Source organism: Nuphar pumila, chromosome 8 (assembly GCF_984573655.1).
Source record: "Nuphar pumila chromosome 8, dmNupPumi1.hap1.1, whole genome shotgun sequence".
Lineage (NCBI taxonomy): Eukaryota > Viridiplantae > Streptophyta > Magnoliopsida > Nymphaeales > Nymphaeaceae > Nuphar > Nuphar pumila.
In genome coordinates this window covers 19,074,873-19,146,961 of record NC_143256.1, presented here as the reverse complement: position 1 = coordinate 19,146,961, position 72,089 = coordinate 19,074,873, and the positions used below count along the sequence as shown (strand labels likewise).

The 72,089-nt window shown below is 37.5% G+C and overlaps 1 pseudogene; it reads left to right on the top strand.

Moving 5' to 3' along the window:
• Positions 1-16,679: 16,679 nt before the first annotated feature.
• LOC149829719 (actin-interacting protein 1-2-like) lies at positions 16,680-63,879 on the top strand (annotated as a pseudogene).
• The last annotated feature ends 8,210 nt before the right edge of the window (positions 63,880-72,089 follow it).

Below are 72,089 nucleotides of genomic sequence, written 5' to 3'. Positions count from 1 at the left end.
TCACCTCCTTCATCACATTAGAAATTTAGAATGATTGTAGAGAAATGATTTCTGACAAATGAGTGAAATTTTTGGAACAATCCAAAAACTTCTGATTTGTGTTTCATAAAAAATATCCAAGTATAGCGTGAATAGCTATCAATGAAAATACGGTAATATTTACTATCAGAAACAGAAGCAATTGAGGCAGGACCCCTGACATCAAAACATATGACCTCAAAGGGCATTGAAGCTCTCTTATTGATTGAATTGAAAGGCAAAACACGACTCTTACATAAGTGACAATTAGGACACTTTGTATCACTGACTTTTGGACTCAGACTGGACCTGGGAATGAAATTATTCAAGACAAGTTTTTCAATAAAATGACGACCACAATTACCCAAACGACTATGCCAAAGAGTTGGCTTATTACATTCAGAAATGGCAAACACATAATCGGAAGAAACAAAAGATGGATGCTGATGAGGCTTCAAGGATGAACAGGCAGAATAAAGTGAGAATGAGGGATCTTCTTGGAAGATGTACATGTTACCACATCTCTTTCCCTCAGCGAATGTCTCCCTCGTGCAAAGATCCTTGACATAAACAGAAGAGGGAGTAAATTCAACTGAGGCATTAACATCATCAACAAGTTTTGAGACAGAAACAATATTCTTCTGAATATTAGGAGCATGAATAACATTTGAAAGATTAAGAGACGATTTGGACATAGGTATAATGGCATTTCTAATATGTGAGATGGAGTGATGAGAACCATCTTCTGTGACTATGCTATTTTTTCCAACATAAGGAGTAAGATTCAAGAGCTTACCCGCATCACCCGAAACGTGGGTCGCAGCTCCGGAGTCAACATACCAAATACCTTTATCATTTTGTTTCATGTTCAAGCATGCCAAGGCTGCCAATAGAAACTCCTTTACTTCTCCATCCCTCTTAGCCTCTGCTTGTAGGGTTTTTCCCTTATTTTGAGGGTTGAACCTATTAAATTATGTATATCAACCTTGTAATCTCGTATATATATATACTCATATATATATAGAGAGAGAGATACATATACATATACATATATATTTCTTTTTTGTCTCATTGTTCATCCGAAAAGGGTAATTCTATAAATACTTATTTTACGCATATTCCATTTTGGAATATGATTGTAACTTTTTTAATTCTTTTATTTTTCTTCTTTTTCTTTTTCTTTCTTTCTTTTTTATTTTTTGTATTTTGTGCCACATATGGAGGCTCCCCAAAGAGTCATTGGGGAGCCTCCAACGGTCACATATATGACTGTTGGGACGACTCTCTTGGGAGTCCCCTATGTGGCTCCTTGTTTGGTTATAAATAGGGGCCTCTCCCCTCTTGTATTCTCATGGCTTTGAGTCAAAGCCCAAGCTCCTAATAAAGTTCAAATATTTATTTTTATGCCTTTGGTGCATTTGTGAGAGTTTATGATTTTGTGCTTTTATGCACAAGTGTTCTTATTGTGCATACACCAACAACTACGCCTTCATCCCAAAATAATTGGGGTCGGCGATATCAACCAAAAAAGAAAATCATTATGGGTCTTCCACATGAATCCTTCTCCTCCAATCATTTCTATCCAATGCCATGTCCTTGGTGAGGTTCAAAGCATTCATATCCTTTCCTATCACCTCCATCCATGTCTTCCTAGGCCTACCCTAACCTCTTTTAACTAATATATTTTCCCATTTCTCCATCTTTCTAACTATTAGAATATAGAATGGATATGGATCCGATAAAGGATCCATATCTATTCACAAGTTCTGTTTTGTATTTTAAATGTAACATGTGCAACTAATGAAGGGCACGTTCGTCATTGTAAAATGATTGTAACCCTATTAAACCTAATGATGTATTGCTGCAGCTAACAAGTTAATTGAGGCTGTCGATTGCAGAAGTTTCTCTCTCTCTCTCCCTCTCTCTCTCCCTCTCTCTCTCTCTCGATCTGAACAGAACACGTCTGTTCATAGGTAAAATTTACATGGTATCAGAGCAGAGGATCCTCTGGGCGTGAAGGGTTCTGCTCAGTCGACGTGAAGATCGAGTTCTCCTTACCGTCAACGAGCCACGAAACTTCTGCTGCGTGACAGATTTTTCCTCTGGGCATGAAGGGTTCTGCTCAGTCGACGTGAAGATCAAGTTCTTACCGTCAACGAGCCACGAAACTTCTGCTGCGTGACAGGCTTGCCCAGTCGATGTAAAAGTCTACTTCTCCTTGCTGCCAACAGGTCTCTTTGCTGTTTTTACTTCCATCCTGTCCCCATTTTCAGGTATTCTTCTTATTCTCTATCTTCAGCTGCTTTGCAATTCTTGATATTCTTTTGAAAATATCTTTGTTGTCTTTTATTTTCTTCCTATCCCCATTTTTTGCTGGATTCTTCTTACTTTTTATCTTCAGCTGTTTTGGAATTCTGTCACAGCTGTTTTGGAATTGCTAGATTCCCTTTCCTGCAAAAGTCGGGTTCACCTTTAGTTTCATAAACCCAAGTCCCTTCCTGAGTGAATCTGGTTCCACTCTCCTACGAAAGAAACCAGATTCACATTAGTGTTAATCTGGATTTTGTCGTCACGCCTATTCTAAAACATTCTTTCATTTCTGTTTCTTGCCCAAAAATTTTCTTTGCTTCTATATGTCACGTTAGTGATCTGATTTCACTCTCACTTGCCAAGATCTGATTGTCGTTACTGCTGCCACGCCTGTCCTAACATATTCTGTCATAACTGTCAGTTTATGATAAAACAGGCCAGCTTCAGCCACTAGTGTTTTTCGTTTCCATTCCTGTCAACAAATCTTCAAATGGACTCTTCCGTCAATTCGGGTCTCTCTTCCAGTTTCCTGGGGCAATTAGTTTCAGAAAAGCTAACCACCAACAACTATCTGACTTGGAAAAGGCAGATCGCTCCTTTTATTCGGAGCCAAGATCTTTCAGGCCACTTGGATGGATCCACTCCAATGGCTCTAGAATTTTTCACAACTGAAGACAAAGATGATGGAGGATTGCCAAAGATTATTCGCAACCCTGCATTTGTTGCTTGGATGAAGCGCGATCAGGCCCTCGTCGCGTACATCACTTCCACATTGTCACAAGAAGTCCTGATTTTCATTCCTGATGATTGCACATCTAAAGTTTTGTGGGAGGCTTTAGCTCAGACCTACTCTCAGATATCAGAGGCTAAAGTATTGTTTCTTAAACGCGAATTTCAAATGTTAAAAAAGGGTACAATGAGCATTATTGAATTCTTGAATCAAGTCAAAAGCATCACAGATCAATTAGCTATGGCTGGGTATCCAGTATCAGATAAAGAAAAGGTGCAACAGACACTAAATGCACTGGGTTCAGAATATCATGTTCTTGTTACATCCTTATTGTGCTTGCCTACGTTGCTCAGTTTTGAGGAATTACGCGCCAAACTCTTTCAGTATGAGATGGCACTGAAAAGCATGTCTGAAGCTTCAACGGGACAATCATCTACGCATGCGGTTCTTGCCACAGGGGTGATAGTTGATCGTGCACGAGGAGGACGGGGCAGAGGCAAGGGAAATCCAATCCAGGGTGGACGTGGGTTACTACCTACACCACCAAATTCCACTGCTAGTTTTTCAAGGAATGTTCCCACATGCTACCAATGTAACAAACGAGGTCACATCAAAGCTAACTGCTGGTTCAACCCACAAAATCGGAATAGAATGCAAAACACTAGAAATGTTGGTACATCAGGAACTGCAGGTACATTTCGGGTCAGTGATGATGCTAAGGATCTTCTACTATCTGCAATGGCCAACTTGAATCTGAAGCAAAATGATGATGGAATATGGTATGTTGACTCTGGGGCAGCAACCCATGTGACTGGCAATGCAGGTAAGTTCTCTACTTTGACTCCATATTTTGGAAAATCTAACATTGTAACTGGAGATGGGACTCACCACCCTATTTCAAACATAGGCAACGTCCTCATTCCTTTGTCTGAGTCATCTATCCCTTTATCTGATGTTGTTCATGCACCAAATATAAAGAAAAATATTGTCTCTGTCTCTAAACTTGTTGATTCTACCAATTCATCTGTAGAATTTACTCCTACTTCTGTCTTTGTCAAGGATCTTCAAACGAAGGAGATGTTCGCTAAAGGAGAGCGACGTGGAGACATGTATGTCTTTAATGAAAATCCAGCCTCCAGTATCATGAAGCTCAAGTCTGATCTCGTCTCTAAAAGCATCCTAAGTACATCCAAATGCAATAAGTCAGATCTCTGGCATTCTCGTCTTGGTGATTGTAGTCAAGTCTTTATTGAAAAGTTAGTGTCAAATGGTTTTCTTTCAGAGTCTGTTTCACCTTCAGTGAAGGATAAAATATGTCCTAGTTGTCAGGTTTGCAAAAGTCATGTACTTCCTTTTCATCAAATAAATAAAAGAGCCTCCATGCCCTTTGAAATAATATGTTCAGATGTTTGGGGCACAGCCCCCAATTCTTCTTCTTCTGGAAGTAAATATTATGTATCCTTCATTGACAGTTTCTCTCGTTTTACCTGGATATTTTTCATGAAACACAAATCAGAGGTTTTTCTCATTTTCCGTCACTTTCATGCCTATGTTAAAAATCAATTCTCTCAAAATATTCAAATTCTCCAATGTGATGGAGGTGGTGAGTATTCCTCCAAAGAATTTTTTGATTTTCTCCAAAATAATGGGATGCATCGTAGAGTTTCTTGCCTCTACACTCCACAACAAAATGGAATTGCTGAACGTAAACACAGACATATTGTGGAAAGCGCAATGAGTATGATACATGGGAGTAACTTACCCATTAGTCTTTGGACTGAAGCTTTTCACACTGCCACTCATGTGATAAATCGCCTTCCTATGCCCATTCTTGAAAATCAATCTCCCTATTATGTTCTCTTTGGGGCACATCCCGATTATAATGAGTTATGAGTTTTTGGATGCACATGTTATGTACATATTGACAAATCCATGAGGACTAAGTTCCAGGACAAAGCCTCTATTTGCCAATTTGTAGGTTATGCAGATGAATACAAGGGTTACAGGTGCTATGATCCCGTCAACAAGAAGATAAGAATTTCCAGAAATGTTGTTTTTGATGAAAATAGTTTTCTGGGAAAAGAAGCAGACGCCAATCGTGAACATATTGGTGCAGTTGCTGATTGGTATGACCCATGGCTTAGTGCAGAACTTATTTCACAAACTGCCGAACATACTACTTTAACCCCTGAAAGCATACATGGGGAGACGGTTTCGGATGATGCATCACAAACAAAATGTTTGAGATACAAAGGTAATGTGTATACCAGGAGACCCAAAGAGCGAACAAATGAACCTGTTGAAGAACACATTGCATCGTCCAATAACAGAGAAGCACCGAGAAGATCAGGCAGGATAAGGCATCCTATTGAAAAATGGGTTAGTTATGACAACTTTTCTATGGACTTTCAAATTTTCCTATCCAAGATTGAAAAACACGATAAACCACTTGGTTTTCATCAAGCTATCCAATCCAACAAATGGATTGAAGCGATGAATGAGGAGATTGAGGCACTTCACGAGTGTCAAACATGGGAGATAGTTGGCCGTCCTTCAGATAAAAATGTCGTTGGATGCAAATGGGTATATAAAATTAAATATAAACCGGATGGTAGTATTGAATGGTACAAGGCACGTCTTGTTGCCAAGGGTTTCACTCAAGAATATGGTCAGGATTATGACGAGACATTTAGCCCAGTGGTAAAAATGGGAACTATTCGCATTATTCTTGGTTTGGCAATTGAACAAGGTTGGACCCTTAGTCAGCTTGATGTTAAGAATGCATTTCTTCATGGGGACTTAAAGGAAGAGGTTTACATGGAGCAACCTCAAGGTTATGCAGAGGGAGACACAAAAGAATATGTATGCAAATTAACCAGAGTTTTGTATGGGTTGAAGCAAGCTTCTAGGTCATGGTTTGAAAGCTTTTCCTTAGAAATTCAGAAACATGGTTTCTTTCGTTCCCAACTTGACCATTCTCTGTTTATATACAGGAATAGTACCACTGTGGTTTTCTTACTCATATATGTTGATGATATTGTGATCATTGGTAATGCTCCTGACCACATTCAACAAATTAAAGCTTTGTTGAGTATGCGGTTCAAAATGAAAGACCTTGGGGAACTGAGATATTTTCTTGGTGTAGAGGTGGACAGACAAGATGAAAAAATGTCATTAACTCAACACAAATACACTCTTGATCTTCTGGCTAAAGCAGGAATGACAGATTGTAAACCTCTACCCACACCCAGTGTTGTCAACCAAAAGCTCAGTATTTGTGATGGTGAGTTATATCCTGATGCAGTTAAATATCGCAGTTTAGTGGGTATGTTGCAATACCTTTTACTCGACCAGACATTGTATACTCTGTTAATCAAGTGTCTCAATTCATGCATGAACCAAAAACTGGTCACATGGATGCTGTCAAACGCATCCTTCGCTATCTAAAAGGAACGGTGAGTGATGGACTCATATATATTCAATCTTCATGGAAGACACCAAAACATGACATACTGGCCTATACAGATGCAGACTGGGCAGGGGATCCAGATGAGAGAAGGTCTGTTTCAGGATATTGCGTTTTCATTGGGAGAAATCTTGTCTCATGGAGTAGCAGAAAACAGAAGGTTGCAGCAAGATCTAGCACAGAGGCAGAGTATAGATCTATGGCAGCTGCCACAGCAGAGGTGACCTGGATTAGGCATCTACTTGCAGAGATGGGAGAGGATATCTCAAATTTGACACTTATGTGTGATAATAGAAGTGCTATACAAATTGCATTCAACCCTATCCATCACAGTCGGACTAAGCATATTGAGATTGATCAACATTTCATCAGACAAAAGATAGCAGACAAAGAGATTGAACCAGTTTATGTGCCTTCAGAAGACCAAGTTGCCGATATGTTTACAAAAGGTCTTACCAGACACTGTTTCTGGAATCTGAAGAACAAGTTGCACATGGTTCACTCCCATGCACAACTTGAGGGAGGGTATTAGAATATAGAATGGATATGGATCCGATAAAGGATCCATATCCATTCACGAGTTCTGTTTTGTATTTTAAATGTAACATGTGCAACTAATGAAGGGCACCTTCGTCATTGTAAAATGATTGTAACCCTATTAAACCTAATGATGTATTGTTGCAGCTAACAAGTTAATTGAGGCTGCCGATTGCAGAAGCTTTTTTTTTTCTCTCTCTCTCTCAATCTGAACAGAACACGTCTGTTCATAGGTAAAATTTACACTAACTGGAGCATCATTAGGCCTTCGCCGAATATGTCCAAACCACCATAAACGATTCTCTCTCATCTTATTTTCAATGGGTGCAACACCTACCTTCTTACGTGTCTCCTCGTTCCGAATCTTATCTTTTATTGTATTTCCACACATCCATCTCTGCATACGCATCTCAGCTACACTCATTTTTTGAATATGATGTCTCTTGGCAGCCCAACATTCCGTACCATATAGTAAAGCGGGCCTAATAGTCGTCCTATAAAACTTTCCCTTCAACCGCAATGACATTCTACGATCGCACAACACTCCAGTTGCACTTTTCCATTTCATTCACCCAATCTTTATCCTATGATCTACATCTCCATCAATTTCTCCATACTTTTGAATGATAGATCCCAAATATTTGAAACAATCATCCACCGATATTTCTTGCTCACCAAGCTTCACTACACTCCCATCATTACTTTGTTGCTTACTAAACCGACATTCCATGTATTCTGTCTTACTCTTACTCAACTTAAAACCTCTTGCTTCCAATGTCTGTCTCCATAATTCTAACTTAGCATTAACCCCAGCTCTAGACTCATCAATCAAAACAATATCATCAGCAAACAACATACACCATGGCACATTTTCTTGAATTGATCTCGTAAGCTCATCCATCACTATAGCAAATAGGAAAGGGCTTAAAGCAGATCCTTGATGGAACCCAACCGTTATAGGAAAATTGGTTGTCACCCCTCCACAAGTGCGGACATTGGTTACTACTCCTTCATACATATCTTTAATTATTTTAATGTACTTGAGAGAAACACCTTTCTTCATCATTGTCCACCAGAGAACGTCCCTAGGTACTCTATCGTATGCCTTCTCTAAATCAATAAAAACCATATGCAAATCTTTGTTCCTCTATCTATTTCTCTCGATAAGTTGTCTAAGAAGATGTATAGCTTCCATAGTTAATCTTCCAGGCATAAAACCAAATTGATTCTCCGATATCATGACAACCTTCTTCAACCTAAACTCAATCACCCTCTCCCAAAGTTTCATAGTATGACTCATGAGTTTTATACCACGATAGTTTGTGCAATCTTGTATATCACCCTTATTTTTATATAGAGGCACCAAAGTACTCTTCCTCCACTCATTAAGCATCTTATTTGTCCGCCAAATCTTGTTAAAAAGATTTGTCAATCATTCTAAACCTTTCTCTCCCAAGCATCTCTCATCTTTGCAAGCCTATAAATATCCTTCTCGCCTTCTTTGGTATCCAACTTATCATAAACCTCCTTATATATCTTATCCCTCGCGTTCCGAACTACTTTTTTAGCTTTCTTCTTTGCTATCATATACTTCTCCAAATTCTCTTTATCACGACTCTTAGATTTCTATAACACTCTCTTTTAACTTTAATAGCTAATTTGACATCCTCGTTCCACCACGATGTATCCTTACCTAGCGGTGCACCGCCTTTAGACTCACTCAATACCTCCTTAGCCACATTTCTCATGCCACCCGCTATCTTATTCCACATTGATTCTGAATCCTCCCCGAGATACCAATCAGCTTCCTTAACTACCTGCTCTACAAACATTCCTTGTTTAGCTCCTTTCAGTGCCCACCACTTAATTCTAGGATCTATCCTATGTCTATCCCTTTTGCGGCATTATCTAATTCTAAGATCTAAAATTAAGACTATGTTGTGTAGCTACACTTTCTCCCGGTATAACCTTACAATCGATGCAACAACCCCTATCTCTCTTTCTATGTAGGAAAAACTCTATCTAACTCATATTAACCCCACTTTTAAATGTTACTAAGTGAGACTCCCTCTTCCTAAACCAAGTGTTTGCTAAGATCATATCATAGGACAAACCAAAATCTAAAATCCTTTCTCCACTTTCGTTTATTTCTCCTATACCATAGCCTCCATGGATACTCTCAAAACCATCCCTACTAATGCCTACATGCCCATTAAGGTCACCGCCGATAAAAAGCCTTTCTCCATAAGATATCCCTTGTACTACTCCATCTGAATCTTCCCAAAATTGACGCTTAATGGAATCATCTAAACCTACTTGAGGAGCATAAACACTAATAATATTAATAATGGAATTATTGTACATGTGTGCACATATTTGTTATCAAGAATATTAAGGTCTTGATCATAGTATCTTGTTGAAGATACTTTCACATGGTATCAGAGCCTCGTTTGAAGAAGGATTGTGCGTTTGTTCATTTTTTAGTGCTTCAAAAAACGTGCCTTCAAGCTATTGTTTTTTGGAGTGGATCATCTTCTTCGGGCAATATTTTAGAAGCCTCTTTTATCAAGAAAGACTTGAGAAACCCTTAAGGTACGTATTGTTTTTCATCATCTTTCCTCTCTAATAGGTGAAAAAGACTCTCATTTCTCTCTTGGGTTCAAACTCAATAGGTCCAACTATCATGTTTGGGCCAGAAATATGGAAGCTCACATCAAAGGAAAAAGACTTTGGGGCTATGTCCAAGGCTTGATTCCCGAACCAGAACCCAAGATAACCTCGCTAGAAAAAGGAGAGATAAAAAATACATCAGATATGCTGACCAAGGACAAGCATGAGAAGTGTCGATTCCTAGCAGGAATGGAAGAAGCTTCCATATAAGTCGGGAAGGGGGAGAATTGTTGGGGTTTCCTCCTTTGTGGGATCCATTGGTTCGATGCACATTCAGTATCGCTGCAGAATTCTAAGCACGATGCTTGATCTTTTCGAGGACGATTTGGAGTATTCGTTGGATAGTGATTTGTAGAAGTCCTCTCAGCTGAATGATGCTTTAGTTGTTCAGAGTTTGAGGTTCAGCGAGTTGTCGATGGCAATTTGTGGTGAGTGCCTTCAGCTGCATAGCGATTTGTGGTTAACGTTATGTGCTTCAGCTGGATGACGAATTGTGGTTATCACTGGATAGCGATTTGTGATAAGGCGCTTCAGGCACATCGTAAGTTATGCAGGACGTTTAGTCTTCCATATTTAATGCGAGTCTCGTCCTCTATTTAGGGGATGGATGAGAGAACAAAAGCAGCGGAAGAGAGCAAAAAAGGCAGAACATTAGGGAGAGAGTGTGAGAAACACTTTTAGGGCACCGAAAAGGTGCGGAGGGAACAAAAAGCAAGAAGTGCTACGATACTTCTTTCAGGACAACTTTGTCAAGCTGATTCTTCAGATCATTCATTCTTTGTTCCTCAGTGAGGTATATCCTCTTGTTCATTTCGTTACACCTTGTGTATTTGTATGGCTTATGCCTTTTGGCCACTCTGTAATCTTTGTTTGAAGATAGTAAAAGTTGTTGACCTATTGGTCGCTGTGGACGTACCTCAGTTGAGAGAGAACCACGTAAATCGTTGTGTGCTGTTTTTATTTTCGCTACTGGTTTGTTTTGGTTTATTTTTCTACCAGTGTCATCGTCGTATTGTTTCCATCAATTCACACTCATGGGGAGACCCAGTACATCCGTTTTAACCCCAACAATATACACACAAAAATTTCCATTCCTGCCACATACTGACAGCTTCCAAACAGGGCCTTACTCAAGTTTATAGAAAAAAAAATCTACCAAATAGAGAGAGAGGCATGGAAATATAATATTAGTAAGAAAGTGAAAGAGGTCGATTTGACATACGCAGGCATGGCTTAGTGATGTATTGGGAGCAAAATTAAAGGCTGCCCTTTTGTATCATATATTAGAATTTTAGTAAGAAATTATCACTTTAAAGTGTAAACATAATGTATACATGTATGCCTTCAACCGTTTCTAATGTGATTGTGATTTTTTCCCATTAATTGCAAGTTACAACAACAATAAAACCCTATGATCTAGAGCTACGACCTTACTTTCTATGCCTCGGTTGTTTGACAATAGATTTCAGTGCACCAAACAGTAGGGGATAAATTGTGAAATTTAATCAAACAAGAATTACTTAAGCCAAAGCCCAGCATAGGCGCGAGGGCGAAAGTCTTGACCTCAGAATTTTACCCCATTGGTGGTTGATCTATGATCTACCTGCGAATGAAACCAAGGTTATATATATATATATATATTAATGAGTTTGTGCTAAACTCATTTGATGCTAAACCACATGCTAAATGGGTTTTTTTGTCCTTTTTTTCATTTTACTTTTAAATTCTGACCGTAATGTGATCTATGTACTTGATTTATAGGGATCATCTCTTGAAGCATTTGATTCCAATATATGGGTGGGTTTTTATAAGGTTCAAAAAAACAACGGTCCAAAATCTTTGTAAAATTTTTAGGCTCCAAACATTATTGAAAACACAAGAGCCAGGTGTGGATCCTTAGTAAATCCACCATGCCCAACACATTTATAGAGCTAAAACTGCATAAAAAGCACCGAAGAAGCCCAAAAACCCATTTAGCATGCGGTTTAGCACCAAATGGGTTTAGCACGGACCCATCTTCCTATATATATATATATATATATATATATATATATATATATATAAAGTAATGCTAAGCTGCTTCGGGATTACCTACACACATAGTAAAATCATAGATGTAGTATCTTCTCAATCGGACTCCGTGTTCAACATAGTTATTTGATAAGAATCATGTCCGGATCATGTTTTTGGACATAAAATAAGATTTTTTAAATCATGAAACTTTGCTACATTTTAGGCCGTTGATTTTTTTAAGGTCTTAAAAAACCTATACAATGATTACAATCGCATGATCTAAAACTTGTTTTCTGTTTAAAAATGCATATAGATCACATTTATAAGGTCTTATCAACAAAAAAAAAAAACTACAAGATTTGGAAAACCCAAACCTTTTACTAGATGGGAGTAGGTGCTCTATATATAGGAAGAGGGACCGTCCAACTAAAAGAAGGTCCAAAATCTACAACCCATGATAATCCACGGTGTTCTTTTTCTAACAACCGAGTTTTATATCGATCACATTTTTTCAACAAAAGAAACTTTTTTTAAGCTATGAAAAAATTGAGCATTTGTGACCATTGATTTTTGAATCACCAAAAAAAAACACTTGCATAAACTGGATTCCCATGAAACAAAAAATTTGATCCCAACCAAATAGACCATGTAGATCATATCTATAAAGATTCACATAAAATAACACAAGCTATGAGATATTGCTCATTTCAACTCATTAATATTGTATGCACATCCCCACTAACTAACTATGTATATATTGTATGCACATCTCCACTAACTAACTAACTAACTAACTAACTATATATATATATATATAAAAGGAAGACTCTATTAAACATCAAGAAGTCTTTTTTTTATGAGGAATGTTGAAACCACCTGCGAAATCAGACCCTGCGCTGGCTATGCATATCGCACATTCAGCCGTTGATACCACGGTGTAAACCCCCTGAGACACACCTTGTCTTTAGGGAGTCGTCTTGCTTCGGCACGAGCTAAAGGCATGATACCCTTACCCTTCATAATGCAAGGGGCTGACATTTGTGAGAAACTCTAACCACCCGCCTAGCAGCCAAGGGCCCTTCCATTACACAAAACCCTTTGGGGCTACCAATCCACGTCTCCATGACTTGCTACTTACTATATTTGTATCCATGACTTACCACCCAAGGAATTGGCATCCACGCCATCTTGTCCGTTGAAGGGCATGACCAGTCTCCCTAAGGTTATAAATTAATGAGACATGATCAACTAGGCTAAGAGACTAATGGCTCTCACTTCTTTTTTTTGAAAGGCAAGGTGGGGTTTGGCAGACCCCATCAGTTATTCAACCTACCATTGGGTTTTGAACCTGCAACTTCCCACTACAAGGAGACATGCACTGACAGCTCCTACCAACAACACAGCTTTGGCTACTAATGACTCACTTAATTAGGAGCAAATATGTATTTTGGCAACGTCTTAACATAATCTTACTTAGGACAAGAAATAAATAGGAAGAGTTTGACTAGCCCTGAACCCATCATCTAGCTTGACTTGACCCATTGCTTGGTTAACTTTGAGTTTCTCATAGCTACATTTACAAACATAAAAAATGAACCAGAAGAGACAAATAAGCTGTGTTGATTGAGGGAGAATTGTCTTTTTCTTTTTATTTTTTTTTGCTGTTTGATGAGCAAGTTGAGGGATAACGCCATGAACCTGAGACCCCAATTTGTATATATTACATAATAATATTTTGTCAAAAAATAATGTTTTTTATATTTCAAAGACCTGTTTGTTCCATTTTCATGGATGGGAATGATCTATCATACAAAAATAGGCATCGATTTTTAAAAGCTCTTGCCAGTTCAATTTAATTGAGAGAAGTATGAAAGGATTAATAAAAGGTAACCAACCGGGGCTCTGCTTGTTTGGTAGGAGCTGTTAGTGCAAGTCACCATGTGATGGAACGTTGCAAGTTCAAAACCCAATGGTATGTAGTGTAACGGGTGGAGCCGGCCTAACCCCATCTTGCTTATTAAAAATAAGAAAGAAAAGGTAACAAAAAAAAAACTGAGACTCACCGATGCCAACATGACAATTTTAACTGTGATGTTTAAGGGGGTGTTTGTGTGTCATGGAAAATTCAAGTTTTTTCGCAAAAAATGCATCGATGGGCGTGCGTTTCTGCAGAACTTACAATGCCAAAACAAACATGGCATATGGAAAAATGCCTCGACGGGTGTGTCATTTTACACACTTAACTCTCATTTTTCTCGAAAAACTGTTCTCATGTGGGTCCCATTTAGTTTCCGTCGCAGAGGAATCCACTAAAGAAGTGCCGCAGAACCCTATTCCTTGACAAGAAAACGGCGCTAAATGTTTGTTTCATCGTAGCCAAAAGACTAGAAAAAGAGGCGTCACATTTTTTAAATGCGGCCCAACTTTGACAATCCATGCAGCAAACGTCTAGTCGACTCGGAATCGTAGCTTTCTCAAAAGCCAGTCTGGTAAAAGGTCCCTCAAGGACAGAGTAGGACGCCGGACCCACTTGAATCCAGACCGAGTTCGTCCTATCGTTTATGAATGCCAATGGATTCACATAAATGAATGCACCATCTAAATCTAACCCATGGCCTAGTCTCAGAGTGCAAGCAAAATATGAGGGATCGACAATCTGCCGTCGGTGATGATTTTTTATTCTTCTTTGGATTATAAAAAAATATAATAGAAAAAAAATAGATACCAACGGGAGATCCGCTTATCTGACAAGAGCAGTTAGTGCACGTCACTTGTGTTGGTTGTAAGTTCGAATCCCAATGGTACTGTCGAAAAAAAGGGAAAAAAAAAGTAAATGCGTGTGACCCTGTCCACTAATAACCTAACAGGCTTACACGTTTGGCACTCAGAACCAAACAAACTTTTTTCTCTTAAACAGTTTAAACTCCACACCTCTGACTTCTAAAACAGACCCCACCAGTTCACCATCGATTACGGGACGAGCCCATCATCAATCCCTTTCTTCGAGACCGGGGATAATGCTTTGATGGTGGGTTTATTTAATCTTGAGTCGCATCACAACAACAAACAACAAACAACAACAACAACAACTACGCTTTCATCCCAAAACAATTGGGGTCAGCGATATGAACCAAAAAAGAAATTCATTTTGGGTCTTCCACATGAATCCTTTTCCTCCAATCATTTCTATCCAATGCCATGTCCTCGGTGAGGTTCAAAGCATTCATATCCTTTCCTATCATCTCCCTCCAAGTCTTCCTAGGCCTACCCCGACCTCTTTTAACTAATATATTTTCCCATTTCTCCAACCTTCTAACTGGAGCATCATTAGGCCTTCGCCGAATATGTCCAAACCACCGTAAACGATTCTCTCGCATCTTATTTTCAATGGGTGCAACACCTACCTTCTTACGTATCTCCTCATTCCGAATCTTATCTTTTATTGTATTTCCACACATCCATCTAAGCATCACAACAACAAAACAAAATTTAAATTCAGATCCCAAGAAATCGGAGACTGGGACCATCTCTCTCAAAATGTAAATGTGTTGGTGTATCTCAATGGATTTTAACCTCCACCCTCGCCTTCATCCCCATTTCATGTCCTCCATCCCCGGTTCAAACGGAGATGAGGTGGGGCGGGGGCTAGGTGTGGTGGAAACAAGTGTAAGTCCATCCCCGCCTTCATCCCTGAATGGGGATGGATTTTAACCTTCAGCCCCGCCTCCATCCACGTTTCATACCCTTCATCCCGGGTCCAAACTGGATGAGGCAGGGCGGGCCCCCGCTTTCTCCCGGTCCAATGCCATCTCTACTAGAGATGGCAGTGAATCAGGGTGGATAAGCGGACAAGATCTTCACCCCATCTCGTCTCAAAATTCTGCCTTTCATCCCCGCCTTATTTTTGCATGGATTTTGATTTTAACCTCGATTTCCATTTCTATCTCTATTTCATATCTTTCATCCCCAATTCAAATGAGGCAAGGTGGGGCGGGATGAGGCCCTATTTTCCCTGGTCCACTGCCATCCTTGTTTGGCTAAAAATCAAGAGCGTGATGCAGTAGAATTGAGTGTGTCGGTTTAGAGGCAGCTCTAATGATATCCGTGGCAAAGTTGTGAAATTATTTTCTGCCATCTATTTTGTATGCAAGTGTTCGTGTATTGCATAATGATGAATAACTAGATTATGAGAACAGAAAATATGAGAACTAATGTGAACTGCAATTTTCATAATTTTTTTGTTCTTTTCTCTTGAATTTAAACATACTAATGTGATCTACATGTTTAGTTTTATAAGAATTCGCTCTTGAATCATCCATTTTAATGCATAAACAAGATTTTTTGAAGAATTTTATAATCAATGGCTCATAATCTTCGTAAATATTCAAGTATTCAAAAAATCACATTTTTTTTATAAAAAATACACCATCCAATGGTTGGTTCCTAGCAAATTAGACATGCCAAGCAAATCCACATTGTTGGATTTGAAAAAAAAAGCTATTAAAAATGCTCATATTTTCTCTTTTCAAGTTCTAACTAAAAAAATTTGTAGAAGCTCAACATGATTGCTCTCAATTAATAGGAATTTCGAGTGGACCGACTCCAAAGCGTTGCTCCATACTTGCGGTAGGTTTGATTAAGGAGAATCAAAATCATGACAGGTCTTCAAACGCCTCGATGCATAGTCACAGATATCAGCCATTTTTGTGAAAATCTCGTGAGGTTTTCAAAACATGATATAATCTAAAAAAGATATAATATTTTCAAAATATTACCTATTTTGAAAATATGACATTTTTATCATAATATAATAATTGCATTGTTAACATGATATTTTGTACTTTTATGTTTTTTTTAGCTTTTTATATTTCATATACACTTTTAAAATAGAAACATACCGATAGTGTCCCGAGCTTTTTTTGAGATTTTTTTTTTTAATTTTGTCGTGAGAAATTTTCTCAGAAATCTAGATAACAATATTTTGAGACCGTAACATGGATCCAACTGTACGGATCACGCAAATAAAAAAAGGAATCCGTATCGGCATCCCTCGAGTCCCCGAGTCGATTCTAAGTAAGTGTGTAATTGTGTATCGTATCGTTTGGGAGGAAAAAAAGAAAAAGAAAAAGAAAAAGAACGAGGAAAGAGTCAGCTGTTCATTCCTTCTTTCTCCTTCGCATCCTGCGCTGGGTTTATTTCGTTCCCTGTTTCAGCCTCCGACTCTTTTTCTCTGAGAGCGAGAGAGAGATGGCAGCGAACCTGTTGGAGACGTACGCGTGCGTGCCGTCGACGGAAAGGGGGCGGGGGATCCTCATCTCCGGAGACCCCAAGACCAACGCCATCGCCTATTGCAACGGCCGGTCCGTCATCGTCCGCCACCTCGACCGGCCGCTCGAGGCCGTCGTCTACGGGGAGCACGCCTACCAGGCCACCGTCGCCCGGTTCTCCCCCAACGGAGAGTGGGTCGCCTCCGCCGATGTCTCCGGCACCGTCAGGATCTGGGGCTGGCAGAACGACCACGTCCTCAAGAACGAATTCCGCGTCCTCTCCAGTCGGATCGACGACCTCCAGTGGTCCCCCGACAGCCAGCGGATCGTTGTCTCCGGCGACGGCAGGGGCAAGTCCTTCGTCCGCGCCTTCATGTACCGTCTCTCCCTCGACTCTTGCTTCGATCGGTTTCCTGTGGATTGGTTTCGTTTCCGTTTTTCTCTGTTACCGATTCAAACTCCTTTTTCTAAGTTGATCACAAACAAGGAATTTTCGATAATCCACTGAATGCGATCCATGAGTGCATATTTCTTATTTTGATTAGTATGATCATAGGGAGAGTGAGCAGTTTCTGATTCCGTTTGCGTGCTCTTTTATCTGTTCGGTTATTAACTCGTTAGTGTTCATATTGCTGAGAAAGGAGAAAAGAAAAATAAGAGAGATAAAAAAAAGAAAATTGAGTATGATCAGGAATGCTGCTACTACAATTGCTAGAAAAGCGCCTAAATATTTAATTTTCGTTTCAATTTTCCGTTTCGAGTTGTTTTCATGGCCATTCTTGCTTCTGTAAAAGCTTGCTTTTTTTTTCCGCTCTTTGCCATGGTATGCTCTTCCTTATTGTAGTCATCTCTAGGATGGTCTCACGCATGAACAAGCTAGGATTATTGCTTGCTACATGTGCAACAAATCTTGTTTTTGGCACCAAGTTTCTGTACCTCTTCACCACGCAGCCTAGATAATAAAGCATAAACGCACAAACACGTCTCTCAATGGAGAATGATAGCCAGTAGAAAACAAGCACACCCACGCACAAGTGTAAATGGGGACCATGGTTTAAATTTATCGGTGCATCGGGGTAGATGGTTCCCATTAGTCATACCTGGTGTTTTTCTTTTCCTTCTGTAAAAGACAACCGTGTCATTGTTCTGAAAGTGACTCCAGTGGAGAGGATGATGAGTGCAGCGGAGATCTTTCCCATCTGATTGTGTTCCTCTTGCCAAATATTACGTCTGTTTGTACAATTATGTTCTCACAATTAGCACAAGTAATTTGTCTAACAAGCAATGTATCACAGTAATACTTGGGAAGTTGTGCCTCAACCCCATGATTAAAAACGGTTGGTTGCAAATGGATTTACAAAGGTATGTACAAATTAGATAAACACATAAAAATATACTTGTTGCAAAAGAATACAATCAACAACATAGCTTGAATTAGTGAATACGTTTAACTATGTTGTTAAAATTTGCACAATGCATGTAATGATTTCATTTGTGTTATCGTGCAGCTGGACTTTATATTAGTTGGATGTGAAAAATCCATTTTCGCCTTGGGGAGTTGAAAGAAAAAGTATACATGGAGCGTTGATTTTTGTGAAGCTGATCCTAGAAAACATGTGTGCAAGCTGAGAAGATCAATTTATGGACTAAGCAAGTTTCGAGTACTTGGTTCTTGAGCTTTCATCTGGCACTGAATAGAATGTCGTAGGAAAAGGAATGATGATCATTTATCATTTATGTTGATGACATAATCATAGTTGGAAGTTCCAAAACACCATACATGAAATAAAGATATCCATGCTAAAGAGGTTCTGAATGAAAGATTTAGGAGAACTGCGATGCTTTTTCGATGTTGAAGTTGATAAATCTGAAGATAAGATTGCATTGTCTCAATGTAAATATGCAATTCACATAATTAAAAGGTTTGATATGATAAATTACAAGTTGATAGTTTCATCACGGGCAGTGAATAAAGGCTGTCAAAAGGAGAACCACTAAAATAAACAAAAAAGTACAGAAGCATGTCTAGGGAACTTGTTAATTTATGCGTGCACCTACCATGATGCACATGGAAGCTTTGAAAGAAATCTTGCTATATATAGAGGTCACTCCTAGTGATGCAGAGCATCCGGATCATCATCACATTGAAGAGAAGTTGGATGTGAATCCAACTCTACATTACTAGATCTGGAAAGAAATACCAAAGAATATTCAATCCAAATCTGGACCATTCGAGTTCAAATGAATCTCAAGGGTAAAATTATCATTATACATATTTTATTTCCTGAGAATTTTGGTTCTTATCATCTCAGAAAATATATTTTGCTTTGTGGTTCCATTTTTGTGAATTTTGGAATCACCCTTGTATTTTTTCGTTTTATTTTTTATTTTTTAATTTTTTTAGGTGCTGAATTCTATGGATCCAGATAGTTTTGGTGTCGGCTAGGATTTATATTGGGCACTAGAGGGTGTATGGGTATTTGGGTAATTTTTATATTTTATTTCAGCTTTGGATTCAGACCTTGACCCATTCATTTGATGTGATCAAATTTGCAAGTATTGGATCTTGCAATAGATCCAATATTTCAAGTATTTGATCCACATTGGCGCCACAGTATGTTGAACCAATGTGGACCCAACACTCAAGCCCTTCATTCCTTCCAGAAAAGTCATGTATGCCTTATTGAAAAGTCGTGTATGCCTATTTATTCCATTTGATTGTTAGAAAGGGTAAGTTAAGGCTAAATTTAAAGAAAATTCAAAACATGTGCATCCATTGGCCACTTTGGGAGGTGGCATTGGAACCTACCTCAGCCATTAACTCAGCCTTTGCTGAGCTCTATAAGGCTCTAGAGAAAGTTGTGCAGGGGTTTTGGCTTTCATTTTTTTTTTTGAGAAAAAAAGAACAAGGAAAAAGAAATGGAGAAGAAGCTAGTCGTCCCCTACCTCTAGCTGACTTTCTGGGTTGTGAATCTGTTGGACAAATACGTTTGCTCCTGCAACATCAGACCTTTGGTGAGAATACTGTTGCCGTGAAAGTGTTGGTCCTTGAACGTGTGACCCATTTCAAGGCTATTAAGGATTGTTGTTGTGTTAGTGAGACCGTGAACATCATTTGCTGCCAATGGGACTTTGGAGACTCGTGTTTGTGTGCGTGCCTGAAGTTGCTAACTTTTGTTGCTGTCGTGAGGTTACCCGACGAACCTGAAAGACGTGTGATATCGTTGCCATTAACCACCAGCATACCAAAATTTCCTGCTGTCACATTGTTGCTGCTGTTTCGCAACCATTTGCCGACTTGAGCAGATTCTTCTCATTGCTGAACCAGTCTATTTATCATTGTTGGACATTCGAGCCATTGCTGGAATCGGTGTTGTTAAAAGCGCGCCTCACCTTGAGGCAAGGCCCTCTGCACCTCAAGGCGCCAGCCTAAGGCATGATAGTAATAATAATAATAATAATAATAATCATATAATAATAAAAAAAACAATGATAATAATAATAATAATAATAAGAAGAAGAAGAAGAAGAAGAAGAATATGAGGAAGAAGAAGAAGCATTTTTTTATTTATTTATAATTTTAGATATTTTTATAGTTATTTTTAAGTTTTCAAAAAAAAATTGAGGCTTACGCTTTATGCCTCGAGGCTTATGCCTCGCCTCAGTTTTTGGTGAAGTGCCTTGCTTCGCATCAACTTTTTTCACAACATTGGCTGGAACCTTCTCACTCTTGTCTTCATCTTGGGTTTGACTTGAACTTGAGTGATTTTGTTTTGATTAGAAAAAAAACTTGCTGTGTTTTGCTTGAAAGAAATAGATTTTTGAAGTTGATTTTTTTAGAGATAACTTGTTTAGACAAAATATGTATTTGTGATATTTGTTTAAACTTTAAACTAAGCAAAGTCGGGTTAAGGAGGATGGGATTTCACATTGTAGAAAATACCTTTTGAAGTATCTTTCTGTGCAGGTTGAACTATAAATACTAAAAACTAAAACTGGATTAATTTAATTTTGGTGTTTGATATACTGTATGACTGTTTTAGTTCATTTCAGAACTATGCCTAAGAAGACCCTTCGTCAGTGTTTTGAGCATAACTCTCTCGTTCGAAGTCAAAAAATTGTGTGGTTTAACTTGTTGGAAAGCTATTGAACGCCCGACCAACTTCGTGTTTTACTCGTTTTCTGATTCCGACGTTATCATTGTCGAAAACGTCCCGAAACAGAGAGGACAACCACTCGAGTGTCTGTCCTAGCCTGTGTCAGTCTGGTTCATTGTTTAGGTCATATCTGGGTCATTTGAACTCAGAAATTCTTGATTTTTGTTTTGTTGGAACAACAACAATTTTATCTAGAATTTTTGTGTTCTGGCCATCAACAAAAACAGTAAAGTTAGTCCCCGTTCTGGTCTTTCACCAACCGGGCTGTCCCAAGTGTGACAGTCTCCAAATCCAGCAACCTGTCCCTTGTCTGAGCCATGTCTCAACAACCAGTTGTCGAGAAATTACAAAATTCAGACTCTATAGAAAGGCAAAAACATTATCTACACTTTTTGTGGTGCCCCTATTTGCAAATTAGGTGATTAGCTCAGTCTAAACGCCTTCGGTCAGAACTTTTTCAAAACTTTGGATATCCGTTTAGTGCTTCCGCATGTTGGATCCATTCGGATCGTGGATCGTGGACCAACCTGCAGTCACTACCGCATCATTGTTGGTATCAAAGCCCATTGGAAGACTTTGTTCCTATAGTCTTCAAAAACTGACCCGAACAAAGAACTCTGTCATTCACATGACTGTGTTTTGATGTGTCAAACAGTCTCGATGTTTTTGGGCGATATCTCTTTAACCCAGTATCCGTTTTCAGTGTTCTTGGATTCGTTGGAGAGGTATCGAAAATACCTCCAACTTTTGTGTTCTGACCGTTTGCAGTCTCTGAAAACGGATGTGAACAAAGTGTCTGTGTCCGGAGTGTACCAGTCTATCTTGTTCATCAGATATCTTTGCGCTCTGATATCATAAAATTCTGATTTTGTTGCGTTGAAAAGATAATTTTATTGGCTACATTTTCTCAGTTTACCATTTTTTACTAATTCTGTGATTTATTGGACCGAATTTTCATTTACTTGCTTATGCAGTAGAACTAATAGGACCGGAGTCTTGGCTTCGAACCGACTCACAGTCGGTACCGCACCACCTAGTCAAGGCCTTCTTTGTCATAAGAATGACCCACAAACAAGTGTAATTTAATTAGTTGTGGGTAATGTAGTTTGGGTAGGAGATCTTGACACTAAGAAATTTGTTTCAGGTTATTATGCATTTGTGCGCATCTTTCCAAAAATTGTAGATTTTTGTGTAAAAGTGTAGTCTCATGAAGACAAAGAATTGCTAGATAAAGTATTGAAGCTGAATATAGAGCCAAGTCTGAGAATGGTTTATGAAATGGTAAGAGTCATGGTGTAATGAATATATTAGGAATGAAAATATGTCGTTGCATTGCATAATGTGATAAAAAGTGCTGTAGCACTAGCATCAAGTCCTGTATCGGTGATAAGTCAAAGCACTTTCAAGTTGATTATCACTTTGTCAGTGAGTAGAAGCCAGGATTACTGGAAGTGCTGGTAGGAGTGGGAAACTGCTCTTCCTTGAAACGCTTGGGGAAGAGCCCAATATCGGGAAATGAGTTTTCTTTATTTTTTAACAATTGGACCAGTTTTCTCTCTGTCTCACTCTCTCCCCCTCTCTCTGTCTCTGGCTCTCTTTGTCTCTCACTCTCTCCCCCCTCTCTCTTCATCTCTCCCTTTCTCTGTCTCTCATTCTCTCCCTCTCTCTCCATCTCTCTCTTTGTCTCTCACTCTCTCTCGCTCTCTTTGTCTTTCACACACACACACTCTCTCTCTCTCTTGTTACATGCGGAGATGTATGCATTATGCACACACAGAATGAGCTTCCATGTGAGTTTGTCTCTATTGAGAATAAAGGTTGGTTATTGCATACAAAAATAATTTTGTTTTCAAGTAGTGAGCATTGTTTATACTTTATGTGGATGAATATTGTAAGAAAGTTCTGGCTTCAAATTTATGTTGAATAGTGGTTTTAGTAGGCTGTTAAGCAGCTTAAGCTTGGGTTCTTGTTCAGTTTGACTTGGCTCATTTGTTGAATATCTTTTGTTCCATTGCAGACCTTAGCTTATATTTGTCTATGTAGTTTTTTACTTGTTGATCATGAATTCATGATCCGGGCATATTAACAGCCAAGCTGCTTGCATATATAATTCAGTTTTGAAATTAATAGATCAACTTTAATATTATACACTCATGTTTTATTTTGTCAATAATAACATAAATCTTATATTTTTGTAAATTTTAAAAAAAATAATTACATTTTCGCATCGCTTTCGATTCCTATTCATTTCTGTCAAGATATGCATGTATGCATATCTAGTTGTACATATATACGATATACATATATCATATATGTATGGATGTATATACATATATAATATATATTATATATATTCATTTTATTCATTGTAATAGATAAATATCCACTAGGGGTATTTTTGTCTTTTCAATGGACATGTAATTAGGTTGTGCTCATTATGAGCATAATAGTCTTTATTTATTTTATGTACAGACTAGGAAATTAGTTTGCAGTGGAGAGCATAATATACAAAGCTACATAGAGTTATTGGGACCTCCCCAACGGCTCTATTTCTATCCATTGGGGAGAGTCCCAATGGCTCTATGGCTCTCTTGTGCCTATAAATAGGGGAGATCCCCTTCCATGTAATCCAATGCTTTCTCAAGCATTTTATAATACAATTCCCTATATTTTTGTGCTCTCTTGGCCCTTGTGTAGGTTACTCCATGAGATGGGTTTTGTTCCAAATTAGTATTAGAATCCGTTGGAAAAATTTCTTGATGTGATTGAGTGTTGACCTATAAGTGGTATTGTGATTTAAATATTGTGTTCTTGTAATCCCATAAGAGGCACCATCTTGTTCTTGTTTCATTACATGGTATCATAGCCATCGGTTAAAGACTTTGTTCGTGTGGACGTGAGAGCATGGATCTTATGTTCGTGATCTCGTGGTGTTCAAAGTGTATTCTACTTCTATCCTATATCCTCTTCTTCTCTCTTTTCTCTCTCTCTATCTCTACACCCTTATTTGTAAAAATGGAAGATGAAAGAGAAGTGGTCGTCTCTGGTTCCTGTAAGACTCAACGATACAAACTATGTGATGTGGGCATCCATAGTTAAACATAAAATATGGAAAAAGGGTCTATGGGGCTTGGTCGAATGCACCGAAAGAGAACCAAAGCTTATCCTTACCAAACTTGAAGATGGCAAGGAAGTAGCTCTCAAAGGAGAAGAGATGTCTAAAGCCATTGGGGAATATGAGAAAAGATGGAAATATTGGAGGATGGGCCATTCCAAATTCATTGGATGGCTCATTAATACTGTTGACATCAAAAAATGCTCAAGTTTGGCAAAATTTGATTTTGCAAGTGATGCATGAAAATATCTTAAATTATAGTCTAAATGACATAGCACATATATGCAATGTGCAAAACAAGGTTAGAACCATGACCCAAGGAAAAATGAGCATTAGGGAATACTATAATGCTCTATCTCTTCTTTGGTATGAATTGACTCCTTTAGAACCTAAGTGACATTGTCATCAAGATGTAGAACTCTCTGAAAAACAAATTAAAACAAAACATTTCTATCAATTTGTTAATGGACTTAGATTCGAATTTGAAGGGACCAAATCGGTCATTCTTCGTATAGGAGTACCTATCATAGTAGAAACACTAAGAATTAACTATGGAGGAAAATAGGTTAAAAAAATCCTCTACTAAAGATGAATAATTCGTGCTTGTTATGTCAAGGCCCGAAAACCACACAATGGCTTATAAGCCTCCTCACTTTGGAAAAACTAATGAGAATGAGAGAAACTCCAATGATTATGGGAGGAGTCTAAATGATCATGGAAGAAGTGAATATGAACACAAGAAGAGTGACAAACTAATATGCTATCATTGCTATGAGTCAGATGAGAGATGATCGAAAAGATGAAAAGAAGGTGGCTTTTGTGGGGCCATCTTTGGAAAGAAATGGTGTAGATGACAACTCCAAAAGTGTGGGCTCATTGTCTTTGGCACAACTCATGGAAGCACTACAATGGTACAACCAATGTTCAAGAATCATCTGCTTATCTCCGGTGCAGCCGTATCTACATGTATTGATCCCGGTACGACTTGACTCCAAATGAGATGCGGATGCTTAGATGGATGTGTGGAAATACAATAAAAGATAAGATTCGGAACGAGGAGATACGTAAGAAGGTAGGTGTTGCACCCATTGAAAATAAGATGCGAGAGAATCGTTTACGGTGGTTTGGACATATTCGGCGAAGGCCTAATGATGCTCCAGTTAGAAGGTTGGAGAAATGGGAAAATATATTAGTTAAAAGAGGTCGGGGTAGGCCTAGGAAGACTTGGATGGAGATGATAGGAAAGGATATGATTGCTTTGAACCTCACCGAGGACATGGCATTGGATAGAAATGATTGGAGGAAAAGGATTCATGTGGAAGACCCAAAATGAATTTCTTTTTTGATTCATATCGCTGACCCCAATTGTTTTGGGATGAAAGCGTAGTTGTTGTTGTTGTTGTAATAAAGTTGATTCAGTTTGGGTCAGAGTTGCCAATTGAGGAAGCGGGAGTGAGAAGCGATACGGGAAGCGGGAGCGGGAAGCGAGGCACTTTAAAAAATGTAAGAAGCGGGGAAGCGTGGGACCACTTAGAAGAAAATTATGAACCGTCTCGGAAGCGAACCAGAAGCGAGGGGGAAGTGAAAAAATGAAAAAATGGGGAAGCGAGGGGGGAAGCGTGCTTCCCATAAAAGAGAAGCACGCTTCTCAAAAAAGAGGCCCCACGCGTTTCAAAAGCACGACGTTTCATGCTTCCAAAGCGCATATTGGGGAAGCACGCTTCTCCATTACCCTAGGCGCTTCCGGTAACTCTGGTTTGGGTTTTGTTTGAAAGATGGGGTGTAAGATCCGTTGTGGTTTTGTGGATGTGAAATGGAACTGTAAAGGCCCCGAGTTTCTGGGAAACTTTTCGCAATTGATTTAAAAAAAAATCCGCACTTTTCGGGGGTATGAGTTGGGGTCGTTACAGTGATAACACAACTTGATTTTAAATCTTGTTATTACTGACAATGCATTGTTTGTTAAGTCTTCTAATGCACGTATAGTGATACTACTTCTTTATGTTGATGGCATGATTATCACAGGAGGTGATAAGCAGAAAGTTAGTCATATCAAAGATGTGCTCAAAGCTAACTTTGGCATGATAGATCTTGGCTTTTTAGAATACTTTTTTGGAATAAAAATAGCTTACTCACCTTGTGGGTATTTGTTGTCATAGACTAAGTATGCAACCGAGATCATAGAACGATCAAGACTTTTAAATAAAAAATGAGTTGACACTCCAGAGGTTATCAATGCAAAGATGAAGGATGATGGAGAACCTTGAAGGATCCAACTCCCTACAGACAGATGATTAAAACTTTATCTTATCTTTTTATTACTCGTCTTGATATTGCAGATGCTATTCACTCAATTTTAGCATGATTCTACTACAATACATATGAGTGTTGTAATAAGGATTATTAGATATATCATAAATACTATTAGTTGTGTTTATTTTTATTATCTTCCTCCTCGTTAGAAGTTATTGCACATTCTGAATCTGATTGGGGGAATCTGTGAATCATTATCGCTCAATTATAGGTTTTTGTGTTTTTTTAGGGGATTTGTTGATTTCATGAAAATGCAAGAAACAACAAAAGGTGTCTTTGTCCTCTATAGAAGTAGAGTACCAAGCTATGAAAACGACAATCTCCGAGTTGGTTGTGAAGCGATTACTAGAAAATTTGGTCATTCATATAGCAGAACCCTCAAGACTATGTTGTGACAACAAAAGTGCAGCTTACATCGCCTGCAATCACAACTTTCATGAGAAGACCAACACATCAAAATGGATTGCCATTATGTGAGAAGAATTTTTGAAGAACATTACTTTTCCATATGTACCATATGAGTATCAATTGGTGGATTTCTTCTCCAAAGCACTTCTGTCACCAAGATTCCATTTTCTCCTTAGCAAACTCTCGATTGCAGCACTGTGAGTTTGAGGGGGGTTGTTAAGATATGCATATATGCATATCTAGTTGTACATATATATGATATACATATATCATATATATATAATATTATATATATATATATATATTATTCATTGTAATAGATAAATACCCACTAGGGGTATTTTTGACTTTTCACTAGACATGCAATAGGTTGTGCCCATTAGGAGCATAATAGTCTTTATTTATTTTATGTACAAACTAGGAAATTAGTTTGTAATGGAGGGCATAAAAGACAAAGCTACATAGAGTCGTTGGGACCTCCACAATGACTCTAATTCTAGCCGTTGGGGAGAGTCCCAATGGCTCTATGGCTCTCTTGTGTGTATAAATAGGTTTGATCCCCTTCCATGTAATCTAATGCTTTCTTAAGCATTTTGCAATACAATTCCCTATATTTTTTTGTGTTCTCGGCGCTTGTGTGGGTTGGTCTTGTGATTTGAATATTATGCTCTTGTAAGCCCATAAGAAGCACCATCTTGGTGCGACACTCGGACATGGTTTTCTTTGTGTCAGGTGAAGTCAACCACATTGAGGTCCATTTTTGTCTAAAAGTAGATTCAATTAACCCTAACCAAGTCCAGTTTATGTGTATTATATATATATATATAATTACATAAATACACACACATACATGTATATATATATATATATACGCACCTCTGCACCAGTGTAGTTATTTTTTATTAATGAGGAATAACAATTGTAAATTGTTAATTTGATTTATTTCATGAATTTATGCATGATAAATTGATGATATGATAATTGTTTTATTTCATTAGTGTTAACTTAAAACTGTTAAAAATTATATATATATATATATATACACACCCTCCCCACACACAAATTTTTTAAAGTGTTGCATCACTGCATCCGCATCCGAACCTATGTGACATAGGTCACTTCCCTCTTAGTTTTCCCTTTGAATCCTGGTTTGCTTCCAGTTCGATTCTTAGGTCGCTTTTGGTTCGCTTCTTAGGTTGCTTCCGAGACGATTCTCAGTTCACTTCTAAGTCGTTTCACGCTTCCCGCTTCCTAAAATTTTAGAAGTGTCTCGCTTTCTGGCTTTCCACTTTCCACTTCCTTGATTGACAACTTTGGTAGAAGCTAAATTTATCAAATCATAATTTCACTAAAGGATTGTCAAGGGCAAGGCACCATTATTTAAAGATCAAGTTGTACATACTATGCTATGTGTATCTTGGGGGAGCATGTTAAGAAGTAATTGGTTCAATGGTAAAGGGGCATATAGGTATTTCACGTTAAACCGATTGCTTACTGGTAACAATAGAAAACTATGGAGATTAAATGAGATGCCTAGTGTGGTATCTTTGTAATATCACATCAAATGCATGACTTGTTTGTAAAGAACCCTAATGACGATTAGTATTGTGTTACCCTCATCATTGAGAAAGAGAGAAGGGATCATGACTTCGCTCCTCCATTCCATCTTAATTATTTTCTTTCTTCTGCTTCTTCCTTATTTCTGCGGATTTGATGTGTTTGATACCTGTGCATGGCTTAAAAACAGGCCCAACTCTAAGACAATGAATTAATCAAACACAAGGATAATAGTCCTGACTAACCTGAGTTGATCTATGTGTTGCCCTATGTTGTCAAAGGCGTGCCTATTGTTTATATATTGTTTTATATATATATATATTGTGTATGTTTTGTTTATCTACTTTATTGATTAATAATTGTTTGTTTTGAAATGTTTAATTAGAACAATGGAAGATGCAAACCCAAGTTCTTCAGATGATTGTGGATTGGCTCCTCTAAATGCAAGTGCAAGTGGCTCTTGTTCCAACCCTAGCAGAGAATCTTCAACAAAAAGGAAAATTAGAAACTCTGGGGATCCGACATGGAATTGGGCATTTTGCAAGGATGAGGCAAATTTGAATTCAGTGACGTGATCTGTGCAAAAATACATATAAAGGCGGAATCTACAGAATTGTTTGTTCTTAATTTTTTTTGCCCGCCTAGGCCCTGCCTAGTCGGCCGCCTAGGCCTTTTCGAAGGTCCTCCAACTAGCCCCGCCTAGCGCTTTCGACAACATAGTGTGTTGGTCACATTACATGTCACCATGTGATCTAATTCTAGCAACATTCACCGATAGAACCATGAACCAGGTCTATAATTTGGAAAACACCTCATCCTCTTAAAACTCACAAAGGTGCTTCACCACCTAAAAGTTTATTAACGTTGATTACATTTCACTAGCCTGCCAGAGTCAGGAGAGTTATCAGGCATACCATCAACACTTGTTCTATTTCGTTGCAACAGCTACTCCTTTTTGGGATCTTGGTCTGTGCTAAAGCTAAATATGACATTTACTTAACCAAGAATATGTAGTTTTTTTATTATTTATAATTGAATCATTTGCACACAATTAAAAAATGACAAAGCAAGCATGCATAATGTTGCTAATTCCATTTTCTTTTGATACCTCAAAGAGTAAGGAAAGGGTGATTTTTTTGTCTTTCTATCATTGACATTCTGTTTATGATAGAGATAATATCTTTTTTTTTTTCTAGCATTATTTACCATATGTGAAGTTTGATTGAGATTGCCTTGATATTTTACATTTAAATTTGTTTCGGTTGTATTTTGTGCTTTGCACAATTTATAGTTTAATCCATCTTTGTCATGGTGATCTCCTTCTCTTTGTTGTATTTTTTGTTTTTGTTTGTAGGTGGGATTCAGGATCAACTGTTGGTGAGTTTGACGGTCATTCAAGACGTGTCTTAAGTTGTGCATTCAAGCCTACAAGACCTTTTCGTATTGTTACATGTGGAGAAGATTACTTGGTGAATTTCTATGAGGGACCACCATTTAGGTTCAAACTGTCACAAAGGTTAGTCTTGTTTATGGTTTTAAGAGATTGATTTATACTATATTAGGTCAAGGATAGTGCAAATTTGCTAAAGGTTCAGCTGTTTTAACATAATTGTTTTGTATGAAGAATCCTTTGGTACATTGTCTTTCTTTTTTGGTAAAGGTATGAGGATCCAATGCAGGAACTGAAGCGTGACATGTTAGCCTGTCGAAGCAAATGAAATTCTAATAGCTATTCAGTATATGATGTGTTAGCTTTTAAGTAAATAATGACCATTCTCAAACTTTAGGAGTGCACTCTGGCTTGAAACATTACTATAACGTTTAACTTGCAATGGAATATAAAATCATGGTATAAATAAGTGTTCCTAGTATCTTCATGCTTGAATGACATTTTCCAAAAGCAATGCACATGATGTAAATAATATTTTCTCCAAATTGTAAGGAATTATGTGCTCTAGTGAGGGAGATGTATACCTGCCCTTTATCTGATGTGTAGTCTGTTTAAAACTAGTAAGAGAATTAACTAATAACATCCAAGGGGAATATATCAGGGTATTGAAGATAACATTTAAACTATTATTCCTAAAATGGCCAACACAGGTTTAAATTAACTGCACCGTCTAGGTAAATGTTTTAATATAATTGATCTTTGTTCTTGTAGGGACAGGACTACCACTTTTTCTACCAAAAATCTAAACAGATTTTTCAAGCCATAACTAGAGAGCTTTTCTGTCCTAGAGGATGGGCCCTGCTGGTTTCCAGATCACAGTTCATATCTTGATAATATTGCTTCAAAATACATTATAACTGCCAAGCCCCCTTCATGAGAGCGATATAGTTATGAATCTAGTCTGAGCACATCAGGAACACTTACTAATTTAGGTCTCTCTCCCTCTGTGTTTAAGGCTGGAAGGTTATAAAAATGGCAAAAAGCAGAAAATATGACAAGAACATGAGGGGCTTGGCAAACTTTCTTTTTCTTAACAGTTAACATAGGTTATGGATATATAAATGATAAAAGAGTAAGTTAACCGATAAGGGAAAAGGCTACTAACAAATGACGCTTCTCTAGAAAATCTAATTGCACATTCATAAAGGTTTAAGTTTCATATATACATATGGATTCATACAGTTTGAGGATTTGATTAACATATTTGTTAGATTTGAAATTAGATCAAACTAGATTAGCTTTCTATTCAAAGTAATTTAAACATGTATCTCTATTTGAATCTTTATGGCTATGGCCACATATGAGAAAAAATGGAAAGAATGGAGAAAGGGGCATGCCAAGATTATGTCTTGCGTCATTAGTAGTCTTGATATCAAGAAGTGCTTGAGTCTAGCTAAATTTGAACATGCAAATAAATATTTGCATGAGACTATCTTAAGAAAATGTATTCTCTTAAATCTATGTCACATGGGTGCAGGTGCAGGGGCAGGGGTGCGACACTTTAAAAAAACTTGGGTGCGGGGATGCGGCAAAAAGTTGGACATAAATGACCCTGGGTGCATTGACTGCACCCAGGGTCAGGTTGATCGCATCGGGTGCGGGTGCGATGTGAGTGCAGCACCTAGTTGAAGAGTCCCTGTGACATAGTCTTAAAGATATTACCCACATTTGCAACTTGTAAGACAAGGTACACACTATGATTCAAGGAGAAAAATGTATTAGAGAATATTTTAGTAAGTTGTTCGACCTTTGGAATGAGTTTGCTCTTCTTGAGTCACAATGACATTATCCCAAAGACATAGAACTCCGTCAAAGACAAATTGATGTGAAACATTTCTATCAATTCATCAATGGTCTAAGACCGGAGTTTGAGTCTACTAAATCGGCTTTTCTTCATAAAGGAGAAGTTCTCTCTATTGAAGAGCTAAGTATGAAAGAAAATAGACTAAAAAAAGACATTTAAAGATGATGATAATTCGGTCATAGCCGTGTCTAGGCTGAGAAACCATGTCCATGCTTACCAACTACTACATTATAACTATCACATTATAAGAGACCAAACAATGATAGCTATGGAAAGCAAGACAATGAGTTTGAAAAAAAAATAAATTATTTGCTATTATTGTCGTGAACCGGGGTATGTCAAGATATATTGTCCTAAACTAAAGATACCCTATGAGAAGAAGGTAGCCTCCGTTGCTCAAGAGTCAAGTGAATTCAAAGCTACACAAGAATCAACTATTGAGAGCATGTCCTTGACTCAAATTGTAGAAGCTCTTCAACCTCTATTCAAAGGAGCTTCACCAACCGAAGCTACGGTCTCTTCTGTTGGCATCTTTGATCCCAGTAAGTCTCTTTGGCTTCTTGGCTCATGTGCCTCATTTCATGACACTAAATTGTGATATTTTATCTGGATGTCATAACTCAAGCGAGTCAAATGTTTTTTATTGTTGATAGAATATCTCTTGAGATAAAGGGAATAAGAAATTTTGAAAATATTTTAAAGAGATTTTTTATTCAAAAAATTAGATATATTCCCAAGTTAAGCCTAAATCTTTTATTTGTCTCTTAATTATGTGACCTTTGGTATAATGTTTCTTTCTCTTCTATTGGTTTATGAGTGCGGGATCGTCTCTCAGGGAAGCTGATTGGAGAAGGCTGTAAAGAAGGAGGTTTATACTACATAGATTTTTTGGAAATACCTAAGAATACTTTTTGTTATAATGTTTAAAAACTGAATTTTGGATTTTGGAGCTCCCTAATCAAAATCTTCTGAAATATTATCTGCATGAATGCAACCAAAACTGATTGGAGCTCCCATGTGGCAGGTCATGAATCCCCTTGTCATTTTGTGGTTGATGTATGCTTCAAAATTTCCCTTCATATCTTCATCTGGTCTGATACCATCTTCAGATTGATGGTAACATGATTATGTTCCTTTGATGTGTGAAAGAATATGTGGTGTGTGCGAACTGTGAAACAAGGTGAGAGAAATGAGTGAGTGAGGAGGAAGAAGAAGATATAGGAAAAGAGAGGAAGTGAGAAAAGACAAGGGAGAAAGAGAATAGGGGCTGGAATCGTGCCCTATCCCTCTCATATTGACCCTTATAAAGGTAATTTAAGTCAGTTTACAAAAATGCCCTTCATAACTATATCTTTTGACCTATTGGGTCTTGAATACAAAAAAGGACTTCACTAGCCAATCAATTTTGACTCTCATGTAATGCTTCCTTATAACATATTGTACTTCAAAGGATAAACCAGAGTTGCCAGTTGGGGAAGCGATTCGGGTAGCGGAAGCGGGAAGTGAGGGGGAAGCGAAAAAAGGAAAAAACAAAAAAAGGAAAAAAAGATACATTTTGGAAGCGCCACGTTTCGCGCCTCCGAAATACGCTTCGGAGAAGCATGCTTCCCCATGTCCTATGGTACTTCCGGTAACCCTGGGATAAACCTCTAAACTGGTCATCATGATGTATATGAACCCTTTATTTTTGTTACCTCATTAATTCACTGGTCTGCACTCCAGTTAAGCTAACCAAAACAGAAAAAGTGAAAAAGTGGAAAACTTCCCTTAAGTATCCACTAAACCTGCCATCTTCTGATCGATGCAATTGGATTGAGTGTTAGATGTCTTCATCCTTCTAAGATTTTAATTCATGGTAGCCTCTTGGTTCAAGATAGAACGCAGAAACATAACATTTATTCAAGTTTCCTTGCATTGCTTGTTTGGCCCATCAAATATTGTGCATTGGTGTGATTTGGCTACATTGTTTACAAGATGCCTTTCCCCATTAATTGTTGAAGCATACTCTTTATTTTGGAGCAACAGTCGTGTCCTTGATTTGCAGAGTCCAATGCAAAACTTCTGGAAAAATGTTCTAGGGTTCATATTAATTAACATCGAGTGCTTGGTATTTTTTCTTTTTTTTTTCAAAATTTCTTGTAGGAGAAATGTAGTCATTATTTTAATTTTATGTCAATGATAAAAAACTCATTCATGGCATTGTAGCAATGTAGGCTTGTGGCCATAATAAAATATAATGTGCTGAGGAAGATGTTCTTGATTGTGTCTTACCGAACAAAGGTAGTATCTAAAGGAAAAATTATTGTTTGAAGTGCAGGGAACATTCCAACTTTGTCAATTGCGTAAGGTTTTCTCCTGATGGAAGCAAGTTTATCAGTGTAAGTTCAGATAAGAAAGGTATACTATATGATGGGAGGACAGGAGAAAAGATTGGGGAGCTATCTGCTGAAGGTCACAATGGTAGCATCTATGCTGTTAGTTGGAGTCCTGACAGTAAAGCGGTATTTATGATATTCCTATGCTATTTTCATTATTGATTAATAATTATACTTCCAGTGGTGGACTTAGGATGCAAATATCTACATTGAATGATATCTACTTTTTCCTTTTTCAGATTCTTAGATTGATAATATGAACATTTTAATTGGAACACAATTAAATTTAAATGTTACTTATATAATCAAATGCCTGACTAATGGAGAGTTTTTCTTCTACTTTTTTGTTTTTTGGTTGATCGAAGAAGCACATTCATTTATCTGTTGAATGAAAGTTTTATACAATCTGGTTTACTTATATTCTAATGGTCTCCAGCACCATACTGGTTCTGATGGGGCTGTACTTGTCTGTATTACAGGTGTGAGTGGAAGTGTTAATCCAAAGTTTCATTGTGTGCTTTAGTCTGCTTTACTTTGGTATTGATAGAAAATTCTTTCATATTTTCTGTGCAGTTGGATAAACCTGGTTGAGGTTATATTTGTCACAAAATGGCACGGATCCCAATACCCTCCATAATGGACTCCGAGGGTCAAAACATAATGCATTTGAACAAAAACATAAGAACTAAAATGAAACACAATAGAATGTGAGTAAATAACTTCATTAATAAAGAACACTAAAAATACATTTTAATCCTCATTACAATACACTAAAAAACACACAAGAAGCCTAAAACCATGGTTGCTAGTCGAGGAAGCGGGAAGCGATATGTGAAGTGGAAGCGGGAAGCGGGAAGCGTGGCACTTTCAAAATTTTAGGAAGCGGGAAGCATGGGACGACTTAAAAGCGAATCAAGAATCGTCTCGAAAGCGAATCTGGAAGCGACCTAGGAAGCGAGGGGGAAGCGAAAAATAAAATAAAAATAAAAATACAAAAAAAGGGAGGAAATGCAGGGAAAGCGAAGGAGAAGCGTGCTTCCCATAAATGGGAAGTGTGTTTCCTATAAATGGGAAGCATGTTTCCCATAAAAGAGAAACGCGCTTCCCATAAATGGGAAATGCGCTTTTCAAAAAAATTGGCGCTTCTCAGTGCGTTTTGGAAGCGCGACGTTTTACGCTTCCGAAACATGCTTCCCCACTAGGCTAGGTGCTTCCAGTAACTTTGCCTAAAACTACTCATCACTCCCTCACCTTACAAAGGCACCCACCCACCCATATTTATAGAGAAAAGAAGGAAGAAGAGAGAGATTAAAGGAGAGAAAAAGGGAGACCACACTAACCATTGGACCATAAGTCAAACAACTAGTCCAAGTCAACCAAAGTTGACTTAACTTTAAAGTATATATATCAGAGTTACCGAAAGCACCTAGCCTAGTGGAAGCACGAAATGTTGTGCTTCCGAAACGCGTTGGGAAGCGCCATTTTTTTTGAGAAGCGTGCTTTCCCGTTGCTTATCCCGCGCTTCTCCTGCGCTTCCTCCCTTTTTTCATTTTTTTTTATTTTTATTTTTTCGCTTCCCCTTCGCTTCGTAGGTCGCTTCCGGTTCGCTTCCTAGGTCGCTTTCAAGATGATTCTTGATTCGCTTTTAAGTAGTCTCACGTTTCTCGCTTCCTAAAATTTTGAAAGTGCCACGCTTCCTGCTCCTGCTTCCTCGACTGGCAACCATGATATATGTTAACGCCCCCGCTCAAACTTACATTGACTCACTATAAGTTTGCAATTACAAAAGGAATCCCATTACACAAGATATCGACATGTTCTTCTATAATACAAATTCTTGAAGGAGCTTCTAGATCTTCCTTGATATGCTCGAAAGGTCTCTAGAATCATCAATAATGCCAATATTTTAAAGAGTGCAAAAGGAGCAATCCAACTAAAAATAACTATATATATATATATATATATATATATATATATATATATATAGAGAGAGAGAGAGAGAGAGAGAGAGAGAGAGAGAGAGTAATGGGTACGTGCTAAATAAAATATGCTAGATGAAACATGCTAAATGAGTTTTTCAGGGTTTTTTTGTTTTATTTTTAAATTCTAATCGTACAAATGTGATCTATGTACTTGATTTTATAGGGTTCAACTCTTTAAGTGTTCGATTCTGACACATGAGCGGGTTTTTATAACGTTTAAAAAATCACCATTCCAAAATCTTTGTTAATTTTTAGGCTCCAAATATCATTTTTTTCATCGAAAACACATGATCCAAGTGTGGATTCCTCGTAAATTGACCATGCCCAACACATTTATGGGGTCAGAACTGCAAAAAAAAACCCACACCAAAAGAGCAGAAAAACCCATTTAGCACATTTCATTTCGTACACACCCATCTCTCTGTCTCTCTCTCTCTCTCTCTATATATATATATATATATATATATATATATATAAATGACCAAACATGCTAAAAATACAATACATATTTAATAAGACATTTTAATAATTTTCAAAATCTTTTAATAGTAAGAAAATTTTTCAACATCAATTTTGAAAGTCATTAAATTTTTATACACAATATTCATTGAGAGTCTCACCTCAATAGATAATTTTACGAAATCATAGTTCTTGATTTATAAGAGAACACAATTGCATATTATCAAAAGAAGAGATGCATGCATAAAATATCTCAAAGATAAACGTATAAATCATTCATCACTTTAAACATTCATGAAAACATGCATTATTGAAAGTCAATACACACATCTATCTCGAAAAGCACATTAATGCATACAACAACAACAACAACAACAACTACGCCTTCATCCCAAAACAATTGGGGTCAGCGATATGAACCAAAAAAGAAATTCATTTTGGGTCTTCCACATGAATCCTTTTCCTCCAATCATTTCTATCCAACGCCATGTCCTCGGTGAGGTTCAAAGCATTCATATCCTTTCCTATCATCTCCATCCAAGTCTTCCTAGGCCTACCCCGACCTCTTTTAACTAATATATTTTCCCATTTCTCCAACCTTCTAACTGGAGCATCATTAGGCCTTCGCCGAATATGTCCAAACCACCGTAAACGATTCTCTCGCATCTTATTTTCAATGGGTGCAACACCTACCTTCTTACGTATCTCTTCGTTCTGAATTTTATCTTTTATTGTATTTCCACACATCCATCTAAGCATCCGCATCTCAGCTACACTCATTTGTTGAATATGATGTCTCTTGGCAGCCCAACATTAATGCATGAAATATGAATTTTCAAACCACATCAATACCATGAATAAATAACTCACAAAAGAGTTTAACCCACACAAAAAATATTCATAAAGCAGGGTTTTTCAAAACAAGTAGCCATATTAAATGTACAACAGAAATAATGGGGAAGTTCAAAATCCCACGTACAAATCATAACAAGAGATATTTTGTAATAATGACAAATATTAATAACAATTTAAATCTCAACAATAGAAACAATATCTATAAATACACTCAAAATATTGCATCCTATGCAACCAAGGCATATCATGATGTAAATCACCCAAGATAACTAATCATGGAACACATTTAAAATATCTTTAAGCATGCAATTAAAACATATTCAATGCAAAATGCATGAAGAATTTTCAATAACCATTTCCCAGACAAGGGTAAATGAGTGATTTTTTTTAGAAATTTTGTGGAGAGATTTGAAAATCCCACAAATATCAAGAAATGATATTTTGCAAACCTTCACAATAGTTCGACCACCATAAGCAATTTACCTCGCTTGACCTTCAAACCTCAAAATTCAAGTGTAATAGCTGCTAGAACAAGAGATCAATGACAATGCCACTTATGAGCTTAACAAACACACAAAAAGTGTGAACATCTCATCTATATAAAATAACACTTAAATAAGAGACAAACCTCAATGTTTCAGCTACTAGAAAAAGAGCATAATACAAACACACAAAAAGTATGAATAACCAATGGGTGCACCTAACTCATTGCAAACAAATCTTTCTTGTCTACGTAAAATGACACTTAAATAAGAGACAAACCTCAATATTCAAGTGCATCAGCTACTAGAATAAGAGTATAATACAAACACACAAAATGTGAATAACCAATGGGTGCATATAACTCACCACAAAAATATCTTTTAAATAAGAGACATAATAGGAGAAGACACGAAGTAAGAGAGCTTGTAATAAAAACAAACTAATGTCATCAAGAACGATAAATGTATCAATTTTAACAATCTTTCAAACACCATATTTTCAAAATAGATAACCATCACAGATAAACATAATTATAAGTATTCATAATAACATTGTCCAAATAAACAAATGAGTGATATAACACACTCATAGAACTAGAGATCAAACAACCGTCAATTAGAGCCAAACTATAAGGTGACAATCTATACTGATAAGAAAACCAAGGTGCACACAACTCACCCCAACAAGCATCTCTTGTTCAACAAAAGCAACATGGATGTAGATACCAATCAAACCCAAGACAAGTGACAACACATCACTCATAACCTTTGGGAATCTAGACTAGTAAGATGACATGAGGTGCACACATAACTCACCTCAACGGCTAACTCTGACCCAACAACAAGGCCAAAAATAAATGGCGCATCCTAGAAAAATCTATGATGGACAAAAAACAATGCCAAAAGAAGGCAAAAAATACTCACGGAAATTGATTTTCAAATAAGTGAGTTCATATATAAAAGTACCGATTTGAAAAAACAAAGTTTTAAATCAAATCCAATAAAGGTAGATGAAGACTTAGAATGAATATAGTTCAATCATATGCACAACAATATGTCAATTGATGCAATCACTTCCAACACAAGATGTCTCATGACAAATTTTACAAACTTTGACAAGCAAATAATGGACAAGAATCATGCCCAATATAAATAATCTACATAGATGTGATGAAATTATGATGTTAGAGTATCTTTCAAAAGATAATGGAATCATGAATCCACCAATCAAGAAACAAGTGCACTAAGGCACATCATATACAAAAGATCCAATAAATCTCAATAAAAAGACAAAAGTATATGATTTTATTAAAGAAAAGCTTCTAAGAAGCTAGATCTAAATCATTAGTCTACTATTAGACAATTGATGACAAACATATAGAGATTCACAAAGAGCTATATAACTATCAACAACCATGAACTCATATATATCATACAAAGAATTTTATCACAATGTAACAAATATAAAATCTTTAAGAAACATGCAATGAAGTATCAATGCACAAGAAAGAAACCACTAAGGGTTACAAAAGTGCACAAACACTCAAGTCACTAAGCTACCAAAAAGCACATAAAACTACTAAGGGCTAAGCAACAATCATACAAGAGTCTTTTAAAAAATATAAGTTTTATTCATAAAATGCTCAAGAAGCATACACAAGAACCCACTAAAAAATATAATGCATAATAGAGAAATTAAAATATGCATTCGAGTTCATGATGACAAATCATGCTTATGCCATCCAATAATAATCACAAAGGCTACATAATTAAAATCATGCATGGTCACATAGTTAGAATCACCAAAGAAACATCACTATATATTAAAAATCCCAAAGATAATCTATGTAAATACATACATTAAGAGACACAAAAAAAAAATGTAAAAAATTAATATTTTGCAAAACATGAAACACATAAGATTTTAAGAAACCACATATTTTTGCAAAATATAATTTTTTCAATATACATATCCATAATCTAAAAAATATATTAAAAGACAATAATTTCTATTGAGAATGTAGGGTACGGGTCTGGTTCTAGACCCAAAATGATTCTTTTGTATTGTATTTACATGGTTGGTGTTATCGGGTCTGGGTTGACAGACCCGATCCAACTTGTATCATATATATTACATTGAATATAGGGCACAACCTCTCATTGAGAATCGTGCCAGTCATTGCTGCCTCTCCTTCTTGCAAATCCCTTTCTCTTCTGCTGTGGATGAAGATCTGGTCGAAGGTGCGTGACTTCTAACATGGTATCAGAGCAGGCTGAGAAGTAAATACTAGGTCGAGTTCTCTTCTTCCTTTCTTTGATCCAAGATCTGATCTTATCAGATCAGATTCTATTCTCCTTCTGTCCTGAAAATTGATCTTATCATATTGGGTTAAAAATCTCTTTCTTAAAATTTTTAAACATCTTTCTTCCTCTCTAAGTTTTCGATCTCTTAAAACTGAATCTGTTCACGTCAAACAGTCTGGTCACGTCAAACCAGATCTGTTTTCTTAAATCTTGATTATTTTTTTTCCTCTTTGATGCTGGATCGGATCGTTCCAGATCTAGTGTTTTCGTTCCAAGCCAGACTAAATTAGATCTGGCCATGGCATATTGATTCTTCCCTTCAGCAGCGTTAAATCAAATCTGATCGTATCAGATCAGATTTGTGTTTCCATTTAAACTTAGATCTCTCTTTTGTCTTTCAAGTCAAATCTTATTCTCCAAAACCAAATCAAAGTTTCGGTCCATACAAAAAAAAAATTCAGATCATTAATTTGTCGTGTTCTACTGATTATTTGTTTCCCTGCAATATTATTTTCGTAGCAAAAAGAAAAAAAAACAGATTTACATTGCTGGTAAATCAAACTGCTGGTCAGAGTGTTCTTTTGTTGTCCTTTCACATGGATTCTCCCTTCCAGTTTCCTTGGACAACTCATATAACTACTTGACCTGGAAGCGACAAAGTTTTCCTTTTATTAAGAGTCTGGATCTCTCTGGATATCTTGATGGAACGATCCATGCACCACTAGAATTCGTCCTGCAAGAAGAGCGAGATGATAAAGGGGAGGTTTCCAACAAATTGATTCATAATTCAAAATTTGTAACATGAAGAAGAAAAGATCAGGCAGTTGTGGCTTACATTACCTCTATGCTTTCCCATGAGATATTAGTGGCCATCCTAGATGAATGTTCAGCCAGAGAGTTGTGGCAAATATTGGCGCAGACTTATTCACAGATTTCATAAGCTAGGATTTTGCATTTAAAGAGAGAATTTCAGCTTTTGAAGAAATAGAGTTTATCAGTGACATAATACATGAACAAAATCAAGAGTATTACATATCAACTAGCCATGGTGGGTTGCGTAATTCTTAACAAAGAAAAGGTTCAACAGGCACTGAATGGTCTGGGTTCTGACTACCACATGTTAGTCACCTCTCTTCTATGCCTCCCTTCATTGTCCAGTTTTGAAGATCTACGGACTAAGCTACTACAATATGAAGTTACCATTAGGGGCGAGAAGATGACCCTGAATTCCAACAACCATGAGGTACTTGTCACATGAGTAGTATTAGGGCGAGGACGTGGGGGCTTTTGAGGCGGGCGTGGACATAGAAGAGGTAATCAAGGAGGCCGTGGGCTTTTTCCCATACCCTACATGTCACCTAACTTGTATCCAGGGAACCCTATAAACATCCCGACATGTTTTCAGTGTAATCAAATGGAGCACATTAAAGCAAATTGCTGGCATAATCCGCAAAACAAAGGCAAGTTTAATGGTGCTGGGCCTTCTACTAGGGGACAAGCAGGAGACGACCGTAAAGGAGATGAAAAGAAAAATGTGAAGAATCTTTTGATTTTCGCTCTTTCAGAATTGAGCTTCAAGCAAACTGAGTAGGAGACTTGGTACATTAACTCCGGGCTGCTGCACATGTGACATGTGATATTGGTAAGATTTATTAAAACCGGAGATGGTGTTCTTCATCCTATCTCTCATGTTGGAAATATTTTCCTTCTACTCTCCAATTCCTCATTACCTTTATCTGATGTTTACCATTCTCCTAGTATTGTTAAAAACATTGTTTCTGTTTCTAAACTTGTCGATGATACTAATTCTTTTGTCGAATTTACTCTTTCTGTATGTGTCAAGGATCTTCTCACGAAGAAGACACTCGTTGAAGGAGAACGACAGGGAAACATGTATGTCTTCAAGGAGTCTCTTCTAGTTCATGATGCATCAATAAATTCACAACCAGTTCGTCCAGTGTCATTCAAAGTTTGTTTTAGTCTATCTCAATGTAATAAGCCAGAGATTTGGCATCGTCGTCTTAGTCATTGTAATCATTCATTTATTGAGAAGCTTGTGTCTAGTGGACTTGTTCCGCAGTCTAGTTTGAATGTCGAGGCTGATTTTCTTCTTTGTTTCCGTTGTCAATTATGTAAAAGTCATGTTCTTCCATTTCATTCAATAAATCAAAGAGATTTTGTGCTTTTTGAAATTGTCTATTCTGATGTCTGGAGACATGCCCCGCAGTCTTCTTTATTGGGCAATCATTATTACATTACTTTCATTGATAGTTACTCTAGATACACCTGTATTTATTTTATCAAATATAAATCTGAAGTTTTCAAGCTTTTTTGCTCATTCTGTGCTTTAGTTTGTAATCAATTTTCAACTAAAATTCAATATTTTCATTGTGACGGTGGATGAGAGTACTTATCAAAGGAATTTACTGAATTTCTCTAAAATAATGGAACAGGTCGTCGAATATCTTGTCCACACACACCACAACAAAATGGTGCGGCTGAAAGAAAATACTGGCACATTGTAGAGAGTGCGCTGAGTATGTTGCATAACACTCACATTCCTTTAAACTTGTGGATGAAAGTTTTTCATTCAGCTGTCTATGTCATAAATCGACTGCCAATGAAATTGTTAGCAGATCAATCCCCTTATTTTACGCTATTTACACTATTTGGGGTTTATCCTGACTATAATGAGTTGCGAGTGTTTGGCTGCATATGCTATGTTCATATTGACAGTTCTTAACGTGATAAGTTTCAGAAAAAGGCATGCAGGTGTAGGTTTGTTGGATATGTTGATCAATATAGAGGATATCACTGCTATGACTCCACTACCAGTCGCATCAGAGTTTCATGGAATGTCGTGTTTGACGAGACTCATACTGATGATTCAGGAAGTACAGAGGGACACTGTAAGGATGCTAAAAGTTATCAGCCATGGCTTGTTGCTGAGGTGCTTGATCAAATGGTGATGCATGACGTACCCTCATGTCATACACTATCTGCAGAACAAAATAGTACAGTTGTACACCCAGAAAAGGAAATGTCGACAAACACACAAGATATTACTATGCCTGTCATTTCAGATGTTACAAAGTTTTAAGGGATTACCTATGTGCAGTGAAACAAAGACAAAGTTCAACGACCTATTGTGCAACCCAGGAGGCTTGAGAGGATTCACCATCCTATTGAAAGATGGGTAAGTTATGACAACTTCTCTACAGACTTACAACTGTTCATCTCCCAGATTGAAAAGCATGATGGACCTATCAGTTTCTCACAAGCATCTATGTCAATCAAATGGGTTGAGGTCATGAATGAGGAAATGAAAGCTTTACATGAGTGTGGGACTTGGGAGATTGTTCCTAGACCATCGAACAAGAATGTTGTAGGATCTAAATAGGTCTATAAAATCAAGTATAAACTCGATGAATCCATTGAACGCTATAAGGTGAGGCTAGTAGCGAAAGGGTTCACTCAAGAATACGGGCAAGATTATGCCGAAACATTTAGTTCTGTGATCAAGATGGAAACTATTCGATTAGTTCTGTCCTTGTCAGTTCAGTATGGATGGACTCTAAGTCAACTTGATGTCAAAAATGTATTTTTTGCATGGCACTCTCAAGGAAGAGGTGTATATGGAGCAACCCTCTAGTTATACCAAACATAGCCCCAACACGCATGTTTGCAAGCTACGAAGAGCCATCTATGGGCTAAAGCAGGCCTCCCGCTCATGGTTTGATAGTTTCTCTATTGAAGTTCAGAGACATGGGTTCGATCTCATCTTGATCATTCGCTTTTTATTTTTCGAGATTGTCAGGTACGCACCTTAATTCTTATATATGTGGATGATATTATTATTACTGGGAACTCCGATGAACACATAGAAGCTACCAAGATCTTATTGAGTCGACAGTTTAAGATGAAAGATTTGGGGGTTTTGCGTTATTTCTTAGGGGTTGAGGTGGATCGACAGGATGAAACACTTCACTAACCCAACACAAATATACTTTGGATTTGTTGGATAAGGCAGCATGAAGGATTATAAACCTCTATCCACCCCTAGTGTCCTTAATCATAAACTCGGATCCCGGGATGGGGAAGCATATGAAGATTCCAAGAAATATCGGAGTCTTGTGGGTATGTTCCAATATCTCACCTTCACTAGACCAGACATTGTGTATGCAGTGAATCAAGTTTCACAATTCATGCATGACCCACGAACAAAGCATATGAATGTTGTCAAGAGAATCCTTCGATATTTAAAAGGAACTCTTGGAGATGGTCTAGTTTATCATCAATCCAAGACTAAAGGGGAGCAACATCGACTGGATGTATACACAAATGCAGATTGGGCTGGAGTTCCAGATGACAGGCAGTCGGTTTCTGGATATTGTGCTTTTCTTGATGGGAACTTGATGGCGTAGAGTAACAAGAAACAACGTGCATTTGCACGATCTAGTATTGAAGCTGAGTATCGATCTATGGTGGCTGCTACAATAAAGGCCACATGGCTGAGACATCTTTTGACTGAAGTTGGAGAATCTATGCTACCCACCACTCTCTTGCGCGATAATCAATGTGTCATACAAATTGCTTTTAATCCTATTCACCATAGTCGCACAAAGCATATAGAGATTGATCAATACTTCATTCGGCAAAAGATTGAAGATAGAGAAGTTGCACCTACTTATGTTCCTACGGCTGACCAAGTGACAGATTTGTTCACTAAGGGCCGTACCAATATGCGTTTTTGGTTCTTGAAGAACAAGTTGTCCATGTTGCAAAACCATGCACAACTTGAAGGAGGGTATTGAGAATGTAGTGTACAGGTCTAGTTCTAGACCCAAAATGATTCTTTTGTATTGTATTTACATGGTTGGTATTATCGGGTCTGGGTTGACAGACCCAATCCAACTTGTATCATATATATAACATTGAATATAGGGCACAACCTCTCATTGAGAATCGTGTCAGTCATTGCCGCCTCTCCTTCTTGCAAATCCCTTTCTCTTCTGCTGTGGATGAAGATCTGGTCGAAGGTGCTTGACTTCTAACAATTTCTACATATTCTAATTTCAAAAGAAGACATTCATTTTTAATATAACCCTTTCAAAACACCTACCATACATATGAAGATAGAAAAGCTAAAGATACATACCGGAATGCAAAATCCTTGAATCCATGCTATTCATTAATACGAATCTTTTTCAAGACCACGATGCCTTGCTCTGATACCATGTCACAAAATGGCATGGACCTCAATGCACTCTATAATGAACTCCAAGAATAAAAACACAATGCATTTGGATAAAAACATAATAACTAAAATAAAACACAATAGAATGTGAATGAATAACTTCATTAATAAAGAACATTAAAAATACAAAGAAAAATACATTTTAATCATCATTACAATACACTAAAAAACACACAAGAAGCTTAAAACTACCCATCACTCTCTTACCTTACAAAGGCATTCATATTTATAGAGAAACGGAGGAAGAAAAGAGATTAAAGGAGAGAAAAAGGGAGTCCACATTAGTTTGACTAGCTGTTGGACCTAGTCCAATGGCTAGATTTCTAGCCGTTGGACCAGCAGTCCAACAACTAGTCTAAGTCAACCACAGTTGACTTAACTTTAAAGTATATAATATATATATAAATATATGTATATATATCTTAACAATATTTGGGTTATATCATTTGAACATCTAAGACAAGTAGTTTGCATTGTATGCTGTATCTTAATAGCCTTTAGTTTGCAAACTTAATCTGTTGAAGTGATTATGTCACTATGAGAAATAGAGATGGTGAAAAGCCCTTCATTTTCCTTGTTAGCTTCGAATCACATCGGCTACTGCTGGATTTCTGGTTTTGACTGAATTGCCTGTTGCAATTTTACAGGTGGATTAAAGGAAAGTGTTAATGCAATATTTGATACATTGTTTTTTCTTATTTTTAGGTCTTCAAAGAGAATGCACTTGCTGATTATGATTTTTTCTTTTGGTGTGACTCAACAGAAAGATACCTATTCATTCTTTGTTTTATATATTTATTTCTCTAGTAGCCAACTCTCATATCTTACTGCGAAAGCTTATCTTGCTGTTTCAGGTGCTAACAGTGTCTGCAGATAAAACTGCAAAAGTGTGGGAGATTGATGAAAATGGAAACGGTAAGGTGAAGAAGACACTTCATCTGATTCTGGACTGGATGGAATGCTAGTTGGTTGCCTGTGGCAGAATAATCATCTTGTCACTGTTTCCCTTGGTGGCACTATTAGTATATATTCAGCCAATGACCTAGAAAAGATGCCAGTATCATTTTCTGGGCACATGAAGAGCGTCACTGGTTTGGCAGTCACCTCTGAAGGCAGCCAGAATATTATTCTATCTAGCAGTTATGATGGGGTGATTGTCCGATGGATGCAAGGAGTTGGATGTGCAGGAAGGTTACAGAGAAGGGAGAACTCTCAAATTAAATGTTTTGCAGTGGTGGAAGGAGAGCTCACCACATTTGCCTTTGATAACAAGGTAGCACCATTTCTTCATGTACATGTAGTAGTTGCCTTTATTTTTATATCTTGTGGTTTGTGTGCTTGCACCATCTTTTTGAAGCTGATTTTCTTGATGACTTATGATTGCAACTAGGCTGGAGAACATGATGATGTGTCTTTCTATTATCCAATATGATCACTGAAATGAATATATTTCAATTCAATCTTGCACCTTGATGGGGTAGGCAATTTACACACTAGCTAAAATTACTACTCAATGTTGAGTCAGGCATAGTAAGCCAACAAGATCTTGTGTTCTAAATAAAACATGTCTTGAGGGAAAAGACTGACTAGATGTTCATTGCAATTGAATAACAAGAAAATGAAATCTTGCGTTGATGGAGAAATGTTAGATCCCTCAATATAGAAATGGTACAAGAATGTGCTTCACAAAATGCCCTTATGTGATATTACAGAAGTAATTTTGGCATTTTAGAGAACAATGGAGTGAAAAATATAATATATATAAAGAATATGAAAAGTGAAGTTATTGATGACTAGTATAGTTTTGTGAACTCCATGTATAGTGAACTGTGATAGTGTTAATAATTTTCTCCGGTGGTAAAGGAGCTTGATTGTAAATTATATTTTTATCAATAAAAAATGTCACTGCCTTTAAAAGTAGAACTACAAACTGCAAAGATTTTGTCATAAAATATGACAAATATTGAGATTAGGGGTGGCAAAACCTGACACGACCTCCCAACCCGACCCGCCAACCCGCCTTTTAGGCGGGTTCAGGTTGGGCTTAAACTAACCCGTTTAATAAACGGGTCGACCCGCCTTGATAGAAATCATGGGTTCCTTTCTTCATCTACAAGCAACAGCACAACATGGGGAGAGAGAACGTGGCTGCAGCAAAAATCCCTAATCAGGGTATTCATTTTTGCTTCTCTGATTAAATACACACAAATACAATAGCTAGGGTATGCCCATTACATGTTATGATAAAATTACAGCATGCCATTAATGAAACATTAATGAGCATGTGTTTAAAATGAAAGGAATTGGGTCTGGATTCTGAGTTCCAGACCTTATACTAAATGACAGTATCTTTTCACCCCCCCTCCAGTTGTACATGGTTTTGGACCATGAACATCCAAAATCTGTCCTTGATAAGTCCTTTTGTAAACAAGTCAACAACTTGATCAGCAGTCCGCACGTATTCTGGTTCAATTTCCTTCTCTTCAACCTTTTGTCTTACAAAATGTTGATCAATTTCAATATGTTTGGCACGACTGTGGTAGATAGGATTGAATGACATGTTGATAGCACTTTGATTGTCACACAAGAGAATACTTTTAGAAATCGATTCTCTTCTGTCAACAGGTGTCTGATCCATGTTACTTCGGCTGTAGTAGCTGACATTGATCTATATTCATCTTCTGTGCTCGACCTGGCTATGGCTTTTTGTTTTCTACTGCTCCAGGAGACAAGATTTAGCCCAATGAAAACGCAGTATCCTGAGACAGACCTACGTTCATCTGGATCTCCTGCCCAATCTACATCTGTGTAAGTAAGGAGTTCATGCATGTGATGACCAGGCATACTCTTTCTGTACAGAAGACCATCTCCAATAGTACCCTTCAAATATCGAAGAATGCGTTTAACGGTTTTCATATGCCCAATATGTGGTTCATGCATGAACTGAGATACCTGATTGACAGAATAGACAATGTCAGGCCGAGTGAAGGTAAGATATTGAAGCATTCCTACTATCCTGCGATATCCTGTAGGATCCTCGTACAAATCTCCATCTTAGCAACTGAGTTTCTGATGAAGTACATTGGGTGTGCTGAGGGGCTTACAATCTGTCATACCTGCCTTGCTAAGAACATCAATGGTATACTTATGCTGAGTAAGCGTCATGCCTTAAGGAGTCCTGTCAACTTCTACTCCAAGAAAGTATCGCAGTTTACCAAGATCCTTCATCTTGAATTTATGATTCAAAAGTTCTTTAACCTGTTCAATATGTTCATTAGAGTTACCTGTAATGATAATGTCATCAACATATATCAATAACAGGGTAATTATATCTTTGCATTTAAATATGAAAAGAGAATGGTCAAGAAGAGACCGACTAAACCCATATTTTTCTACTTCAAGAGCGAAACTGTCAAACCAAGATCGAGATGCCTGCTTTAGACCATATATAGCTATCTTTAACCTGCACACGTATTCTTTAGAGTTCCCTTTTGTATACCCAGTGGGCTGCTCCATGTATACTTCTTCCTTCGGAGTTCCATGTAGAAACGCATTCTTCACATCCAATTGGTTGAGAGTCCACTGGTGCTCAACAGCCAATGATACTATGATGCGGATAGTTCCCATTTTCACAACTAGAATAAAGGTCTCATCATAGTCTTGTCCTTGCTCCTTAGTGAATCCTTTGGCAACCAGCCTTGCCTTATATCGCTCGATAGCACCATCTAGCTTATACTTTATCTTATAGACCCATTTTGACCCAACCACATTCCGATTATGTGGTCTGGGAACAATATCCCAAGTGCCAGACTCATGAAGAGCCGCCATTTTGTTGTTCATAGCTTCAATTCATCTCTTAGAATTTATTGCTTGATAAAATGTTGTCGGTTGATCTTCCTTGCCCAAAGAGGTTAAGAAAAGTTGAAAATCCATCGTGAAGTTCTCATAACTGACCCACCTATCAATAGGATGCCGAGGTCGGGTAGACCTTCTGTGAGCAAGTGATTGAGTGGAAACATAAGGAGAATTATGCTCCTGATTAAAGCTGGGAGGTATCTCCTTCTCACGTCGAGAGTAACCAATGCCTTTATACCTTTCGGGGGCCAATAGTGATTCAGACATTACACTTTCTTGAGTTCTTTGCGCAACAGTAGATACGTTTCCCTAGTCTCTTTGATTACATTAAGAAGAACATACATTATCAATACTAGAAAAGAGATCTGAGTTCAACCAAGGGTGATAAACTTCAATTTCAGGAGGAGTGCTAGCATTATGACCAAAATTTGATTCGTCAAACACAACATTTCTGGATATTTTTATGCGCTTGCTCACGGGATCATAGCATTTGTAGCCTTTGTAATCATCAGCATACCCCACAAATCTGCACTTTAAGGCCTTATCCTGAAACTTGTGCCGCATTGAACTGTCAACATGAACATAACATACACCCGAATACACGCAAATCGTGATAATTTGGATGCACACCATGCAAAGAGAAATAGGGTGATTTGTTCTCTAAGATGTTCATAGGCAATCAATTTATGACATAGACAGTTGTGTGAAAAGCCTCTGCCCAGAAGGTAACTGGAAGGTTACTATCATGCATCATGCTCATTGCACTCTTGACAATATGACAATGCTTCCGTTGAGTAATCCCATTCTGTTGAGGTGTGTGAGGGCAAGACACATATCTACTTATTCCATTTGTTTGGAGGAAATTTATGAAGTCATTTGAAGAGAATTCACCCCCTCCATCACATTGGAAACAAATAATATTCTGAGAGAATTGGTTTTGAACAAAAGAATGAAAATTCTGAAATAACTTGAAGGTTTTAGATTTACTTTTCATAAAGAAGATCCATGTATATCGAGAATAACTGTCAACAAATATGAGATAATATCTAGTGCCATACATGGAAGGAACTGGAGCCGGGCCCCAAACATCAGAACATATAATTTCAAATGGTATTGAAGCTCTTTTATTAATGGAATGAAAAGGAAGAACATGACTCTTACACTGAAGACAACTAGAACACTTTTTATTATCGACACTTAAGTCTAGACTTGACTTGGGAATAAGACTACTTGAAACAAGCTTATCAATAAAGCGACTACTACAATGACCCAGACGACCATGCCAAAGATTCGACTCAATACATTCAGAAAGATTAAAAACACTCTCAGTAGAAACTGAAGATGATGATGTGAGCTTCAAGATGGAATCAACAGGTTGAACACGAGAGGAAGGATTCTCTTGGAACACGTACATATTTCCTTGACGTTTTCCTTCAGTGAATGTTTCTCTCGTTTGAAGGTCCTTAACACAAACAGAAAAAGGAGTAAACTCAACTGAAGCATTAATGCCATCTACAAGTTTAGAGACAGAAACAATATTTTTCTTGATATTAGGAGCATGAATGACATTTGAAAGTGCAAGAGAATAGTTGGACATGGGGATTACAAAATTTTCAATGTGCGAAATATGGTGGTGAGACCCATCTCCAGTGACTATACTATTTCTACCAACATAAGAAACAAGATTTAGGAGCTTACCAGCATCACCAGTGACATGAGTGGCTGCACCCGAATCAACATACCAAGTACCTTGATTATTCTGTTTGATATTCAATTCAGCCAAGGCAAATAATAGTAACTCTTTGACTTCTCCACTATTTTTCAATGTATCTGTTCCCTTTCTTGTCTCCAATTGCTTTCCTCTATTTTGCGGGTTAAACCAGCAATTTGCCTTTATGTGTCCCTTTTTGTTCCAGAGAAAGCAGGTAGGTATTGTCCTTTGCCTTTGCCCATTGGGAGGAACATTGGGTGTAGGTAGTATTCCACGACTTCCTTGTCCATTCCTTTCTTGACCCCATTTGTCTCGAAAATCATACCTACCACGTCCTCGCCCATAGGCAACTCCTGTGGCAAGAACATTGTGTGCTCCAACATGAGCATGAGTATCTTCAGAAAATCCTTTCAACGTCATCTCATACTGTAAAAGCTTGACACGAAGATCTTCAAATGTAGGTAAATCTGGCAAACACAATAAGGAAGTAACCATCATATGATAGTCCGACCCCAGCCTACTCAAAGTTTGTCGCATCATATCTTTGTCACTAACAGGGCATCCCACAATGGCCAATTGATCTGTAATAGTCTTCATTTTGTTCAAATACTCCATAATAGTCATGGAGTCCTTTCTTAGCATTTGAAACTCTTTCTTTAAAAATAATACTCTGGCTTGAGAAACTTGAGAATATGTCTGAACCAGTCGATGCCATAATTGCATTGTTGAGCATGAAATGAAATGGGGATCTTCGAAACACGAGCTTAGATTAACAAGGGCAAGTGTCAAGAATGACACTAAAGCATAACCCTTAAAAAGGGTATAACCGGAAACAAAATAAAAACAAAAATGTATTATTTATTGATATGAAAAACCAATTGCTTAAGAAGCATTGGAATGAAATACAAGAGGGGCTGCACCCCTTTATATACACAGTTGAAAGAGGACTCAATAGAGCTGTTGGACACAGTCCAACAGCTCTATTTAGAGCTGTTGGAATGTGTCAGTCCAACAACTCTATTAAGAGCTGTTGGAATGTGTCAGTCCAACAGCTCTATTGCTAGTCAAGTCTGGACAGGACTTGACTAGCAACAATCATTCTAGTTCAAACTGAACTAGATGACATAAAGACAAAAAATAAAAATAAAGGAAAAAAAATACAGAAAAGAAAGAAATGAAAAATGTATTTATATATATATATAATAATAATATAATATTATTATATATACATATGTGTACAGTTTTACATTTTAACATTCCCCCTCAAACTTACGGTACAATGAGCGAAAGTTTGTCTAAGAGAAAGTGAAATCGGGGAGCAGCGAGAGGCTTTGTAAAGAAGTCTGCTAACTGATATTCTGAAGTGACATATGGCAGATCAATTATCCCGTGTAGATATTCCTCTCTGACGTAGTGACAATCCATTTCGATGTGTTTGGTGCGTTCGTGGAATGTTATGTTACTGGCAATGTAGATCGCACTTTTGTTGTCACAACTCATTTGTGAAGCCTTTGTTGCTTCAACTCCCATGTCAGCAAGCAGTCGTCGGAGCCAAACTACTTCCATGGTCGTGGTTGCCATGGCTCTGTATTCAGCTTCGGTGGATGAGAGAAATACCTTCTGCTGCTTTTTACACCTCCACGAGATCAATGATTCTCCTAAAAAGACACAAAAGCCAGTGGTTGAGTGTCTGTTATTGGGATCACCTCCCCAATCAGCATCAGTATATGCAATTAAATCAAGAGAAGAGGAGGAAGATAAGAAAAGTCCTTGTGAAAGAGAGGACTTAATGTATATGATAATACGCATGACTGCTCCCATATGAACAGAAGTAGGAGCATGTTGAAATTGACTTGCTGTATGAACAACATGTGCTATATCTGGTCTGGTAATGGATAGATAGGAAAGTGCCCCGACAAGCTGTCTATAAGGAGTAGGGTCTGCAAGAAGTTCTCCATCATCAATCTTCATTTTAACATTAACAACTTCTGGAGTGTCAACTTTCTTATCATCAGTAATACCAGACCTGAAAACAATATCAAAAGCAAATTTAGTCTGAGATAATAAATATCCTCTAGGAGAATAAGCAACTTCAATGCCTAAAAAGTATCTCAACAAGCCCAAATCAGTCATTTCAAAATGAGATTTAAGAAGTGTTTTGATTGTTTCAACTCCCTGTTTATCGCTTCCGGTGATGATCATATCATCCACATAGAGAAGAAGCACAATGATCCCTGCATCAGAATTCTTAATAAACAAAGCAGTGTCAGTTAAACAGAATTGAAAACCAATATCAATCATAACACGACTAAACCTATCATACCAAGCTTTTGGTGCTTGTTTAAGTCCGTAAAGAGTTTTTTCTAAGCGAAGGACTTTACCCTTAGGAATACTTAGACCAGGAGGGGGTTCCATGTATACTTCTTCAACTAGCTTTCCATTTAAAAAAACATTTTTGACATCCTTTTGAAAAATAGACCATTTTTTGATAGAAGCTAAGGCAATTAAGGTTCGGACAGTAGTCATACGAGCCATCGGAGCAAAGGTTTCTTCATAATCAATCCCATATTCTTGGGCATAACCTTTGGCTACTAAACGGGCTTTATATCTTTCAAGAGTACCATCACTCTTGGTTTTAATTTTATAAACCCATCGACATCCTATAGTTTTCTTCCCTGAAGGAAGATCTTGAATATTCCATGTAGAAGCCTTTTCAAGTGCATCTAATTCAGCTTTCATGGCTTCTATCCATTTGATATCATTTTTTGCTTGAAAATATGTGGATGGTTCTTCATATGAGTGAATTAATGCAATAACTGCCCTATATGTGGGTGAGAAAGACTCGTATGATACAAACCAGTGGCGTAGCTAGGATTGACGTGGGGGATGGGCAAACAGGGGTGTAGCAAAAAAAAATGGCGTGATAGTCGGGGGCAGCGCCCCCGAAAAAAAAAATTGAGATAAAATAAAAAATGGCTACAATTATTAATAAAAATCTATTTTATATGGACAATTCAAACTATTTGCTGCAGTCAGGGCTGAGCTGGGCTAGGACTGGGCTTTTAAAAAAAAAAATATTTAACTGTTTCGAGAGGCAGGACTGGGCTACAGCCCATTCCTGCCCCCTCCCCCCCCCCGCAGCTCCGCCTCTGACCACCAAGATTGGCCGTAGAACCCCGAAAAAGCTTTAAGCTAAAAAATGAATACATTTTTTATGACACCGATGATGACCAACATGCACCATATGCAGAATTCAAGCAAAAAGAGTATAAAAATGCCTGTTAGACAAAAAATACAGACGCCCAATTATTAAAATCTGTCAATGGCCACAGTTACTCACTACAAGAATCCTAGACAATCGAGAACAAGCAATTCACTCACCAACTATCTGGTAGATAAAGATACGCTATCCGTTGCCTTCGTTACATTGATAGACATCCATACCTTGTTTTAGCAGCAGGCACAAAAGGAGAGTCCTATGCACGCACGATGACCAAGAAAGGATAGCAAGATTGACTCTTCCAATGAGGTTGCGCCCAAAAAGGAGGAAAGAAACTAGACCCACGTTCAGTTGTGCCCCAAAAAGAAAGGATCAAGAACCAAATTGAAGGATTGGCCTGTATTGCTCCTGTAGAATGGATAATTGGATACTGTATCACCAGAGCCACTGAACATGAACAAAACCCACCCTCAAATTTAGGAGATAAGAGGGTCTTCTTCAAACTGCTAGCGATGGTTGCCGGAGATTGGCAAAGGTCCGACTGACTGCGACACCGGTGCCTCGCGTCGCCGGAGATTGCAGCCGAGAGGGAGAAGCTCGGAGGGGGGCACCGCCACCGCGGGTTCACCGAAGGGAGGCCGGCGGCACTGCAGAGCACAAGGGTTGCCGGCGAATGGGGTTGCCGTCTTGCCTGTGACTGAAGGGGAATGCTGGAACGGAGGGGCAGAGCTTTAGAAAACTGGCTAGGGTTTTACCCCTCGCCTCTTTTGGCAGGCTCTAGACTCATCGAGAGCCCGGGTCTCGGTCGACTCGGTTTCACGAGTCCCGATTCGACCCGGTTTTCCGAGTCATGAGTCGACTCGGTTTCAAATTTTAGGGTGGGCGGCCGCCCACCCATGCCCACCCCTGGCTCCGCCACTGATATAAACTTTCCTGGAGGCCACGAGATTCGGGATGATTGTCTAGTTGGAATGTTAGAATATTTTTCAAGTGCACATGGAGGATTAGACTCTTGTCGCCTGGAATATTGAATACTAGTATCTCTATGAACTTCTTCATTTTCAACATTAAGATCAATAATTCTTTGATCATCATCAAAGTTACAATCAAGGTCATATTCATCAGATGTTGATATTAGATCTAGCAAAAAGGAGTACTCAGTGACGTCTTTTAATTTTCTAAAATCAAAGAAGCTCTCCTTTTCAAGAAAGGAAACATTTCTAGACACATATAGTTTATTATTTTTGAAGTCAAAACATCTATAACCTTTCTGGTTTCAGCATATCCTAAAAAGGCACAGGGAATCACACGAGGAGAAAGTTTATCATTTTTGTCAGTAAATATGAAACATTTGCACAGTTTTACATTTTAACAGAGCAGTCATCTGGAATTGCCACAAGCACTTCTTGTGACAATGTAGAAGTGATATAGGCAACCAACGCCTGATCTCACTTCATCCAGGATACATACTCAGGATTTCTTACATAGGTAATAGAAAGATCTTTCTCACCATTCTTTTCTTCTTGTGGTATGAATTCTGGAGGAACAGGAACAGAACCATCCAGATGTCCAGAAAGGTCCTGACTTCTTATGAATGGTATGATTTGTTGCTTCCAAGTTAGGAAATTGGAATTGTTCAGTTTCTCAGACACGAGTTGGCTGAGAAAGTTTGAGGAAAGACCAGACTGAGAATGAGGGAATGAGTCCATATTCTTTTGAAGCCAAAAACAAGAAGGAATAAGATCCAACCAAGAGAAGGAATAAAAAATAAGAAATGGCCTTACGACAAAGACCCAACCACAATTGAATTCTAGTATAATTCAGAACATAAATTTTAGTATCAGAGAAGTCTAAAGACCAGACTAGTTTTTTTTTTTTAACTGATGAACACGAGGCAGAAAAACAGGACTGCACAGTAAAGAATCTGTTCTGAATAAAATTCAATCAGTAATAGGTACGTTATTTTGAAAATAATGTGTTTTCCTTTTAGAATAATGAGAAAACAGGCAAAACAGAGATGAAAATGAATTCGAAGATGAAATTATTTTAATCAAGATAGATCTGGGCGTGCAGATCACAATCTGATCTGACGTCAATATGCAAATGAGTTTGGAGTGATCCTTTTCAACTCTTGTAATCACACATAGATCAAAAAAATTGATCTTGCTTGATTATTTTGCTTATGGATGGGTAAGATCACGTGCAGCAATGTGAAAGAAGTAGTAGATATGACAGAAGAACAACAGGGAATGAAAGAAGGAGGAAATATGCCAACGTGACCAAATTTCAGTTTTGGATTTTGGAAATAAGAGAAACACGTTGGCTTAAATAAAAAAGGGGAATCAAAAGAGGTACTTGAAGAAGACAATAAGCAGATTAATGATGTATTTCAAAAGAGCAAAAAGAAAGAGGAGAGTACGAAGAAGAGATTTCAGTCCGGACTGCAGATTTAAATACAAGAGAAATCGATAGGAAAAATGAGAAAACAGGTACCTTAGAAGGAGACAAATCAGTCATAGAAGGAACCGATCTTCAATATTGAACCTGCTGCTCTGATACCATGATAGAAATCATGGGTTCCTTTCTTCGTCTACAAGCAACAACACAGCATGGGGAGAGAGAACGAGGCTGCAGCAAAAATCCCTAATCAGGGTATTCATTTTTGCTTCTCTGATTAAATACACACAGATACAATAGCTAGGGTACGAAAATACCCATTACATGTTATGATAAAATTATAGCATGTCATTAAGGAAACATTAATGAGCATGTGTTTAAAATGAATTGGGTCTGGATCCTGAGATCCAGACTTTATACTAAATGACAGTATCTTTTCACGCCTAACCCGTTTATTAAACGGGTCGGGTTCGTGTTAGGGGTATGCCAACCCAGCTGACCCGTTTAATAAACGGGTTAGGCGGGCGGGTCAACCTGCTAACCTGCCAATCCGTTTACCCGACCCAACCCGTTTATAAACGGGTTGGCGGGTCGTGTCGGGTTACCCGTTTAATAAACGGGTCGGGTTCGTGTTTGCCACAGCCGACCCGTTTAATAAACGGGTCGGGTTGAGGTATGCTGACCAGCCAACCCGCCGGGTCGACCTGCCAACCCGACCCGATTGCCACCCCTAATTGAGATAGGCAACAATGCTCCATCTTGAGGTGTTGCAAAGATATCTATCGAATTGATTTATGAAGTCAAGCCTTGAACTCTCTTGGAGAATTTGCAATTCTGTTCAGAAAATTTGAAGTGCTAAACATCTTGAATGCAACTCTTTCTTATTAAAGTGGCAAGTCACCAATATATGGTTGCTTCTTTTCATAGATATTATTTATCACCATAAAGCTTCCTAGAAGTTTCACCTGAATCTCTGCCTTTTGTAATATTGCTTTTACATGAATTCTTTTCAAATGGCCCAAAAGACATGGCTTTATAATTTGGCTTCAACATTTAAGCTTATGATCATTTGTCTCTTTTCTATTCAATGGTACGGAATTCACTCTCAAAGAAAATAAAACCAGAGGCGGTTCTTTTATGCACATACATGCAGGTCATCTATTTTGTACTTCAAAGGAATTGGCATAGAAGATTCCTTTTTGATGAGTAGCCTTCAATTTTTTGAATATTCATGGCCCATCTCAGTATCATTTCATTGTGCATGAATTGATTAATCAGGCTAATCGGATAACAGATATGTTAGTTAATTCACAAGGCTCCAAACTGACTAATAACAGTATCTTCCAACATATTCTCTCTAAAAGATAAATATACTCTTTGTTGTTCTTGTAACTTCAATCTCTAAGAGGTACGTAAATGAGACCAATTTCTTGATGTCAAATTCTTGAATTAGAAACTTAAATAGCCTTTGAAATTCTATATAATATTCCATTGAAATAGTTTGACCAAAATATGCAAGTAATATCATTTTCAATACTCCTTGAGAAGAAATAAAAAATGAATTGAGATTTGTTCACGCCCATGCTTGAAATGAGCAGTACTACATCTTTTAAGCAAGTAATTCAACTTTATGTTCATGTGGTGAAGACGAAGAATAGAGAAGAGATAACAGGAGGTACCACAGGGCTGTAAAGTGCCTCATATGGTGGGTGATGTCGCAGTCAACTCTCTTGTATGTTATGTCTAACTTTAGGTTAACCTAATTACACATATACCTTTTGAAAGGTACACCTTGCCATGTAATGATATAATATGACGAGCAGTGCTTCATTGGCCTAATCATAGCACTATGGATATTGTTTTGTTCTGACATTGTTACCGTGCCAGTTGTAATTTTGACATATAAAATGTCATGAGCGGAAATTCTCTTGATCCAATGTTCACAGCATAAGGAATTGATTTGTATGTGACAGTTGACACTATTTGTTATTCATTATGTAAGTTGTACAAGTGGAATTTGATTTTCGCACGTGCATGGTATAGTCAACCTCTCTCACGCTCTCTATAAACAGGCAACTAACTACAATTTGTATTCATACATGTGCATATATGTATTGGATAAACTGGGAGCTATGTCACATAGGTACGGGTGCAGATGCGGGGGCGGCGATGCGGCATTTTAAAAGAACTTGGGTGTGGGGGTGCGGGAGGGTATATATATATATTTTAACACCACCCCTTTACCCTTTCTCGCGGTACCCCATTCTCAAGCCCCATCCCTCTTTACCCCTTCTCGAGGTACCCCCTTATTTTTTTAATTGGGGGGGGGGGAGGGGGGTGCTCGAGGTAACCTTACCCATTATCGAGCCCTGTCCCTTTTTTTAATGGACAAAGTTAACCAAGTCCATTTTGGACAATGATAACCTTGGGTGCGGGTTGACCGAATTGGGTGCCACACCCGCGTCGCGTCGACGTGGGTGCAGAGGCCTCTTTGGTGAGTCCCTGTGACATAGACTGGGAGCATGTCTGTGCTCGCTAGTATGTCTAATGGCAATAACATGTGAAAGATTTCCAAAGGCTATTCGGTTGGAGATTTTCTCCTCGTTTTTAAGTTATATTGTCCTAGTCCAATTTGATGATTTTATCAGGTGTTCTCCAAATATTTGGTCCTCTTCTTTGATGTTCGGATAGTAAATATCAGGGATAGTCCATATATTCTTGTCTGGAAAGCTTTCCAGCCAATTATAAAAGTTCAATACACGGTAGTATTGCTCACCAAGTCTGATGAATAGCATATTCCTTTAATAAGGAACAATTTCTTAATCTACCTGCCAAATTCCAATTGATGATATCCTGCTGTGGGGCTTATATTTTGCTGACTGTACAACAACTGTAGCTATGTACAATATGTTCAACTTGCTTTTGCTACAAGAGATGATCCTTTTCCCAAAATTTTACAGGTAAGGAGAATTCCGCTGCATGCTGATCAGTGTGGTGATGAAGAACAAATTGATATTGGTGCACAACCAAAGGACTTAAATATTGCACTTGATAAGCCCGAGCTGGCATTGCTTTCAACTGATTCAGGAGTAATCATGCTTCGTGGATCCAAAGTGTTGTCAACTCTGAATCTTGGGTTTGCTGTGACGGCATCTACAATTTCACCTGATGGAAGTGAGGCCATTGTTGGTGGCCAAGATGGGAAACTCCACGTCTATTCTGTCAATGGGGACACTCTCACTGAAGAGTCAGTCCTTGAGAAGCATCGTGGTGCTATTAACGTCATTCGTTTCTCCCCAGATGCCTCTATGTTTATTTCTGGTGATCTCAATCGAGAAGCTGTTGTATGGGACCATGTCACTCGAGAGGTACCATCTCTCTCTCTCTCTCTATATATATATATATATATATGTGTGTGTGTGTGTGTGTGTATCAATCCTTGAACACAAGCACACACACATAACAAAAAGAAAACAAGAATTGGTGTATGTACAGAGTCTACAGACAGTATGCGAGGGAGATGCACATTATAACACTTTGCAAACCATGTAAATCCTTTTTTTTTGTCTAAGAGAAATAATTTAAGCCAGGGGATAAGAAATCTTTCAACAAGCTTACAGAATAGATCAAATTAAGATTCTTAACCACCAGTCCTATTCCGACCAATCCAAGCTAAATCCCCATCTGGCCATTTTATTGGCACAATCCAAAGCTTGTTTGAACAACCACTGAAATGCTGGATAAAACCAAAACAAATGCTCAATTGTTTCGTTCTCATCGAAACAGAAGTAGCAAGTACTTGCAAGCTGGAAACTTTTGTCTTTCAATTTGCACTGGTTATTAACCTTATCAAGTGCTAAGAGCCACACAAATATCTTGGCTGTAGGAGGGATGGAAACCCTGGACGGTGTCATTTGGAAAGTGGTCTACATCTTTACAGCCAAAAGCATGGCTAAATGAAGCTATAGAGAACATAACACATCCGTCACATTTCCATATAAGGAATTCTCGCTGTCAGAAATTTTCCATGGGCCTAAAAATCCAATAGCCATAACCAAAACCAATCTTCTACCTCTTGCTCCTTGAAATTCCTTCTGAATTCAGTGAACTAACTAGCTCTTCCTTTCCAACATTCACTTACAAGTATGCTGTTATCTCTGTTTATGTGAAAAAACGGTGGATATCTTTCAGCAAGAGTTACATCCCTGGACCATAAGTCAGTCTGGAACCTCAGCTTGACCCCTTTGCAAGCTTGATTTGAACCATAAACTTAATTACCAATTCAATCACCCCCCTTTGCAAGGTCGTACTCCCTTGAAGATTTGATTATTTGGTTCCAGCCAACCACACCACCAGCTGAGATAGAGCTACCATTTCCACGTACCAATCCATTTATCCCCTTCACCCAAGCCTATGGGACCAAAAAACAAGTTAGATTCCAGATTTGTTCAAAGCTAACAGTCAGATCTGCCTATGATTCCAGTAAGTGTTTTAAAATTTAACATTCAAAACAAAGAAATCTTCTGAAAAATATTAAATCCATAGAGAAGAAAGAGGTTAGAAGATTAGAGGAAAAAGCATGAAGATGAGATTAATAGATCACTTCGTCATGGCTGCTCTAATTCTGTGTCAATTTTTGTCATTTCAATTTGACTCAATGAAATAGGAAAGAGAAAATAAATATTCCAACTACAACAGGTCGATGTCCCAACTCATTAATCACATGGGATGATCTCTCATAATAGATTAATCCTCACTAGGATTGAGTTAATTTTTTTTTATTAGTCAAGCTAGGTTTGCCTGAATATGGCCCGGTTGAGATAGTGTGACTCCAACTGGTACTACAAATCAATTACCCGAGCCATTGATGACAATGATACAATACTAATGCATGTTACGTAAAGCAAAAATAAAAACACATATTGAAGAAATGCCACGTATCCTTACATCTTGTCCTTAAGAGTTAATTAAACAAAAAGATGAGCATTGTCAGGGATAGAATGGGCATGTTACAAGCTGTCTGAAATTACAGAACACAAAAAATTTGACATGAAGCAAGTTGAAGGAACTGGGAAAAGGAGGAGCCCAGTAAAGATTGGAGATCAGCAATAAGCAGGAATATTACTATTGGGGACCATAAGTTTAGCTTTAAGCAACAATGGGATTACAAAGCAAATTATGGTGCATAAGACAAATACCAGTTTTGATAATAATGGTGTACTTTGCTATTAATTGCATGTTCTGGATTTTCATGAGAAGGTGACAAAGCAATCAAGACCTAGAATGAATTGATTCGGCGCAATATCCCTGTTATGAAAAATGTAGTAGACATTCATTCTATTGTATGTCAATGGCATTCTAGATCCAAAAACCTTGAAAATTCTTAAGCACTTATGGCCTTGTGTGCGGTATTATAATTACCCTTGTTTTCCTAGACTACAAAATGCCTATGTCACACGGACTCGGCTAGGGAGGTGCCGCACCCGAGTCGACACGCCCCGACACGGGTGCGGACACGGGTGCGGCTTCGGACTCGGCCCGGACTCGGTCAACACCGAGTCGGACTCGGTCAACGCCGAGTCGGACTCGGTCAACGAGTCCAGGCCGCGTCCGTCCACATTTTGGACTCGGTCAACTTTGACCGAGTCCAAAAATGTCCATTTTTAAGACAAAAAACAAAAAAAAACAATTTTTATATATCTTTTTTTTTAATATATAACCAGACTGTGCAATGCAGTTGCACAGTCACAGACTGTGCAACTGCAACTGCACAGTCATTGCACACAGTCTGTGTGACTGTGCACAGTCTGTGTGACTGTGCACAGTCTGCACAGTCACAGACTGCATTGCACAGACTGTGTGCACAGTCTGTGTGACTGTTTCACAAGTCACAACTTATGTAAAAATATATATAAAACACGATAAAAGGTAACCCAACCATTTGAGATAGCTAAATAAATGCTTTTCCAGTTTAAAAAAATACTAGTTTCACAAGTATTAGAAAAGCTAGCTTAAGAACTACCATAAAGAAATGGGAATGCCAAATTGAAACTTTCGAAAAAATTAAGGTCATAGTTTTGGCTACTTAATTTTAATTGTTTACTAGAATTATATATATATAGCCGAGTCCCCGTGTCCAAAATTTTTGAAATTGCGCCGCACCCGTGTCGCACCCGCACCCGCACCCGCACCCGCACCCGCACCCATGTGACATAGCAAAATGCCATGGTTCAATTTATCAGGCACAATGTAAATCCTATATGGTTTTTTAATTTTCTTTTTGTTTCCTAAATTCTTTTTACACATATTAAAGTAGTGGAAGGCTGTCATGCTTCATCCATGTTTTTTTTTCTTTATTTTTAATAGATTTTGTCACTATATTTAAGTTGTTCATACTTCTAACTTTTTGGTTCCCATTTGCATAGTCCATCTCTCTTTCTTCCTTTCCCTTCCGCATTAATCCTTTTTAGAAATGTAATGTTAATTACCAAGGTTTGATTTTTAACTTCCTGAACATTTGTCTCACTAACCAGTTGACTATCTTCTGCAGGTTAAGCTTAAGAACATGTTGTACCATACTGCTCGTATAAATTGTGTGGCTTGGTCTCCTGATAGCACAATGGTTGCTACGGGATCTCTAGACACAAGCATAATTATATATGAAGTTGATAAGCCAGCTTCAAGTCGTATAACCATAAAGGGTGCTCACTTGGGAGGTGTTTATGGATTAGTTTTCAATGATGATTGCACTGTTGTAAGCTCTGGTGAAGATGCATGCATTCGTGTGTGGAGATTAGTGCAGCAGTAACGGGATCGTAACTGCAATTGATGGTTGATTTGGCTTTGGAAGCAAGTTGTGTGGCCTTACATTTCTTGCTCTGTGCAGTCTTCGTCAAAAGAATTCTCTGTTTTGTTTGTAGGAAAACCCTTTCCAGTTTGTCTTTGATTGAAGACTAGAAGAACATAGCAGAATGGCTCGTGTTTTGATATGATTTTGCTGATGTGAGTTTTTCGCCTTTTTTGGGTTATATTGGGTGTTTTTTTTTTCCTTCTCCTTTTGTCGGTCTGATCAGCCATGCATACACCTAAATATTTTCCATGATCATATTTGTGTATGCAATGTTCATTGCTGGAATTGTGATGAAATAATAGAATGCTTAATCCCTTGGCCTATTCGCACTCTCTTCTTTGTTCAAGCATGGATATTGCTTTCTTTTCGGGGGGGGGGGGATGAAAGAGACACTCTTTCGTAGGAAAGAGAACTTTTACTAAGGGAGGTGAAACAAACATCTCCATGGAAAACATGTGGTGGTGTTTACATAATAAAGGCAAACAAGCATCTTTCCTGTCAAAATGGGTTCACACCACTGTTGTCTGTATCGGAATCGGACTTGTATCGTTTGGCCCAATGATTCAGGTGAATCCTCCAATATCCATTCTCAAGTGAATTATTCTGAATTGGCCAAAAAATAATTAAAAAATATTGTGTCAATCAGAACGTGACACATGTTAAAGCCATTAAAAAGTCAATCATATACAAATATTTTTTGAAACGAGGAAGTCTACATAAAATAAATGCAGAAATTAACAAATGTTTGTGAGGATGAAGAAGTCCACATAAAATATTTATGAAAATTGAGACATTCTGCATAAAATAATTGTGAAAGTTGACAAATTATGCAAACTTTCTCATTCTAGTAAATATTTGCATAAATTTATTAGCATCCATTTATTTATAATGAACCTGCTTGTATATTCTGATACATTCATTCATTCATACATGCTCATATATTCATTCATTCATACATGCTCATATATTCATTCATATGTGTGTGTGTGCATGTACAAACCACAAAAATAATAAAATTTCATAAATCAAAGCAAAAACTGAATCTAAACCATACAAATAATAAAAGAAGTGCAACATTATCCACTGCTTATATGTGTGTATGTGGTTACATCCTTAATGTTTGAAGCTTACAATATAAATTTACATTTAACCCACAAGTGTCCACAACTCATCTATCGAGATATCAACACCTGGCACCTAAATGATCGATGTCATCTCAACCTTTAGCTTTTCATTGGCCTTTGTACAACATCAAATTGGCAAAGGACTGAGCTCGATAAACGGTGTCTGAGATAGATGCGCATTCTATTCACATCATTCAATTCATCAACTATTCCTCATTTAACTATTTATTGATTAACTTTGCATGCATCCAAGTAAACATTACCACTAAATAACATATATTCTACATCATCATCGTTCAAAACATTTATCCATATTTGTTGGTTGTTTATGTTCGGAGAATAACTATACTGGAGGCTCAATAAGTCTTTCATATATCAATTTTATGAGATATTAAAGTCATAAATTCTTTAAGGGTATTATTTTTTAAGACCACTATAGATCTTTGATTAGATCAATCAGACCTATAGTAGTGTACTTTATCCCTTTTAGATGTCATCTTTGACCGCCTACAACAACCACTATAGATGTTCAATGCTTGTGCACAGTGAACCCTAGCCCTATTATACTAAAACAAGAGCAACAAATATTAATTAAAGGGCAAGAAAACAATCATAAATCATCTATAACAAAAACAAATATATATATCTATGAAAAAAAACCTAAACATAGTAAACCCTAAACGATAAATCTAGTGGCTGAAAAAGTTGATAACAACATAGGAAAACATGCAAAAGACATCCATAGCAACAACCAAATAGAAATATGCATAGGGTTATTAAATTATCACATATAAAAAAAAGTTCAGTGTGAAAAAACAAACAATATGCATATATATTGTATGGAACTCACTGTTCAAACTTGTAGATGGGAAAGTCGATGACATGGATGATACCACAACCTCCTCAAAATGCAGTGTCAAATTACACGAAAATCTTTGCAAGGAGTGAGAAACAATAAAGAGGGTTCTAGAAGGTAGAAACAAATGAGAAAAAGAAACCCTAGGTACAAAAATGAGTTTATATATGATTTGAGAACTCCACAAATCATAAGAAAACTTGCATAGTATTCATCCAAAACATATGCAATGTATCGGCAAATTTTGCATATTTGTCAGAAAGTCCACATATATGCAAGAAATTTGCGTATATGTCATAAATTCACAAATATTTAAGTATGATATTTGTGATGTGACATTCTGTTTAAGTAGAGGTTCACACATATATTTATGAGAATTGGTAAAGTATATGCGAATAAGTAAGGATATTTATGATTTTTGTTGTTTCAGACTAACCAGATGTGCACAAATAAATTTGTGTGAGGTTCGTATTATATATGTGAATTATGTAGAATATTTGCTATGTTAGGGCTTTTAGTTTAACCGAATGTTCATAAATAAATTTATGTGAATTCGTGAGGCACACATATGAAAGCGTGCAATTCTAGATTTGAGTGTTTGCACTAGCTGACGAGTGATACAATTTTATCGTAATAACCCATCAATTTGTAATTGTGAAGGGTAAAAATGTCCTAACAAAGTTGGGTATTTACGAATTTTGACATCAGGAGAATAGCAAAAATTATAGGATTTTTAGATAAATGTACCAAATTATTCGTATAGTATGGTCATTTTTCGACCTTATTATTTGTTGTAATTCTTTTAAGTTGAGACATAGCCATGGATAGGCCCTCATTTATATTTATAGGTTAATCTAACATTAAACTAGTTGTATTTAACATTGATGGATTCAACCTTTAAAATGCTTTCAAAAGAATAATATTTTGTAAAATGCATAGTTACTTTTTGAGGTAAAAAAGTAATTTTGATAGATTTATAAAGTTATTTTTTTGAAAAAAATGTTTGACTTTTAACCTTCCTCCAAGTGTAAAAGACTTGTAATGCCCAAAAAAGAGACCTGGATTTTCAAAAATGCTATTTTTTTAAAGATATTTTAATCATTTTAATAAATTTAAACTCATCTAATGTTAAATACAACTAGTTTAAGTGAAGGTTCACACATATATTTATGAAAACTGGTAAAGTATATGTGAATAAGTAGGATATTTGTGATTTTAATAGTTTCAGTCTAACCGGATGTGCACAAATAAATTTATGCGAGGTTCATATTATATATGCGTATTATGTAGGATATTTGTTACGTTAGGGGTTTCAGTTTCACTGAATGTTCGTAAATAAATTTATGTGAGTTTGTGAGGTTCACAAGAAAACGTGTGATTCTGGATTTAAGTGGGAGTTTGCACTAGCCGACAAGCATACAATTTTATCGCAATAACCCATCAATTTGCAATTGTGGAGGATAAAAAGGACTTAACGAAGTTGAGTATTTGCAGAAGAATAGTGAAAATTATACGATTTTTAGAAAAACACATCAAATTATCCATAGAGTACGGTCATTTTTCGACCTTATTCTTTGCTATAATTATCTTAAATTGAAACATATCCATGGATAGGCCTTCATTTATATTTATAGGTTAATCTAACATTAAACTAGTTATATTTAACATTGATGGATTCAACCTTAAAAATGCCTATAAAATAATAACATTTATGAAATTGCATAGTTACTTTTTGAGGTACAAAGGTAATTTTGATAGATTTATAAAGTTATGTTTTTGAAAAAGATGTTTGACTTTTAACTTCCCTCCAAATGTAGAAGACCTGTAGTTCCCAAAAAAGAGACCTTGATTTTCAAAAATGTTATTTTTTTAAAGATATTTTAGTCATTTTAATAAGTTTAAATTCATCTAATGTTAAATACAACTAGTTTAATGATTAGATTAACCCTATATTTATTTATTTCTTGTTCTAATTACAAATAGTTGTTACTATCTTACTGATCCGGGCTGAGCACAGCTACCTGCATATACCATCTAGGGTAGGGGTCCCATCCCCTAGAGCCAGCCTCTTCACCTGGTTGCTACTCTTGGATAGGGGGACCTGAAAAAGTGGGGCATGCAACTGCCCAGCCCTTGTGCTCTCTTTTTGGAGTGCCCTTTCTTCAAGGAGCTCTTACGGCTAGCCTGGTCGCTGCCTTACCCAATGGTTAATGGTTAGGATGGAATCCTGGGCAAGAGATCTCCTTCTTGGGCCTTGGTGCTTTGTCTGGCACTGTTGGATCATCTCAGCCTGGCACGAGAGGAATGCCAGAATCTTCAAAGAGACAAGCTGCAATGTTGTGTGACCTGAACCGATCTATCATTTCTGATGTGGAGCATTTGGAGAGGCTACACCCCATTGTAAACGGTGACCTCTATATGTGAAGTTTGTTCTATTTGATTAAGGTCGAATTCTCAACGACCAACCAGCTTGTATGAGCTGAATGAAGAAATGATTTATTCCTTCAAAAAAAAAAACTACATGAAGAGAAAAGTGAAAATGCACTATGATCCTTTAAGAAAATTACCTTTATGTAATTGTTGCATAGTTCATAGGAGATATGACTTGCTTAGATTCAGGGTCAAACCAAAACCCTTTCAACACTCGGGAACTCATTTACTGCATAATACGTTTTGGACCATGCATTTTCTGTGGCAACTTTAAGACCCACGTGCTCGACCCATTTGACTACCTTGAAATGGCTCCATGTAGACTGTAGCAAAGATGGAACCATCTAGATCTCAAATTTGATGAATAATTGCTTATAAAAAAATGATGAATAGTTTGCAAGCTACATAAACATTTTTTTATAACCATGCAAAATCCTCAACAAACAATAATTTGATCAAAATAAATGAAAGGGCTAAAATTCCATACACTTAATACAAAACTAATAGACACCCACATTTGAATACAATGAAAGAGTAAAATAAGAAATAAAAAATAGCATTGACAAATAAAGTAGACTACTTTTGTTTGACAGTCTATTTGAAACAGTTTCTAAATATTAATATACTTCAATTGTTGCTTGAATGACAATATCTTTGAACCAGTTTCTAAATATAAGTATGCTTCGTTGTATCCAGATATCATTTAGGCTGAATCCAATATGATTGAATGAGCTAACTAACTAAAACCGGCACTATGAAATCTAATACAGGTCTGAATGGCAGACACCCCCGATAAAATGCCATTGGTGCTTGATATGTTATTTTGCAGTTTACAGTTTAGTATCAGGGAGGTGTGATGCTCCACGCGGTTTGACTATAGACTTGCTAATCATGTACAGGTGCTGATCAATCTCTGCAGTCTCCCATTTGTAATTGTTCTACTTTCTGCAATTTCTCGCATTATATTTTTCCTTCTACTTTTCCCAAGACTGATTAATTGAAATTACAAAGGAAATTCATTCAGGGTATGCACGTGCAAACACACAAACACAGAGAGAGGGCTGAGAACAGAGAATCCATCACCTTATGTGGTCTTTCCATTGGAAAGAATTCTTATCAATGGTGTACACTCAAAAAACCAGAAACACATCCCAGCCAGAAATTCAATAATTGTACATACAAACTAACATGACACAATGCATGATAATGATACAATACAGCATTAACAAAAAGAAAGAATGGATAACATTTACAATCTCAAATTGGTTTGCTAGGCCAATGCAAGCAAAAGACGTCCTAAACTCTAAAAATAATCGCAACCTACACAGGTTAAAACACCAAAGGCAGCTTGTTAAAAGAATAAACAGTCTGCTATTTATACATGACTGCCACAAAATGGCAGAACATGTGCAGGCCTATCAAGAATTGGCTTGTTTCGAGGCAACACAATGACCCTACTCTGACCCCATAGATCACAAGTGGTACCATTAACTGATGACTAGTTGCTTCCATGAGATCTAATTGAAGAGATCGACTGAGCTGATATAGATGCAGTTGGACTGTTAAGATCCCGCTCCCCATTCATCATTTTAGTTCTTCCACTCAATCGAAGCATAGCCTCTTCCGAAACCTCACCAAACCACTGATCATATGGCAGTTCACTGTCAAACCAGAAAAATGATTAGCATGACAAAATTTTCAGAAAAAAATTTGTTTGTACCAAGTCTCAGTCACCAAAGGGACCAATGAAGTATCCATGAAACCAGGTCATGGTTAGAACTCCCCATACAATGTGTCAAGCATACTGGTTTTCGCAACAAAAGATCTCTCAAACCTTGAACTACTTCAATATAGACTACACTCAAGAGACTTGAGCACATAAGAGAAAACAAACAAAAGAGAAAGCTCAGCCAAATGCCCCACCAACATCAAGGGTATGTTTGGTTGTAATTTGCAAAAGTGAATAAATCAGATGAGATTTGCAATCTCATGAGATTCAAAAATCACATGATTTCGAATCTCATGTGATTCCAATTCTGATGTTTGTTTAGTGTGAGAAAAACAAACAATCAAAAAAGGAGAAAGTAACAGCAGTGATTCTGATGCTTGCTGGGAGTGCTGCCCCTTTGAGTCCCAACAGGGAGGGGTTGGACCTTGGTCATGGTGATTTCCAATGATATCAACCCCACATCAGCTCTCCCAATAAAAACAACGGGAAGGAGGGAAGAGAATGTTAAAATACAATGATCTCCAGGTTACACCTGTGCAAGAAAAGAGAAAACACGATAATGGGAAAGAGGCTGCAGAAAAACAACACGTTAAAGTGTTCAACGTGTTTTCATTATATTAGGGTACGAGTATTTAACTAATACATACTTTTAGGGTACAAAAATACCCTTTAATAACAAAAAGAATTACAATACTATGTTTGGATCTGGATCCGATTCGGTAGAGGTCGGGTCCAATCACTTCTTTTCAGCCTCCCTCAAGTTGTGCATGGTCTTGAACCATGAACAACTTGCTTTTCAGAAACCAGAATTTGTCCTTTGTGAGCCCTTTGGTGAAAATATCTGCAACTTGCTCATCGGTTCGCACAAACATAGGCTCAATCTCCTTTTCTTCAACCTTTTTCCTGACGAAATGTTGATCTATCTTAATGTGCTTGGCTCGAATGTGATAGATGGGGTTAAAAGACATATTAATGGCACTTTGATTATCTCACAGCAGAAGTGGTCGAGCAATCGGTTCTTCCATCTCTGCTAGGAAATGTCTTATCCATGTAGCCTCAACAGTGGCAGCAGTCATCGATCTATATTCAGCCTCTGTACTCGACCTAGCAACCGCCTTTTGCTTTCTACTGCTCCAAGACACCATGTTTGACCCAATGAAACTACAATAACTAGATACTGACAGTCGTTCATCTAGGTCACCCTCCCAATCAGCATCAGCATAAATAATGATTTCATGGCCATCTTGATTTGATTCACTTTTCCTGTACACCAGGTCATCACCAACTGTACCTTTTAAATACTGTAGTATTCGCTTAACTGCCTCCATGTGCGGTGTATGAGGTTCATGCATAAACTGAGATACCTGATTAACCGAATACACTACGTCAGGTCTAGTAAAAGTTAGGTATTGCAGCATGCCAACTATGTTGCGATACCTAGTCGGATCCTCATATAAATCTTCTTCTTTAGAACTCAGTTTCTGATGGATGATACTGGGAGTTGCTAATGGCTCACAATCTTTCATGTTTGCCCTACTAAGAATATCCATTGTGTATTTGTGTTGAGTAAGAGTAAGGGTATCACATGTCTTATCAACTTCCACCCCCAAGAAAATACCGCAGATCTCCCAGATCCTTCATTTTGAATCTCTGATTTATTCTGCAGTTCCCTATGCTAATAATATCATCTACGTATATCAATAGAAGAGTGGTAACATCTCCTTCATTGTGAATGAATAATAAGTGATCTAGAAGAGACTGAGAGAAACCGTGCTTTTGTATTTCCAGTGAAAAACTCTTGAACCATGACCGAGAAGCTTGTTTCAATCCATAGAGTGCTCTTTTCAACTTGCATACATACTGATTGGCATCTTGTTCTGCGTACCCAGTGGGTTTCTCTATATAAACATCCTCTTTTAGGTCACCATGTAAAAAAGCATTTTTTACATCTAGTTGGCTCAATGTCCATCCATGTTCAATGGTTAGACTCAGGACAATACGAATGGTCCTCGTCTTAACAACAGGACTGAAAGTTTCATCAAAGTCATGTCCTTGTTCTTGTGTGAACCCTTTAGCTACAAGTCTAGCTTTATACCTTTCAATGCTCCCATCTGGTTTATATTTTATCTTGCACACCCACTTTGACCCAACCACATTTATATTTAGTGGTCTAGGCACAACTTCCCATGTACGACATTCATATAAGGCTTCCATTTCTTCATTCATCGTTTCGATCCATCTTCCAAAACTCGCAGCTTGATAGAATGTGAGAGGCTCATCTTCTTTATTTATGGACGTTAGGAACAGTTGAAAATCCAAAGAAAAATTTTTATAGCTTACCCACCTGTCAAGCGGATGTCGGGTCCGGGTGGATCTCCTGACATCCAA